At 44.0% G+C, this 69,982-nt stretch overlaps 6 protein-coding genes, 2 non-coding genes and 1 pseudogene across 33 annotated transcripts in view; 4 read left to right on the forward strand and 5 right to left on the reverse strand.

Annotated features, from left to right (window-relative positions):
- Positions 1–9,587: 9,587 nt before the first annotated feature.
- Positions 9,588–9,660, reverse strand: TRNAR-CCU (transfer RNA arginine (anticodon CCU)). The gene has a single exon. It is a non-coding gene; the product is annotated as a tRNA-Arg (tRNA).
- A 2,029-nt stretch (positions 9,661–11,689) lies between these two features.
- TRNAQ-CUG (transfer RNA glutamine (anticodon CUG)) lies at positions 11,690–11,761 on the forward strand. The gene has a single exon. It is a non-coding gene; the product is annotated as a tRNA-Gln (tRNA).
- A 1,141-nt stretch (positions 11,762–12,902) lies between these two features.
- Positions 12,903–27,524, forward strand: LOC117833590 (probable inactive protein kinase At3g63330). Of its 5 annotated transcripts, XM_034713146.2 has the most exons (21): positions 12,903–13,327; positions 13,879–14,128; positions 14,233–14,342; positions 14,429–14,563; positions 15,341–15,572; positions 16,653–17,023; positions 17,472–17,548; positions 17,729–17,882; positions 18,223–18,403; positions 19,151–19,376; positions 21,620–21,707; positions 21,780–22,054; positions 22,283–22,340; positions 22,463–22,550; positions 23,549–23,620; positions 24,143–24,226; positions 24,334–24,477; positions 25,240–25,315; positions 26,703–26,785; positions 26,897–26,951; positions 27,111–27,524. In XM_034713146.2, the coding sequence occupies exons 1-21, from the start codon at positions 12,985–12,987 to the stop codon at positions 27,168–27,170; spliced, it is 3,162 nt and encodes a 1,053-aa protein (XP_034569037.1). In that variant the 5' UTR covers positions 12,903–12,984; the 3' UTR covers positions 27,171–27,524. The 5 variants fall into 5 exon arrangements, 4 of the variants coding, with proteins under 4 accessions (XP_034569037.1, XP_034569035.1, XP_034569036.1 ...); XM_034713144.2 differs by having other exon boundaries at positions 12,905–13,327; positions 21,620–22,054; XM_034713145.2 differs by having other exon boundaries at positions 12,906–13,327; positions 17,475–17,548; positions 21,620–22,054.
- Positions 27,525–28,227: 703 nt separating this feature from the next.
- On the reverse strand, positions 28,228–32,233 carry LOC117833594 (protein LIKE EARLY STARVATION, chloroplastic). The gene is made up of 4 exons (XM_034713147.2): positions 31,615–32,233; positions 29,404–30,053; positions 28,980–29,176; positions 28,228–28,847 (listed from the first exon to the last, which is right to left on the reverse strand). The coding sequence occupies exons 1-4, from the start codon at positions 32,159–32,161 to the stop codon at positions 28,463–28,465; spliced, it is 1,779 nt and encodes a 592-aa protein (XP_034569038.1). The 5' UTR covers positions 32,162–32,233; the 3' UTR covers positions 28,228–28,462.
- Positions 32,234–32,897: 664 nt separating this feature from the next.
- Positions 32,898–37,089, reverse strand: LOC117833592 (uncharacterized; annotated as a pseudogene).
- Positions 37,090–50,790: 13,701 nt separating this feature from the next.
- LOC117833037 (uncharacterized) lies at positions 50,791–57,097 on the reverse strand. 19 transcript variants are annotated; one of them, XM_072295506.1, is made up of 6 exons: positions 54,250–57,097; positions 53,778–53,852; positions 53,556–53,699; positions 52,787–52,876; positions 52,285–52,360; positions 50,791–51,485 (listed from the first exon to the last, which is right to left on the reverse strand). In XM_072295506.1, the coding sequence occupies exon 1, from the start codon at positions 56,848–56,850 to the stop codon at positions 54,415–54,417; it is 2,436 nt and encodes an 811-aa protein (XP_072151607.1). In that variant the 5' UTR covers positions 56,851–57,097; the 3' UTR covers positions 50,791–51,485; positions 52,285–52,360; positions 52,787–52,876; positions 53,556–53,699; positions 53,778–53,852; positions 54,250–54,414. The 19 variants fall into 19 exon arrangements, with proteins under 19 accessions (XP_072151607.1, XP_034568281.1, XP_034568288.1 ...); XM_034712390.2 differs by lacking the exon at positions 52,787–52,876 and having other exon boundaries at positions 52,285–52,345; XM_034712397.2 differs by lacking the exon at positions 52,787–52,876 and having other exon boundaries at positions 52,240–52,345.
- Positions 57,098–59,286: 2,189 nt separating this feature from the next.
- LOC117833805 (uncharacterized) lies at positions 59,287–62,129 on the forward strand. Its single transcript, XM_034713405.2, has 2 exons — positions 59,287–59,784; positions 61,597–62,129. The coding sequence occupies exons 1-2, from the start codon at positions 59,593–59,595 to the stop codon at positions 61,957–61,959; spliced, it is 555 nt and encodes a 184-aa protein (XP_034569296.1). The 5' UTR covers positions 59,287–59,592; the 3' UTR covers positions 61,960–62,129.
- Positions 62,130–66,333: 4,204 nt separating this feature from the next.
- LOC117867125 (beta-carotene isomerase D27, chloroplastic) overlaps positions 66,334–69,982 on the forward strand; it is a 4,346-nt gene continuing 697 nt past the window's right edge. For 2 of the 4 annotated variants that reach the window (XM_072295786.1, XM_034712349.2), the window contains exons 1-5: positions 66,334–66,679; positions 67,827–67,966; positions 68,094–68,186; positions 68,445–68,506; positions 69,102–69,208. In XM_072295786.1, the coding sequence (XP_072151887.1) occupies positions 66,334–66,679; positions 67,827–67,966; positions 68,094–68,186; positions 68,445–68,506; positions 69,102–69,208 (748 nt within the window). Of the gene's footprint in view, positions 66,680–67,826; positions 67,967–68,093; positions 68,187–68,444; positions 68,507–69,101 lie in introns of all 4 variants that reach the window. The other 2 variants (XM_072295787.1, XR_011899083.1) reach the window with 2 other exon arrangements.
- LOC117867124 (pentatricopeptide repeat-containing protein At3g16610) overlaps positions 67,730–69,982 on the reverse strand; it is a 7,947-nt gene continuing 5,694 nt past the window's right edge. The window contains exons 2-4 of the transcript XR_004643141.2: positions 69,074–69,244; positions 68,057–68,272; positions 67,730–67,950 (exon numbers count right to left, since the gene is read on the reverse strand). The gene's annotated coding sequence lies outside the window, so the exon portion shown is untranslated. The remainder of the gene's footprint in view (positions 67,951–68,056; positions 68,273–69,073; positions 69,245–69,982) is intronic.

The raw sequence follows: 69,982 nt of genomic DNA on the forward strand, positions 1-69,982 counted from the left end.
AATGCTTGAAGCAGGTGTTAAGGTGGGCCTTTTCCTTAAAGCTCACAATCTTCTGAAAGTGTGTGTGGTAAATATGGGCATAAACACGGAAAAGGCGCTTGAATATTGTCTTCACAACTTCCTTGAAATTTTGTGGAAAAGGGGTTCCTGCATGAACGGTTGAAGGCAATTGATCCACATAAATGAGGTACTGTAGTTGAATTGCCTTATGGTTTCTTAACCAGATAGTATCAAATTCAAATTTGTTGTTGAAGTACCGATTTTCTGAGGGAAGATGGATTCATCATCAAGCTGGGCCTCTATCCAGTCCATCAAGTACTCCACATATTTGGGCATCGAAACCTCAATAGGTTTCTTGATCTGCACCCCATCAGCCCACCTGTACTCAAACCTGGAAAAAGGATTTATTGTCACCAGTTCAAACTCTTGTAAACCAAATCAGGAGGTTTGTAGTTGAGACCACATTCCTCTCTCAAAGAGGGCAGATATGTTACTTAGGTCCTGCTGACATTGTTGGGCATGTAGCTGGTGTGCAGAACTCTATCAGTGTCGTACAAGATGTTCACTTGGTTGAAGAAATCAACAGCTATGAAGACGCAACAACTATGTGATCAGCACATGGGACGCAGTTGCATGGTACACTTTTTCCTCTTATGGACACAGTTCTCTCATATAATTTTGATTATCTTATAATTGTTGAAGACTCCAATTGTGTAATTCTCTACTTTCATGTGGCACGACACTTATTTTTTTATCTTTCTAGAATGATCAGAGGGAGTTTATGAATTATGATCACAAATAAAAAAAGGTGCCGTACTGAACCACCTAATGAATATTTATCAGAAACATTTTGTCATTGGGATAACATTTTATCTGCGACCTTAGCCGAGCGCATCATCCAACATAGGGCTATAAGTTCACATGGTAGCATGTACGGTAGGCCTGGGCATAATTGACCAAGGACCGAACCGAAAAACCGAAAAGATCGGTATTAGTTCGCTTCCAGATATGCACAAACCAAACTTTTCTCGATTTATTCGATTCTCCCCCTCGGTTAACCGAACTAACTGCTGAGGTCCAATAACTCAGGCCTGTTTGGATGCATGGTGCTAAAGTTTAGCACCTGTCACATCAGATGTTTGGATACTAATTAAAAGTATTAAATATACGCTAATTACAAAACTAATTGCACAGATGGAGTCTAATTCACGAGATAAATCTATTAAGCCTAATTAGTCCATGATTTGACAATGTTGTGCTACAGTAATCATTTGCTAATGATGGATTAATTAGGCTTAATAGATTCATCTCGTGAATTAGACTCCATCTGTGCAATTGGTTTTATAATTAGCTCATATTTAGTCCTTCTAATTAGCATCCGAACATCCGATATGACATTGCTAAAGTTTAGCAGTCCAAATACCCGCCTTAACCCCACGTATATAACATTCCACTCCCCACTCGCTCCTCAGTCCCACTCCCACCCGGCCGCCCCCTCATCCCGTGACCGCCGCAGCCGCAGCCCGCAGGCCACACCACCGCGCCGTAGCCACCCCGTCAATACCATTCCACAGCGGCGGTGGCGTCCGGCGGAGCAGGCTGGGCAGCGCGGGGGCCCGTCTGGCGACGCGGGTGGGGCAGTGCCTCCAGCGCGGGGCCACGGGAACTCGGGGAGCGGGGCGCATTCATTCTCCTGCCCTGGCAGCTTTGTCTTATCTGTTCTCTATCAATTCAACAGTACCAGTAGGTCAACAGGCAGATTCATCTTTTATTTTTACTTCGTTGAATTGATCTGTACAGTCCATGATTTGATGGATTCTTTTTTATGTATTGGGAATCTCTTTGCTTCTGTTACTCGCTGGGACGGCATGCTCTTTTGTGCTTTTTTTAATTCAATTTTGATCCTGATATCTGCGAAAATAAAAGGCGGTGAAACATCTTGGATTTACTCTGCGTTTACTGGAGCTCGGTTAGTTCGGTCGGAACCGAAGACCCAACCGAACTAACCGAGACCGAAGTTGTCGGTTCCGAGAATTTGAATTAACCGATCGGTTCGCATTTTCTGGTAACCGAATTTCGCAAATGACCGAGGAACCGTATCGGTTCGGTACGGGATGGCAACGGGGCAACAATCTGATACAGCATCCTAAGACAATCAAATTTGTTTTGCTTATGGACTAAACCAAATCAGTTATAGTACAGAAGAAAACAAAAGAAAAGGCACAAATTTAATGATCAGTAGGGTTGTATCAATGCTGCATAAAATCTACCCAAAGCAAGTAACAGGATGTGTGCAGAAGTTGCCATAACACGGTGAATTGTTGATTATTAGTCTGATGTATGTCTCATGACACTATCTCTCAGTTTATCTAAGCATTGTTTAGTATTTATAATTCCCATGCAGAGATTACTCAACAATTCCCTCTCAAAACTTACCAGGGCTTTTCATAAAAAACCTAAAATGACAACAGTTCCCAGTAGTCATCACAAAAATCAAGCAGGAAAAGGTCAAACAGTGAGTCACTTCGTCCTCGTAGAGCGCTTGATTTCATCAGGGCAGAAGCAAAGACAGGGGATGGTGCCATGACAGAGGAGAGTCCAACAGTTGCATTCATCCCATGGTATGCTATGACCTCCCGGGCACATTGTAGGCAGAATACGCATTGTGGAATACAGGGTTGCTCATAAGCAGAATAAGAAGAGATTCTGCTCAAGAACAAGGACTGCCCATGGACCTTCTGGACCACATATGTAGAACAAAAGTTCATCCACCATTTTCACAAGTCAGAAGCGATATGTCTGTCGACAGGAGACATATAAAAGAAGACAAAAGGTGAACCATGGAACCTTTATCAAATCTGCTATATGCCTCTAGATAAAGATAGGACATATATTCTTTCATGTGCCAATCAAAATCTAGTATGTGATAGGATCCACAGTACACAAGCATCATCACAACATAAGTAGAAAAGCGGGGCACTGAACAAGTTCCAGAACTAATCTAGGCAGTGACAAGTACATGAACTATCATATAAAAGTATGCAACAAGAAATAATTCTAGGGAGTGTACCTTGAATGAATCAGAAAAGGGATTCCATGCTAGCTGATCAGATAATCATGTTACTTTCTTTTACTCTAATTCAATTGGCCCAATCTGATCAAATATCAATTAATTGAACATTGAGTCAGCTATTATGGATGGCGAGGTGCATTGCTTGGCAACGTCAGGCAGGGACACTGCGCCAGCAGGAGAACAGAGGAACCAGATCAAGGCAGGGGCAGTTGGACACAATACGTTGCTGCCATGAATACAGTCCTAAAGCATGAATATGCGTGAATTTAGATGTCAAATAAAACAATGATACAATAAGAAACACCCTCAGTGCTACCTTCACTCCTTCAGTACACAACACAGGCACCAAGGTTGATCAGTGATCAGTTCCAGTTCAGTCAATCAACCACTAACGATTTGAATTGAAAACCACATTATCCAATTGATCCCAAAGTAAATTGGGTTAGGAAAGTTAACAAGGAACCATAGTCATTAGAATCGGTAGTGATGGTAGTGACATAATAAAATATTTTTGGTATAAAAAATTATAAATTGTCAGGTTCTTATCTAACAAGTTTTATAAATTGTCAGGTTCTTATCTAACAAGTTTTGAGAACTGTGAAAATCCAAATAATTATGACGGTTGTCCTAATGATTAAGGCATCAGTCTTTTACCTGGTGCAATTTTTTTTTTGTTATTGATGTGAAAACAGTGCCAGCACGATTAGAAACTTAGAGATTTTTAAAAATTCCAAGCCACCTTGGGATGTAAGTAACTAAACATTGTAAAGGAAAATGACAGATGAAGACCTGCAGTTGTCCATTCATATCTGAATTCCATATACCTTAGAATATGATACTGAATAATAAACACACTGAATTTGGTTAAAGGGCTATGAAACCAAAAGATTAGACTAACTCTATATAATGGATGCCACAGATTGTAGCTGATAGGATGGAAACATAATCAAACCTGACCATCAAAAGAGAAAATCCGCCTCTCCAACCAAGACTTTATTTTGCGTCAACAGACTTGATGCCAAATTTTAAATGCAATGCCCTTGATGCCAAATTTTAAATGCAATGGCCCTTGGTGTTTTTTCTATAGGTCATTTACCTACCTTGCAGTTTGCCTATCAAGAAAAGTAGTACCTACTCAAACTAAAAGGAGCTTCACAGTATTCACAGTATTTCACTCTGGGATAAAAGGTAACATGAAAAAGACAGCATGTCTTGCAACCTATATTTCACAAAAGTTTGTCTAAGCAATCAGACAATACCTCGAACAAGCCATTTCGAATGCACACCATCTTTACTTCTTCATGGCACGTGCCACAGACACGTGTTTTCATCTGGAGAAAACATTTATGAATACAAGAGCCATTACCGGTAGTAATCATACAAATTCAGTAGAAATAATTAAGCTAGTAGTACCAACAAAGTAAAATAACCAAGTTAGATTTGGGAATCAATCAATCAATACACCTAAAAGGTGATCAGTAGCTCTAGCTACTACAAGGACACAAGCTCAGAATTATTTAGGGAGAACAGGAAATAAAATCTGACAGGCAGCAAAGAGTCAGGTGTCAGTGCAAAATACAAATTCGTACCACTTAGATAATTCGTCATAGTGGTAGCTCCAAAGCTACTTCCCTCAAAATTACTCTCATCACAACACCCAATTCATCAATGATGCCATCATCCTGAAACATTTTATGTGAGCGAGCCAGTGCTAACATCTATAGCTTACGATTAATGCTGAACTATGGTTGCATCATCAGTCATCTTAAGTAGTCGAATGGCAAAGCAATAATACAACTGAGATCTGATAGAACCTAAGAGAAACCCTAAAAGGTGACCCAGTTAACAAATATGTCACGTACCACACTATTCGGGTTGATTTTTGTGCAAAAAACCATCAGGTGCATTTTAAAATTTAACCAAAATTGTTTTCCTTAGATACTTTGTTGCTTAATCTCTCACAAATTATGCAGCACGAATACATCAATATTAAAAGCTTGAAAATAAATGAAAAGAAATAGAGGTGCAAACATTTTTATCCCCAGGAATGTATTGTAAGTGTTTAATAGTACCAATATATATTTTTTTGTTGGAAGTTCTCTTGCATAGAACCAATCTCAATGCCCCCTCTTTAGCAACTACACTAATATAACCACTAATAGCATGTACTGCATTTAAATGGAACTAAGAAGCTATAACAGCAATATATATGTCTCTCACCTAAGAATATATATAGCAGTGCCCAGATCTATGTGTGCCTCCATTGATGCACACTCCTAGTGACCACTGCACCATTAAACATCCACAAATAAGCCATTAATAGAGAGTTATCTTAAAATAACTAAATCAGGAGGCAAAATAGTGGACAGTTCTTATGCAGAGATGCCATTATTCATTGGGCTGTCTGTCAAACATTGACACCATGCTGCGAGTAATTAACTCATGCTAAAACAATGAAACAATGAAAATCTGTCTGAGATTTGAGAAATGCCTATGGCATGACAACCATTAAGAAATACCTATATCTGACAGATTCCCATGAGCATACCTTCTAAACTAAAAACGATTCCTTTAGAGAATTAACCAATTAGAAAAACCTGCAATTTCAATGAAAGAATAAACAATTCAATGCGAAAAGATCTCGCAATCGCAAAGAAATCCATGCACTGAACATGGAGAGCAGACAAGCAAGGAAACAAATTGCCACTCTGTAAAACAAACCTACTAGCTCACCATCCAAGCTCAAATTACCAATGGCCCACTGCACGTCGTCGAGGTTGGTGCCGGCGCCATTGGTGAGGTCTCCTCCTCATCACAAGAGCGCTGCCGCCTATGCAAAAGAAAAGAAAGAATAAATTCAGCTTCTCTTGTCCATCTTGCACTTGTCAGGCGACCAGATTCTGCAGCACGCATAGACTGGTCATCCGACCAAATCACGAGCCATTGACTGCATGCACAGACGTGAAACTACTGAACATTGAGGTTAACTACCGATAAGCAATTTCTATAAGTTGGTTCAAACATTGAACAAAAGTTCAGACATTCAGCAGTTTCACAGTGCATGCCCATGCCCGCATGAGCTTTGCCCACCCAGTGCATCCCTGCAAGAAGAAAACAAAGAAAAAGAGAGCTTGTCACCTCGCTGGCAGCGTACATGATCAAGAACATGCAAAAGAATATTTTATCTCCACCAATGAAACCCAAACAAGCACGGGTAGCTAATTAGACTTTATTTTCGAACCAGACAAAAGCTTTAGGTGATTTTTGACGAACACGTTACCTGCACGCGTACAGTGGCTGCAATAAAAAAAAAACTTGACCTGCGGGGGTATGACGGCCCCCGGGCTTTTGAATTAAGAAGAAAGACCTTCTCACGCAGGCCAAGAAAACCCCCATTTTCGAACCAGACAAAAGCTTTAGGAGATTTTTGACGAACACGTTACCTGCACGCATACAGTGGCTGCAATAAAAAAAAACTTGACCTGCGGGGGGTATGACGGTCCCCGGGCTTTTGAATTAAGAAGAAAGACCTTCTCACGCAGGCCAAGAAAACCCCCGAACCCCTACCCCACCCTTACATGGCGGCACCTGCGCCTGCGTGAGCCTAGGCCGAGCCTTGCAGCATGCTTTGGTGTGGGATAGACGAGGAGGTTTTTTTAACCCCAGCCTGAAATTCGCTCCCATAGGAGTCGAACCTAGGACCTGAGGAGTGCCACTCGATTCCACTAACCAACTCAGCTAGGGAACCTTAGGCTTTAAAAAACTTGACCTGCGGGGGGTATGACGGCCCCCGGGCTTTTGAATTAAGAAGAAAGACCTTCTCACGCAGGCCAAGAAAACCTCCGAACCCCTACCCCACCCTTACATGGCGGCACCTGCGCCTGCGTGAGCCTAGGCCGGGCCTTGCAGCATGCTTTGGTGTGGGATAGACGAGGAGGTTTTTTTAACCCCAGCCTGAAATTCGCTCCCACGGGGAGTCGAACCCAGGACCTGAGGAGTGCCACTCGATTCCACTAACCAACTCAGCTAGGGAACCTTAGGCACAGTGGCTGCAATGAACACATGAACCAATGAAAATTGCTAGCTTCTTCTCCCGACAGTGGAAGGTAGAGTACGCGGCGCAGCTCAAGCTCCCAAAGAGCTCGTCGAGCCAGACCAGCAGCTTTTGGGGCGGCCAAGGACACGGCGGCGGCGAAGCAAGATCAAAAACAGAAAAAGCCGTGTGAGCTCCCCATCACCGTCACCGCGGACGCGAGTCCCAGCTTCCCAGGGAGCAGCAGCCGCTACCCGCCGCCGTGCAGTCGCTACCAAAGCCGTGTAAGGAGCAACCTGCCTTCGCTATCAAAACAATTCTCTCGCTCTTCTCGTGCAGTGCTTCTTCCTTGTATATATAAGTCCCAATTAACAATAGAAAAATCCAACAACTCGGCTTGGCTGATTCTTGGGAGAAATTCAGGCCAGAAAAGGCCAATTTCATCATTTACTTGATCCTACTTCAAAAACATTACCGAGCTTACTTCCGGTATTCCTGCAAGCCTAAGGCTTTGTTTGAGCTTCCTGAAAGCTTCTGAGTGTGAAAAGCTATAAAGCTCAGTTTTATGTGTTTTTCGTAGCTTTTTTAGCTCAGAAAGCTAAACACATCTTCTAAAAGGCTTTTTACAACAAAAAGCCAATAGCAGCTTTTCAAAAGCTCTTATACAATCAAGTCCTAAGCACCTAAGGCTTCTGACAGCTATTCCAAACTACTGATATTGGAAATACCCTACTTCATCATGAAACATAGCCACACAGAAAAAAAAAATTCCAGCTCGGTAGATTCCTAAGGAACTCAATGTCATGCTCCAATAGTCTAGAGCTCCCTAATTTTAACTCCATGAGATGATGGAGCGTCTTACACCATTTTAGGAAATTTCCCAGATTGCCAGGTTTTCTGGAGGTCCATAAACCGGCTTCCATGTTGAATAATGCATCAATGCTTCTGAGATTAGAAATGGCGGCTAAGCAAAACACTGGTCATTCTTTTGTTTGATGCCGGACACTCCTAACATGCACAATCCCATGAGATGTTCTACGCTATTAGAATAATTTTTCCATTCCAATATTCAAAACTCAAAAGTGCAAATCTTTCGTAGTAGGGGGTCATTGCCCCCTCTCTCGCCATGTGCGTATAAAGGTGCCCAATGTTTTTGAGGTATTTGAGTTGCACATATGGTTAGGTTTCACCTCGAATACCTTTTGTTTTTAATGATCTTGTATATGGGTACTTATTAGGTTTCAATTACTACTTATAGCAAGATGGTGAATTTTGCCATGGGTGCTTATTAGGGTGCAGCCTTCCTCTTGTTTAAAAACAATGTTTTACTCCCTTGATTTTGAGATGGCAATTCAGGGATGTGATCAGTCTGATTGATTTTTCTGATATAGACTAATTGCTAAGATGGGTAGAATCATACTCCTGTTTTTAGTTCCATAAGTATTTGTCAACCATTACATAGCCAGGCTTTCCATGCCTTTCGCTTGAGTAACATTACATTGTCCACCGAAAGCCCTCCTTTTAGTCCTGATTGTAATGGCTAGAATTTTCGCACCGACGCCGATCCTTTTTTGTCCCGGTTGGAAGCTCCCGGTTGAAACTTTTGTCCCGGTTGAAGTTTCCAACCGGGACTAAACTACCAACCGGGACATAATCTCCTCACCTATAAAATCGTAAGACAGAGATCTCTTCTTCCTCCTCCAGCTCGAGCTACTCCACTCCACCAGAGACATTCGGCCTCCTCTCCATGTTGTTGAAGCAACCCTAGGGGTGGTGCTGCCCGAATTTTTTTTCTCATTTCTGTGGGGATTTCACTCATACAAAGTGTTGTGAAGGTTATCTACTTCATCCTCCCTTCATTTATTATTATTATTATGCTTTGTTTTATGCTTCAGAGGGGGAGAAAAATGAGTTTTTTTAGAATGAGGAAGAATGGAGAGGATTTTTATTTATATATGTTTTTGAGCTAGAATGTGATGGATAGCTTGCTTGTTATATACGATTCGTATTAGTTAAAAAAACTTATCAATATTAGGTATGAGAAAAAAAATAAAGTAAATATGTTTTTAATATTTATTAAGTGAAGATTGACACTCTGAGACTAACTACTAACTATATGGTATCTAGTGAAGATTGACAAATATAAGAAACAAAATGTGGAACGGCAAGAAACAAAATGTGGGATGGGGGGAAAGCGTCGTAGCTTCTTCTAAAGATATGTAAAGACAAATTTGAAGGGCATTAATTTATCTTTTACGTGGATCTAAAATTGGATCAAGTTTGAACTTGGATTTATAATGGTTATGGACTACTTTTTGCGTCCGTGCAACTGAGGGAGCTGCAGGGCGAGCAGCGAATCAGCGAAATTTGCACAATAACCGGACACGTACCGTGTCGTCCTTGACCTACGGCTTTGAATAGCCAAACAGTTTATTTTTAGGTTTAAATGGATTTAAAAAAAGAAGGGTGCCAAAATAAAAACGCGCCAGGTAGGGGTCGAACCTACGGCCTTCTGCTTAGGAAACAGACGCTCTATCCACTGAGCTACAGGCGCTTTACGATTAACATTCAGTAAATCGATTACATATTTTAAGTATCACGTCCTGTGTTGTCTCCTGCCCGAACCTGAGCCTGACGCAGTGACGCGTCGCCACTCGCCACAATTCCGCACGGGGCAGAAACGACGGCCAGATTCTGCACGTGGCGCGGACCTGCATATATGGGCTGCGTGCGTGCAGGTGCAATGGAGCGAAGGCTGCAGGTGACCGGACCGGCCCTGTGTGGGTGGGTGGGTCTGGCCGTCTGGGTCGCCGCCGGCCGGCCGGAAACTTTGCCTCGTCCTGTGGCGGCGGCGGGCACGGTGCTCCCTCGTCTTCACAAGCACACGCACCCGGGCACACCTCGCCCCGTCTCGATAACGAACAGTTGATGCAAAGCTCCCGCTTGTGCAGTTGTGCCTTTGGGATTGTAACCAGACATGAGATCTCCAATGAAATACTGCGACAATTAATCAGGTAATTAACGAACAATTAACGCATATATACTCGTGCATTTGGAATTGTAAATTTGTCACCAGGCGTCAAACCCCCAATAATAATGGAACACTGTAGATAACAGTAATCTGGAATGAGCGCTGACAGTGGAATGATAAGGACCCGTTATTTTTAGGAGGCGTCTACAGCGAGAGGGCTAACCCGAGAGCCCCCTACACTTTTCTTCACATGCAGCTGTGCGTACCACGCAATACAGAAAGAAAAAAGATACGTGAGAGGAGAAAACGACATAGATGATGATATCAGCACATGCGAATCTATCCAAAGCTAAAAAAAATCCATAGTTTAACAACAGAATATCCAAATCGAAATATGAGTGCATGCACCAATATGTTTGTTTTAAAGAAAACTTCAAACAAGATCTCACTCGGGTATGTTTTGATCAAAGTGGTGTGTGGTTAATTCCCCTATCATATAAATTAGTAAGATGTTACTTTCAGCCATGTGTATTATTTGATAAGTTACTTACTGTGATGAACAGTAAAATTATTTTTTCCCTGTTCATAGGTTACATTTCATGGCCATAAGATTACGTTTTCTAACATTCAAGTACTACAATGTTACTTTTCCTTAATTAACTTCCACGTAGTACAGATTTACTTTTCTTAATATATATGAACACTAATCACAAAGTTACTTTTTGAACACTCACGGACTAAAATATTACCTTTTATTAATTTGCACAGAGTAAAAAGGTACTATTCTTAATACAACCACTGCACGGACCATAAAGTTACTTTTTCTTAACATGGACACAGGCCACAAAGTTACTTGTTCTAACATTCACAAACTAAAATGTTACTTTTATTGACCTTCATGAAGTACAGAGTTACTTTTCAGGAGTGATCTGAGGAGGCCTGATGATTTCATATTCTATGTGCAGTAATCGAGCGGTTAGCCCGTAAGATTATCTCGCAAAGCTGAGCTCACATGGTCCGGCAAAACCAAATGGTGGCTGTAAATCGAGTAGCAACAAGTTTATCCGTACGTGTGCACAAGCTACGTGCTGCACGTACGCCTATACATGGTTTTACTGCAGCTTGGATCTGAACATCGGTAAGCTAGCATCTATAGCATCATCGATCATCACGGCCTAAGTACAGAGCACCTAGTAGTAATCAATACCAAACAGTAATTATTAATGGATAGTAACTTGTTTAAACAAAAAACAACGGACGGGCTTTCGGGGTTTCTAGAACAACAAGTCAATCGGTGTACTCCAGAGGAGGGGAGGTTGCTGGCAGGGCTCATCTACTGCCGGCTGCCGTTGTGTGGTGCACGTCCGAACCAGTTACTTGCTATTTTTGGCAGGCTTAGGGGATAGCGGAACGGTGGACTTCCAAAAAAAAAAAGGAGGGCTCTCCTGTTAAGCTTATTTAGAGAGGCCTCTCCAAATAGTTTTTACGTTATTTTTATCGTCAGATTTTGTGACTATCTTCGTGGAACCAGTTACTCGGAAGGTTTCAGTCCCCGTCCACGTATTCTTGGATAGTTGAATAATTATCTTTGATAACCATGCAGAACATCAACGGTCCCATGGTCTAGCGGTTAGGACATTGGACTCTGAATCCAGTAACCCGAGTTCAAATCTCGGTGGGACCTTATTTTTTGCTCCTATTTTTTTTTCCCTCCCAAACATGCTCACATGTTACTAGGAAATACTTTACCAAGAGCATCCTTTCTCAGTAATTTCTTTGGCTCCACACCTGCACAGTACGATTGCACGAAATAAGAAGAAAACGCGCGCAAAGGGAGCACATGCAAACCAAAGCGCGGGCGGCGGCAGCAGCAGCGACTGACCCTATCGACCAAGCCCTTGCATCATATCCTCTTTGTTTTTGCTGACAGAGAGCTGACGCTGAGAGCATACGCAAAGCGGGTGTGATCCATCCTAATGACTCGTGCATCGAGCTAGGCCGGGTGCCTATCCTGTTCTCGTGCCGAAGTATCAAGGATGACGACGATATCGACGAGAGGATTGAGCTTCCTTGTGAGTGACTGTGAGGTGCACGGGAGGGGAATAAAAAACGCCATGGATTCGCTGAATCACTCGGTATATGGGACGAGCGAAATTTGGATAGGAATTCAGTGCGAAAAAGAATTGGATAAAGAAGTGAATGAGAATGTACAAGAGCTTGAAGAGAGGGATTCAGATGGGGCCAAGCTACGAGAGCAAGAGTTCATAACTCATAATCATCGTCAAATTAAGTGCTTGCTAAAAGAAACTTTCTATGCCATGCCACAACTAAGCTTCCGCCCACGGGATAAAACCTTCCTGATGCGGATATGGAAGATTTTTTTTTCTCTCTCAAAAACTTGTATATGCAAGTGTTTCGTTAAGAATGTGGAAGCGGTTGTTTTTGTGTCCAACGTTTTCGTGGGCACCCATCCGTGAAAAAAAGATTAATACGTTGTCGTGTGCTCATACATCCTTACAAGAAGCGGGAGAAAATCCAAAGGTGTTGAAAGTGTGTAGTTTGCTTCATTAGATTTTGCTTCAAACTCTCGCCAAACCAAAATATAGATACTCGCTTCGTTCCAAATTGTAAGTCATTTCAGCATTTCTAGAAGCATAATTTTTACTATGTATCTAGATATAATCTATATTTATGTGCATAATAATATCTATAAATCTAGAAAAGTTAAAATAATAAATAATTTGGAATGGGGCGAGTAACTTGATGCACTAGAGTGGCGTGTGGGTGATCCGGGGTGTGTACCCGGCACTTGGGCCCACCGAGAAAGAAACAAGCCAAGCGCCATTCCGGCCCAGGCCCACCATTTCTCCGCCTCCTCCAGCCTCCTCCGCCGGCGGCGACTCGCCGATGCCCCTGCCCGTCCCCGGCCACCGCGGCATCCTCCCCCTCCTTCCCTTCCTCCTCCTCCACGCGCTCCTCGCGCCGCCCCCGCCCTGCGCGGCCGAGTCGGCGACGTGCCTGGCCGTGTACCGGGAGGGCGGCGCGCCGGCGGTGTTCCAGTCCGCGCACTGCCCGCGCTGGACGCTGCCCCCGCCCGGCGCCGGCGGCGCCGGTGGCGCCGGCGGCGAGCGGGATGGCGGGGGAAGGGGGAGCTCCCCGATGGGCTGCCACGTGGCGGCCGACCGCGGCCGCCGGCTGTCCCAGGAGGACCGCGCCGTCTGCGCCCTCGGCATCCGCATCCCCTTCCTAGGTACTACTAGCTCCTGCTACTCCGCAGCACGGACTGGCAGGTTCCAGTTTCTAGTGCTCAGATCAGCTGGTGACTCGGATGGGCTCTATAAACCGAACTGGAGATTTCTGGATTGTTGCTGGAACCTAGCATTGCAGCACCACACACCACAGTTATTCGCCATGAGCAGCAAGCTAGAGATAGGGACCGAATTGAATGATCTTCTAGAGTTCTAGTTTACTCTTTAGTTCAGTGTGCTTGTGCTTGTGTGATGTTTCGTGACATCTTGGTGGGAGAGATTGGTAATGGGAAAAGCACTGAGGCACTTATTGGGATGCTGATTGCCAGATAGTAACACGTCAAATGCCTGGAGATCTATGGTACAAATATACACCATAGCTGGGTGTCCAATTGTAGCACTGTGGTGGCTGTTGTGTGCTCAATTAATGTTTTAATTCGATGCTGTTTTTCAAAAGCATTTTTAGGTATTCGGGGTCAATGTTTACTCTTTAACATGCATGCACCCTGTTTGTTTGTAATTTGCCTGTAGCTAACTTTCTGACATGATACAGAGCAGATGAGGATCAAAGAGGTTGATGTGGGAGTGGTTGCCATATTTGATGGTCATAATGGAGCTGAGGCTAGTGAGATGGCTTCTAAGCTTTTCCTGGAGTACTTCTTGCTCCATGTTTATTTTCTTCTCGACGGTATATACTCCATGATGTTCAGAAAATCTACCGGGAAACTGACATATAAGGAAGTTGCTATTCTTAACAACATATTCAATCTGTACAAGGATGACCAATCCAACCACAGAGAGGGGTATGCCTTTCTTTGCAGACGCCATTTTTTGTTCATATATAGCATAAGTTCAAATGATTCAAGCTTCATGGTAACCAAACTTGCTCACTGACGAAAATTTTCAGGTCTTGCTGGATATCGCCAGCTATTTTAGACCGATCATTTCACATGGAAATACTGAAGGAATCATTGACGAGGGCAGTTCATGATATTGATTTAACATTCTCCAAGGAAGGTCTAATGTTTCAGCTACATAATTCAATTTTGTAACACAGCTTCATACATCTGAAAAGGATTCTTCTGTGTGTACGATGCAGGAAGCTTCACAGAAACATTTTGAGTCTGGTTCAACAGCGACTGTGGTCTTGATAGCTGATGGACAAATTATAGCTGCCAATGTAGGAGATTCAAAAGCTTTTCTGTGCTCAGAAGGACATGATCTACACCGTCGAAATAGTTATGTCTGCCATCTCCTGATGTCATATTTATTGAATAATATATATGTTTACAGGGTATAGTTAGCCCTTAGCTGCATTGAAAATATCAACCCATTCTTTCTGTGGTTTGACATCCTTAGATCCATGTTTTGGTGGCCTCAATTTCCGTTATGAATCACATAATATATTATCATCGCGATTGGGTGATCCAGATTTGCCTCTATTTAAGATTTAACATCCTTGTTCACTATTGCACTTTACTCTAGTAGCAACACAGGAAAAAGGTGCGTAGTCAACAGTTGGAAACTATCATAGAAAAATCATATTATTGATAATTTCTTGGGTATTGCTGTGCTATTTTTGGAAAGTGCGATGTTGTCTGCATTCTTTTTTTGGTCCGTGTGACCTTGCTCCTGTGCAAGATTCTCTCCAACACGGCATCATATTCTACTTCTACCATAAGGCCTTAAGGTCACGTTATTTTGTTTTACTTTACCAGCTGGACTTTCACATATTTGTGGTGAAACAGGCCTTGGTGACATTGCTTAGCTGCCCTCTTTTGATACCTAGTTTTGTTCTTGTGGTGGAATAGTTTCTGCTTGGTCTCTGGATAATAATTTCTAGGTCACAGTCACAAATCACACAGAACCAATGCTAGCTATGCATGAATTGTAGGTCCTGAAAAGTAGTATGCTAAAAAAAATAATGCCTTTTGCTTTACATATGTCGTTTTCCTTATCAGCCTTTGTTCTAGCACTTTGGACAAATGCTAATATGAAGGCTTGCATTGTATCAGGGAAACGGAGAAGAAAGAGAAACTCAATTGATCATGAAGAATTTGCTTTGGCAAATTATGATGGACCATTGTATCATGCAAGGGAGCTGACCAAGGACCATCATCCTGATAGAGAAGATGAGAGAAGCCGTGTGGAGGCTGCTGGTGGTTATGTTATTGAGTGGTCTGGTGTATACCGTGTTAATGGTGAGCTAGCGCTCTCAAGAGCTATTGGTGACCTTCCTTTCAAAAGGTTAACATGCAATCTATTGTGCTTCTCTCCATCTCTGCCTCACTTGCCCGTTTCCCCAGTTCTTTTCACATGTTCACATTGTTTTCTAAAAATAAATAATAAATTAGCCATACTTTGTAGCTCGCAGTTCATACAAAACCATCAGGCCTTAGAGGAAAGCAAAGACACAAAGTGTTAAACATCAACAACTATCCCAATTTACAACTCACACCAGGTTTACCATGACTTGTCCCACTAAAAGGAGACCTCTGAACTGACTAGCTGTATACGAGACTTAAACTGTACAAATGACAGATCACACTAAAACCAGTTAATGTGACACAAAAGCCAGCCCATATGCTTCAGTTTCTAATGGTCAGTGGGGCAGAAATTGTGTATCAGTATATGCCAGTTTCCCATAACCCATGCGCATCAGTACAACCTGTAATGGGGATGAACATGGGTGGCATCGTGAGGAGTCATCGTATAGAAGGATGACCCATTGTTCCCTAGTACAGGCAAGTTGTTCAACTCCAATTACCAACAATACAAGGAAAACTATTTAAAAAAACACATAAAAAGCTGACTCGAGGATGCCAATTACTACTGGCCCCTCAGTCAAGAAGATCACTATCTTCTTCCTATCCTGTTCTGCTTTCCCATCTTTATGTTATCTATGCTTGTTTAAGAGGCAACATGGTGTGTATGGTGATCTCATTTTGTTGGGAAGGGGAAAGGAAAGCATCAAGGGACTGCAGCTTGAAATCAAAGGGATCATGCCAAGAGATGTATGGATGACCCAACTGTTAGCTCAGGTTTGATAGGAAGAGGTGGATGGGGGATAGAATGGAGATTGAGCCTCTTTATAAGAGCAGAAGTTTTAAATCCCAATACAGCCAAAAGGGAATATATTTAGTATGGAGCATCTGCAGGTTAACTGTTATATGTTGTAGTATTAATCAAAAAATAGATATAAGTTGCCCGTGAGGCAGAGCCCCCTGCTAAGGTGGAATTTCTTCAAATGATAATATAAGATGCTATTTCTCGATTCAGTAGAGTTTTTTGGACAGGCTAAATTGATCCTTCTAATTGTTCTTGTAGGTATGGGGTAATATCGACACCTGAATTGACAGGGTGGCAGTTTCTGTCAGATAATGACACTTTTCTTATTGCCTCATCTGATGGGATCTTTGAGAAAATGACTATGCAAGATGTTTGTGACCTGATGCTACATGCAAAATTTCACGTTAACCAGGATTTTGGATCATCAGCTATCACACAACATAATTTGGCAGATTATGTAGTTCGTGTTGCTTTGCAGAAAGGCACGACAGACAATGTGGCTGCTGTGGTGGTTCCATTGGGATCACCTAGTAGTGCTGGTACTACGTTAGAAGATTGGTCCCAGTTTGAAGAAAAGCTCAAGACGTCTATTTTACCAGTACAGAATATTCCATACCAACTGAAGCCTGGTAGTCTCACTTATCTTTTACTGCACTGGCTAATTTTATTGTAACCACTCCATTTCTGTATGTAATTGCACTTCTATGTAATTTGGTTTTGACTAGTCCCGAAGGACCCTAGCAATTTTGCTAATATTGTTCATTTTCTGCATATCAAAGTTTACTTAGTAGTCAGTTGGCTCATTTTCCACATTGTTAACAATATAGCCTAAAACCTAAACAGGAATGTCAAATCTTCACAGGGGAGCAATCGTTGACGCCTTTTATTTGAATTCTATGTTGTTATCCTCTTCTGTTGTTGCCCTGCTGCTTTGTTCTTTCCATAAATCTGTTAGTCCTTGCTCCTTGACTTACCCATTCGACTATGCCACTATACATAGTACACCTCAGTTGAGTTCAAGTTTTCCAATGAACTCCTTGTACTTGTTTTTACTTACATGTATTTTCATATGGCTAGCAGATGACATCACTAGTTCAGCTGTTATTGACATGGAGTATTTCAGGCGTTCATCAACAAAGTTCCAGAGGTTCTTGGTAAGTGAGGAATGTAGATACTTTTCTGTATTGGGAGTAAGATTTGCCAATTGAAACAAATCTGTTGTACAATTTTATGCTTTGTGAATCTACCTTATTGGTTATTATCTGTTTCATTTAGCATATAGCTTCTTAGTTTTCGCTTTTTGTGATGAGTTTCATTGCTTCTTCTGAAATTAGGTTGAAGCAAAACTTAAGAGACTTGGTTGTTTCTACTTATCTGAGAGTCTGGATGAAGATATGGACTATATTTTTAGGGTACCGGAAGCATACCAGCGTGAAGAAGTCCATGAATTCAATCACATACCACCTGATGCGGCATTATATTCTGATGGTTAGTTGTCTCTTTTAGATGCTCATGGTAGATCTTTTCAGAAATAAATCCTTAAATTTGTTCCTTTTTCTTGTTGGGGTTAGCTTGTTGGAACGTGAAACCTTCTTGTTTGAATGGCTTATCTTCCAATCTTAAATGTTTGAATAATCATCTTTTAAGACTGAGTGTTTTACCTATATTAGGGTGACATCCAGCACCTATCTGGGCACCTTTTAGAAACAGCTAAATGACTGAATTGGGTGCTTGAGAGGGCTGTGGAGTTCTGATGTGATGCTTGACGTGTTTGATAGTGTCTATCTTGTTCTTGACTTTGGTTGCTCCCTTCTACATTTGTATACAGGTTATCTTGAAAAATACAAGGACAGACAATTTTGCTTATACCTTGGTCATCAAGATGGTGAAATGGGGCGGTGCAATGGTCCTGAAGCTGTTGCAAATTTTTTTGGTTTACTTGACTCCCTCCCTCATAATGGAAGCAAATCAAATGGTTCACACTCCTTTGGCAACAAGATAGATTTCAGGTACCATTCCATTTCTCAAGGAACATTTCGGATACATATTTTGAGGGAAAGGTCCTGGGTAGTTGCAATATTTTGAATGGATAGCTTTTCTTTTCTTCATAATTGATACTATCTGGAATTCTGGATATCGCCTATTGAAGTTATACCTGGATATCACCTATTTGTGTTATTGAAGTTTAGGTTCTTTGTTGTTCATTGGACTTATCACTTAAATTTATGTTCAGTGAGTACCAGACTATTTATATGCTTACCAACTTGAGCCATCTTGACATTTGTGCAGTTGCATGCTAAGTGTAGGAATAATTTCTTGTCAGATGCTATGCAATAGCAAAAGCAAAAGCAAAACATTAGCTGCTTCTCCAAATGAAGCAGCATGTTTGGGGGTAAATTACAAAGCAGAAACAATTTCTGTTATCTCATTGTAACATTTATGAAATGACTATCCTTCAGTGAAGTGTAAAATAAGCACATCCTAAATGGAAGAGCTATTGCAAGGGCTACTTCTTGAAAGTTTTATTGGTCTGATGAGTTGTAAGGATAGGATATAGTAGATATGAGCTGTGGGATACCGATTTGGTCCTCTGCAATCACTTTCCCTGGAATGTGCGTTATGATCTCTGTATGAATTAGTGAGTGGGCATTACATTATTCAACTACATTGCTTGGAATAATTTGCAGTTTCATAGTAATAGTTCAAGTCTTTTATACATAAAAATGAGATTTCCTTTTTTTTTAAACCATATTCAGGTACAAGCTTAAGAGAAGATTCGATCGTGGTTCGTATGGTGAAGTCTGGTTGGCATTTCACTGGAATTGCTCTGAAGATAGAGATGCGCATAAAGAACCTCAACATTTTACAACTATACCTAAATCAGACTCGTATAATTGCACAAATTCAAACACAATGTCATCTGATGAAGATCATGTCTCAGAAACAGTAGATGGTGATTTATTCATACTGAAGCGCATAATGGTAAATTAAATATTTCATGCATCGACAAACTACCTGTCTGTATGTCATGTATTGTTCCCTGCATGTGCCCCACATCTTCATTAGGATTAAACAGTAGGAAACTTGAAAAGTTCCCCCACATCTAGTAGCCCAGAACCTCTGCGTGCACGAGGTCCTCGTGCATGCAGTAGGGGAGGAGCATTTGCTGGCAACATCTAGGGAAAGCTGCCCTTGCTTACTACCTCAGCCCTTGACTGGAAAACTTTAAAATTACTGTCTCCTGCGACCTTACAGATATGCTCGTGATCGTGAAATATAAACTCTATTTTTCACCATTATGTCATGAACAGTGTTCCACAAGGCAGAATTCCACAAGGCTTATGCGCTGGGCGGCAGGGTACCGCGGCGCCTAGGGGGTAGGTGGTTCCCTAGGCGGCCTGTGGTGGCGGCAGAGGCCAGGGACGGGCAGCGACTGAAGCAGGGACAGGCAGTGGCGGTGGAGGAAGCAGGGGCGGCCGCGGGTGCGCGGAGGAGGAGGAGGAGGAGGCAGGGGACGGAGACCCGCGGCGGCGGCGGAGGCCCGGATGGTGGGGGCAGAGGAGGCAGGGGTGATGCAGGGGCGAGTGGTGGGGTCGAACTAAAGATGGCAATGGGGACCCGCGACCCGATACCCGACGGGTATTTACTCCATTAGGGTCTGAATATGGACTAAACACAATACCCACGGGTACGTAAACGGACCAAACCCTTCACCCATCGGGTACGCGGGTATGGGTATGTTCCAGCAGTCCCCATACCCGTTAATCCATGGGTGAAAAATACCCGGCCAAAAAGTAGAGAAGCCCACCAGCCCATAAGGTAACCCTAGGTATATAATCTTATCCCCATTCCCCACCCCTCCCAACCCTATCCCACCCAGCCACCAGCGCACCACTGGTCCCCTGCCGGCCATCGAAAAAAAAGCGCACGGCGCTCGCTTCGCTAGTCGCTACTCCTACTCGCCACGCTGCCGCAAAAAAAAAAAAGCGAACAGCGCCTGGCCGCCTATGCGGCTGCGCCCCCCTCGTGACCTCATTTTGCTTTTGCATCGCTGACTCGTTGTCGCACTCCATCCAAATCCAAGCGCCAGGAAGCCGCCACATCCGACGCCATGCCGCCAACGGAGTAAGGAAGCATCAACGGACGGTGATTCTTGCTTCTCCATTCTCCTTCTCCCCTTCATATGCTTTGCAGGCGCCAGGCGCTCCTTGCCTCCTTCAGTCCTTCTCCCTCGCACTAACCAGCTCGTTCACTCCGACGTCAAGGGACATCATGGAGGTCTTGGAGGACGGTGACTGCCTGAAGCCGCTGGATCCCGAGCTCGTCGACGTCGTGAATAAACTATTGGCGGGTATGGGTGACCCACCGGGTATGATTTACCCGGCCGGGTATGGGTCCCCACCCATAGCGGGTATGGGGATTCTGACGGTCTCAAATTTGTATAGCGGGGATGGGTCTGGGATGGCTATACCTGATGGGGATTTACCCATTGCCATCCTTAGGTCGAACGAGGGGAGGGGAGCTGTCGGGGTCGGACAGATAAGGTGGGAGGTGGGGATAAGTGGGTCGTTGAGATAGTTGGGCTGCTTTTATGGGTCTTTCTTTTCAACTCAAGGCCCACCAGTTTCCTGTTTCTCCTTTTCTTAGAGTATATGGCAAAGTATATGTACTTGTATGGCAACGCCTAGAAAAATGCCTAATCCTGCCTAGGCGCACCTAGGCTCTAGGCGGTGGGTCACCGCCTAGAGAGCGCCTAGCACCTTTTCCAACCTTGGTCATGAACACGGGTTGTGGTGAAGGGGGATTCATTTCTCCACTTGGGAAAGAGTTGTCCCAAGACTAGTAAAGAAAACTGACTGAAAACCACGCAAGAAGGAAAACTACATCTGTTCCATCCCAAAAGGGTACTCAATGGTGTGGTTCAGTCCAGACACTAGAATTTCAGCTTTTTTTGGCTATTTCCAGCTGAAGCTGGCAAAGTGCCCAAGAAATCATAGAGTTGTTGCTGTTCAAACTTAAAGTTTTATGTGGATTCTACCATGTCTAGGATTTATTATAGTCCAGGTTATTTGCTATTCTGCTATGTTTATCTGAAACTCTTATATTTTGAGCAATTCTGCTATTCACAAAGCAAACATGTAAATAAATTTAGATTTCCCTAAAACAAGTATATTGATGCTAGAAGAGTCTTATTGTCCTATCTTAGACTTAATTCAAAACTGCAGGTGGAGAGGGGAAATGCTGCTTACTTGAGTGGATTGCGGGAGAAATACTTTGGGGAATTATTTTCAAATGCTTCCAGAACTCTTGAAGGTATGTCGAGGACAGAGTCATCATCGACTATCTTTTCAATGGACATGCAATCCGATACTGATATCCTACTAGAAAGGAACATGTCTGTTACCGAAGAACCACTCAAGCATGTGGCTAGGTTTATAGAATCTTTCGAATCAGAATCAAGGGAAATATGGCTTGTGTACCATAATGAAGGCCGCTCACTATCAAAATTGATATATACGGCTGAAGAAACAAAGTTAGTCACTGGCAACAATAATGAGAAGGTCAGACTTATTCAAGTTCTACACCCATCGAAGTGGTGGTATTGGTTAAGGACAACAAAAGCTGGGCAAAATCAAATGCAAAACCTCTTATGGCAGCTGGTATGTTTACACTGACTCTGGTTCTCCTGTGAACTAAATGCTATGCATGGGTTTTAGTCACTTCTCACTTGGATTTTGTCTTTTTAGCTCTAGATTTAAGCTATCATCAAAAACATAAAGAGAATAACAATAGTTCTGCAAGTTGCTTACTAATTTTTTTAATTTGATGAAACAGCTTACTTATTGTTGATTTTGCATATTATCTTATGTTCAGTTTTTCTTTTGTAGCTGATGGGACTGAAAGCTTGCCATGATCGCAATATCACTCACAGGGATATCAAACCTGGTACAGATGGCACTGCGCCTATTCTTTCCTTGTTTTCTGTATTTCTTTAATCCTTCTTTCTTCTCTATGACAATTTCTGTTAACTAGTCATGTTAAGATTGCTTCTTTTTGCGCCATGAAAGAGAACATGATCATTTGCTTTGAGGATGTGGAGACCGGAAAGTGTCTAAGAGAGGTTCCATCTGAAGCAAAGAAAAATAAGCTGAACATGTAAGATTCATGATGTTTCTATACTAAAATGTTCTCTTTTTACAACAGGTTGTTAGCTGCTGAAATATTGGTTAGCTGATTTTAGTGGCTGAGGCACTTTTGCAGCTGCGAAGCCAGTTGACCCCACAAAATGTTGTGAAGCACCTATATCAAGTGTCCACGATTAACAGCAAATTGGAAATTCATATAATAACTGACCCCATGCTTATTTCAGTGTAGCTCTGCCTCTTATGGACTCCGAACAGTAGTGAATACTGTAGCAGTAGGATTATAACAGTCTTACCTTCTAAAAATAAGGATATCTATTGCCTGAATAAATTGTTAGTTTCCTACGATATGGCCGGTGAATCAGTGTCTTACCAATTAGTTTAGAAGGTTACTGGTTTGGTTAGAAATTTAGAGATATGATTTGTTAGGAAAGCAGAGATTATATTCTCAAGTGTCAAGTGACTGTTGTTGGTTCTTACTGCAGCACCCATCCACAAGCCGCCCTTATAGAAAGGGACCTATTCTTAAGAAAGCATGAAATAACCAAGCCAGACTTTGACAAAGAACAGCATCACCATTATCCTAGTCCATGGGCTGTACCCCATGAATTCACATCACTGCACTGTTGAGCTATTTTAAATACTACAGTAAAGTATTTGAGAAAATTATAACTTCATGACCTGAATATCTGAAATGTAAGATGAACTGCAATTCAAAAAAAAATTAATTGATTTTTGGCTTCCATTTTTCTTGGATCTCAGTATCTCAATTATTCAATTATGAGTAGTATTTTATTTATCATTTATCTTAATCTTCATAGTAGCAAAATGATTAGACCAAATAGAGATTAGAGCAATTAGATGGCACATATCTTCACACAGTTCCTTTCTTTTGGTGAATTGAGATTCTGACTTGAGATGTTTCCCAAACTTCAATGGTCACCTTTGCCTGTCTTAAAATTGTAAGAAGGATGCTGCATTCTTCTGTTACTAATAACTTTTTGTACACAGGCGTCTGATTGACTTCGGCAGTGCCATTGATGACTACACATTGAAGCATCTTTATGGTTCAGGGCCTACTCGGTGTGTGATCATTTTTCTCTCCTTCCCTTCAGGATTTGATTGTAGCATAAAATTAGGATCTTGATTTGAATTATAGAATTATGTGATTTAGTATCAGGAGTAATTTAGGGCCTCTTTCTGAATTTCTTAATAAGTTCAAGGGTTCATTATTTGGATTTTTCGAAGTCTTTTCATTGCCCTATTCATCTATCGCGCCCTTGCCAGTGGTCCATTGTAAAGTAGGTCCTTCCTTTACCAACTCGATTGGTTTTCTTCCCTGATGGACATGTTTGATCCTGGAACTTAGGATTTTTTTTGTTAATTAGGGTTTATTGCTCTGCATGGCCGAAGACTAAACCAAGGCCAAGTGCGTGTAATAATATTTGCTGTTATTTTATTGTCTAACAACATGCGGTATAGAAGAAACCTTTCCTCACAACATTTCCCATGTGCTTGTTCTTGAAAACGACACTAGACTTGGGTTGCATGGTACTACTTCAACTTGTTTTGATCCATTCTAATCCAATCCTGATTCAACTCCAGATCTGAACAGACTTTTGAGTACACTCCTCCAGAGGCACTGCTTAATTCAAACTGGTTTCAAGGATCAAAAAGTGCAAGACTGAAGTATGTCTCTTTTATCCACTTCCTTTACTTTATGAATGCTGGTATGTGCCAGTGTCTGGCATACAGCTGCGCTGCAATTTACTGAAGTTTTATCTAACTATTTACAGGTATGATATCTGGAGTGTTGGAGTTGTCATGCTAGAATTGATAATGGGTTCTCCCCACATTTTTCAGATAAGCGACCGTACACGTGTTTTAATGGATCAGCGTCTCGAAGGGTGGAGTGAACAAACAAAGGAGCTTGCATACAAGTGAGACAATGTTTTGATCTCTCTGTATGAAATCTGGATTAGCAATGCTATACAGTCTGCAGTTCTGCTTCTCTTGGAAAGCCTAAGGACATCATAGATAATTCAGATTTAATAGGTTAATATGAACTGCATTTTTCCTGCATGGTTCTTGAGTTATCCCAAAAGATTGGTACCGACAAAAGCCATATAAAGGCCACTGCCTTCATTTGTAGAAAAAAAAGAATTGATGGCATGCCATTACCAGAAATGACCCACTTAATGGACTAACTGAAAACCTTTAAATTGTTGTATTCTTGTTATATATAGGCAACCTAGCAATTGATGTTTCACTCTGTTGATATACCACATTGACATAATGTGACATTATCTGGTTTTTAGGCCCTCACTAACCATCAGTGTATGTTGTTACGGTAGTGGGACCGGCCCTAGGCCTGGGCCCACTACTGTAGCGCGTGAACAGTGCCACGGTTTGGATTAGTTTGTTGGTTAGGATAGAGATAAGTTAGATGGGTTTGTTAGGATATTTGCTTAGGGGTCAAGTAATTCCCTCTATAAATAGAGGGGAGATGTATCAATTGAGTTTAAGCAGAAAATAGATCAAGAGTGCATCTCAGAGCCTCCTAGGGAGGGCGAGTAGCCGATCTATCCTGCTATTCTAGTATCAATAATCAGTCCATATCATATGTAGTGGTAGAGACATGTATAATATTCTTCTTGAGTTAAAATAATTGGCATAACATTCCGTTTCTATTCTGATATTAGGTTGAGGTCATACATGGAGTTGTGTATTTTGATCCCAGGGATTTCAACACAACATGGCAGTGGAAGCTCAGAACAGGTCAGTACTGATCTGCTAATCAACTTGCGATTGAACTGATATGATCCTGTGCAACATCTACATTTCTTTATAAAGATGGGAGATAACTGAGCAAATAATTGTTTTGTTTCATGAGAAGTGCTCCGATACTCCTGTTTATAAAGACCGCAAGAATCCTAAGCAAACATAGTTAATTATTAAGTGATTTTGTTAAATATTTTAATTTATAGTACCTGCCTGGGCCTTGCCATTCCAGCCCTAGCTCAGACAAGACCATCTGAACTGAAACTCCTTTCAAGTGCTGAGAGATTCAGGTGACATCGGCCTTTCGACCTGCTCCATGCATCTGCGTGTGACCACAGGCCATGCCCACAAATTTGTACTCATTTTGCCTCATTGGGTCCTGCGGCTGACCTTGCGAAGTCTGCATCTCACCCCAAACTCCATGGTGGCGGCACAACTGCGCAAAGGTGTGGGGGGTGGGCATCACAGGCATGGCAAGCCGCAGCTGCAGGGCATGGTGCACCGCTGCTGCCCTTGTTGCATGGCGAACTCTCATGTGAATTTTCCTTGTGCTGCTGTTTGTCGCAACTGGTGGAAGATGAGGAATCATCTAGTATTTCATAAAGGCAAGCTAAATGGTGTACTGTGCCGATTGCAATCAAACATTAAGCAATACAAGTTTCACACGTCAAATAATATGATCCATATACAGAAATATTCTAGGTAGTAGCACTATGATCTGTAGGTGGTCTGAATATTCCGAACTCAATTTATGAACACACTTTTAGTTAAGCACCTGAAATAAAAAGGATTCTAAACTGATCTTTCACTGCAATTAGCCGTCGACGTGGTAAGGGGAAGCGGTGGGAGGTACGGGCATGGTAGCAACGTGCCACCAACAGGGGTGGCAGTGGTGCAGCCACAAATCACAAGTGATGTGTGGCCCTGTCCATGCAATCATTGCTGTTCCTCTCGAGGGAAGAATCGAACCACCGGCCGAATGCGAAAAAGGGCTATAACATCGATTAGATCCAGGCTCTGGATGGGCTGGACTGGGCACGGCTGGCAGGGCTAGAAAGGTCGGGCCTGTACTGAAGATCAATATCACTAATAGTGTGCCTTAATATTAATGGCGTGTACTTTAGGATTCATGCTAGTGGTTTAAGAAAGGAGTACCAGAGCACTTCTCTAGTACTCTTGTTTCATTTACGCACTGTAGTTCATAGGACAAAAAAGAAAAGGCGTATAAGAAATGTGCAATGCAGCTGATACATCCTTATACTGTATGGTAGCCCATGGAACGTAAATTACTGCATTTTTATTTCTGTTGCTATTAGTTACTATAGCTGAAGCTCCCAGCAGGTTATGCCCTAACTCATGATGGCTTTCTTTTACTCTATTTAAGGGTCAATTTGGGTTAGCTTCATGGAAATGCTCTGAAGAGTCATTTGCACATCAAGTGAAGATCAGAGATCCTCTTAAAATGGGGTGGGGCCTTTTTTTTTTCTCTTGCCCACATTTTTGTTGTCCCCACTTCCCAGAATATTTAGACCATCATTTTCTGATCTAATTACTCCTAATGTTGCTAATGTTTTCCAGCTTTCCTAATTTATGGGCACTGCGACTTGCACGCCAGCTACTGGTGTGGCATCCTGTAAGTTTCTTGAACCCTATTCCATGCAATTGTTTTAAGCAGTCTTGCGATTAGAAAGAGGAGAACGTAGCTACATACGAGGATAGCTCAATCTTATGCTATTATTTAATTTCCTTTTCCTTGATGTGCTCATGTTCCATCAACACTTATATTTTGCAGGAGGACCGTCTAAGCGTCGATGAAGCGCTAAATCATCCTTACTTCCAGGAGACACCATAATGCAGAGGCGATGAAAATATCTAACCTGCCAATGAATCTCTAACACAGGTCTTCCAAGTGTAAGCAGCATCCATTCGGTGCGTCTGATCAGCAAAATATGTGAAATGTCTGTAGATATCAGCCTGATTGCGTCATCTGGCGTTGTACATCGGACATGAAACAACGCATTGGAGTGTATATGAAAATACGTGTGTATAATCAGGAACGTGGATAGATGTAGTCATGTAGAGTTGCAAAGGAAGAGAATCGGTTCTGTGAGTAGCTGGTAGAGTACCAACCCAAAATGCCCTTTGGAAACTGAGGCCAGATGTAAGATTGGTTGAATGTAGTGGTAGTGCAAATATTATGATGCTACTCGATCCCATCTGCAAGACCTTGTGCATTTCTTTTTACATCAAAAGTTCTGCTTTTATGGAAAGCCAAAAAAAAAGACGGTTCTTTCCTGAGACGATCACCAAAAGGCGAAAATGAATGCTTTTTTTCTTTCCAAATCTGACAGACATGCGACTGAAACGATAACGATATCAGAATGCGGCATCATTCCAGCGAATCAGGGTCACTATGGACAGGTCAGACTGAATCAGGACCAGCAGAATCATGCAGAGCTGTTCTGTTCAGCATCCTCATTCAGCCACTCAGCTGCGCCTAGGCTCACGGTGTCACCCAGAATCTGCGTACACAGTATGGATGCTACACGTTTGGAGTTCAGACTAAGAACTTTGTGTCAGTGTGCTTCCTGGAGTCGTTCCAGATCTGGGAGCAGTTAGCAGTAGCCTGGCATCGCAATGCAGACTCTGACGACATATCTTCAGACTGGCCAAACACATTACCAGCAACCACATGCCATCTTCAGAACCGCTGTTGATGCAGAAAACAATCTGTTTGGGATATCACGAGTCGAAGATTTTGGGGACAAACCTTGATGGTGAATGCTTCTTTCTGAACAAGGAAATGACATTATAGATATGGCAAGCAGTACCAGACAATGGTTGCAAAAAATTAACAGTACGATCTCATTAGGCCATTTTTTTAAAAAAAAAAGGCAAATGTTTCGGGATAAGCATAGTAATAAAACTTCTATAAATTTATCTATTCACGTCTATATGAATACTCAATCCAGGCATCAGCATTCTGACGCTCTCTCTGTCACAACAGCACGTGAGCTGAAACCTCTTCAGCACAACCAAAAACTAGAGATGGGCGTGGAGCTAGATGAGTAGCCAGCTACTCAGATTATGCCATCAACTGAAATGTCTCTGAACATCTACTACTATTACTATAGTACTAACCCTTCAGACTTTATTTCTGGGGCGCTGCTGCCTCTTCACGGACCGCAGCTGCACGGAGTTCTCAAAGCAGTGGTAGAACCCGAAGTGCGGGAACCGTTCGTACCATGTCTCCTGGGGGACGTGCGTGTCCCAGTGCTCGCCGCTGCTGCTGCGCCCGTACTTGTGCACCCACCCGGACCCGTTGTGCTGCTCGCCCCAGGTGCGGTTCCACCGGTCCCCATATTTGCCCGCCCACCACGTCTCTCCCTGCTTAATTCCATGGCCGTTCGAGTCAAAGTGCTCGTCCCACTTGTCGCCCCACTTGGACCACCCGTCGCCCTCCGAGCGCTCAGCCCACTTGTCAGTGTACTTTGTGCTGCCACCGCTGCCATCATATGTCTCGCCCCACCTGTAGTGCAAAGGATGGTTGGGTGTATTGTGATTTGATCGTGCAACTCATAGTATGAAGATGATGCATGATATCTGAAATTTGTTGTTCCTGAAAGTGTCAACAATCATGATAAGAGTGGAAGCTCTTTACCTTTCATGCCAAACATGAGCATGACCAACATCCAACGGTGTATTTGGATCTAAGCTGCACCATTTATCAGCCCATTTTTCAGCTTTACCGGTTGAATCATAACGCTCAAACCATTGCTCTTGCCACTGCTCCCCTTTCCCGTTCTGTCCCCACTTATCTGCAGTCTTCTCCATATGCATAACCCCACAGGTGTAATCCTGCAACAAATCAAAATAAAATACTCAATCATGTTCTAGGGACGTGTTTATTTACCACAATTTACTTATAGTTATCCTGGGACAGTTGCAGAGTCACATGTGGATATGAGTCTCAAGCCAGATAATCCGAACAGACATAACTTGACATATTGCAAATAATTTATCAAAAAATTGAAGATTTTGCATATAATGAACAGATAGTTCTACCAAATATGACAGCAATTTACCTGCCACATTGACTCCTTCCAGTACTCCCGCCAAACATTGCCTGAAGCATCACGCCCCGACTTCTCAGAACCTAATTCTTTATGATCAAACCGGTCTGAAGCCTCCCAATACTTGTCTTCCCATTCAACAGCACCATCAGCACTGACTCCTCTAATTACGGTCCACTTGCAAACTACACCGTCAGGCCTTTGTTCTACACCTGTTTCCTTCCACCACAATGAACCATCAGGATGTACTCCATGAGTTGATTTATCATCACTTTCACTAAGAGCTCTAGCTGCCTCAGCTGCATTTTTTGAGAACTGTTCTTCAAATGTCTCCGTTGCATCAGTAGCTAGGTCAGCCTTGGAATCCACATTCTCAGGCTCAGCAAATGATTGGAAGGGAGGAAGAGATCTATCTTCCTTCTTCTCAAAGAAGGTGGCTTCAAAAGGGAGTGATAAATAGTCTGCTGATTGTTCCTTTTCCATCAACAGATCAGGCTGACGGGAAAAAGTATCCACTTTCTTGGATGGTTTCAAACCAGTACTGTTTTCGCTTGGCATACTGCTACCTCGCACTGGTGGTAACCACGACCAGAAATCTGGACCTGGAGTACCAAGCTTGGAACTTTCCTGCTTGTCAGAAGATGAACCCCCAGATTCTGGCACTGAATGAAGAACAGATTGCTGATGTTAGAACAGAATCTTACGTTTCAAGGAGCTGGATGCCATTGCAGCAAATAAAATGTTATGGCTAAACATGGTGCATAAGACTAAAGATATCCTTCATATTCAGCAAAACAGGACAATTTTGATATGACTTGCAACTACAAATGCCTTGAAAGTGCACAACACCTATGATCGGGAACTCCAAAAGGCACTATATCAGTAGTATAGCGTTTTTTTAATCCAAATCATCCTTGAAAAAGTTAGTTAAATTACGGTCAAATTTCCCATACTAGATGTGGAAAGGATAGACTAATTAATTTTCTACGTGTAGAGGACTAACAGGTGCTATATTATAGTTAGAAGTTAGCACTAGTTCTAGCTATATTTACTTGATACAGTAGGACAGAAGTGATTTGAAAAAATCAAGAAAATTCATATCCAATACCAAAATTCTCTAAATGCTCCAAGTTTCTATATATATAGGATACCAAGCTGTTCTGGTTAGTTAGAAGTACTTCTACCTATATTTGCTGACCAGTTGACCACAAATAATTTGAGATAATAAAGAATTTAGCATTGATAGTGACCCAAAAAAATCATATTTGATACAAAATTATGTCTCTGAAAATGAAATAATAAAGAGTATGCCATGTTTCCTAAAACGTTGCTTCACCTAGAGATAGCCGAACAAGCACAGGCACACTACTGAATTAGGCATGTATGGCACAAAACAAAATACAGATCCTTGGAACCTGCATGCTATTGTAACCCTACAAGGCTACAATTACTATGTCCAGAGAGCAAAATGGCAGAAAATTCCAACTATAACTACTCAATCCTGCAAGATATTCCATTCATTTATATGCATAGCGACAATCATCAAGATCCTCCGGTTTCAACTTAAGTCATCTACCCATTCACATACCAACACTCCGCAAGATCATCTGGTTTCACCATTTGTTTCATTCATACTTCTTACTAACAGACAAGCCTTATCCATTTATGCATGCCAACAACCATCAAGATTCTCCAGTTTCAACTATAGTTATATCTACTCACTATTATGCATACCAACAACCATCAAGATTCTCCAGTTTCAACTATAGTTATATCCACTCGTACACATCCCGACACTCAGCAAAATCATTCGATTACAACTTGGACTTCATTCATAACACTTACTACCAGACAATCCTCCAAAGTTCCACTCGGCACTCTAGGGCTTCAACTTCAACCAATGAACGACTGTCCTTTAAGGTCACAATCAACAAAAAAGATCCCTCATTTTGCATATTCCAGTTACCATTTTTTCTTCAAAGGATTTGTCCAATACAATGCACTAATGATTTATTTATCCAATATAATGCACTGATTTATTTATCCAATATAATGCTTAATAGAGCTTCCTTAGCAGCTCATAATTTCTTTGCACGCTACCCCTCTTGAGATTAAGGAAGGTCCTTTAACGTAACAGTTAGGCCTAAACGCTAAAGGGATTTATTATGAATGAAAAGGAGTGATCTTTAAACAATCTCACGTGAATCCAGTGGAAACCAGTACCTTCCAGCGACTGCAGCACCGGCCCCGTCGCCGCCGACCGTGAGCCCCGATCCGATTCCATCGCAGCGCTGCCTCCGCCCGATCCTACCTTGGCCGTCTCGGCCCTCTGCGGCGGCGTCGGGGGCGGGGACGGCTGCGGCGACGGGGCCGGGGCCGGGGCTGGCGGCGGCTCCTTGAGCACGGCGCGCGCGGCGGCGAGCGCGGCCGCGGCGCGGTCGATGACCTGGCGGCGCTGCACGCTGTCGCGCTCCTCCCGCGGCACCCGCAGCAGGTCCTCGAACCGCGCCGTCCGCCTCTCCACGACATCGACCGGCGGGGCCGCGGGCGCCTCCGCCTCGGCGGGGACGGGCGACTGGAGCCTGCGCGCGAGCTCCGCCGACCTCCGCTCCCGCTCCACCGCCTTCCTCCACATGTCCAGGTACGAGCCGCCGCCGCCGGCGGACGAGGCCGCGCGGGCGCGCGCATTGCGGCGGCGACCGAGGAGCAGGGAGAGGCGCGGGGCGGCGACGGCGGCCGGGGACACGGATGCGGCGTTGGATGCCGCCATCGCCTCGAGCTTCCGGCTCCTCCGAGTTCGAGGAGTGTGCTGCGTGCCGTGCCGGGGGTGAGGCGGCCGAGGGAGAGGGGGAGAGTGTGGAGGGGAAGAAAAGGGAGCGGGGCGTGGGCCCGGTCTCTGCTGACGTGGAGCCGAGCAAGTGGAGGAGGCTTGTGGTGCGTGTCGCGGCGTCCCACGTGTCACCACATCCAGGTGAAGGAAGCTCTGGACCACAGGTGGAGTCCTGGATGGGCCGGGCTGGTTCTTGATGGCCTTCACATCCGGTTCTTCTTGTCTTCTACTAATCCGGAGTAGGATTAGTTCTTCCGTTCTCAGTTATTTATCCATAAATCCCCTGTGTGTGTAGAGCAGTCACATGAAAACGAAAACGAAATATAAAAATTCAGATTGAAATGGGACAAAAAAAAAAGCAGAGTGATGGGAGAGTTCAACATCAACACTATACCATCTGCTGAACGAATATGCTATAGAAACATCAAGCACCGCTCCCCCCTAAGCTGATCCACCCGAGATACACATTAAAAAATTTGTCGAAATCCAAAGCAAATTCATAGCTGCATCAAGCAGAAGGACATCTGAAAAAAAGAATACATGCAAATGAAAGCAACCTAACTGTTTCTAATAAGATCATATATGGCCTATTTGTGGCAGGTGGCTGCAACTGCAAGAACAGATTCAAAAAAGTACATTCAGTTTGCCTGATTATGGGAAAGCACAAGTGTATACCTGCCCAATCAGAAGTCCTTTATCTCATTCTCAATAGGATGCAACCAGTATGTTACAGCACCATCAACATGCTACACGAGAAAAACTTCACATCTAATTGATAAACAAGTCAGAGAGTTTTCTGGGGATCCAAAGCTCACATACAACATATCAACTGTAGCCGTCTTCTGCAAGAAAATGGTATTTTTCAGGGAGAAATCTTGTATGTTCCTGGCATGTCCCTCTGCATGACAAGAGATCGATCAACAATGCAGTGGTTGACTCTTCAAGAGAGAAGTTTCTCTCATCAATTTTAGACAGATAAGTTCCAGCCCTGACTATTTCATGTTTCTTTAGTAATGCCCTGGCCACATGATTCAGCAGTCGAGAGTCCGGATCACAACCAGCATGCTCCATGGACGAAAAAATGTTGTCTGCCTGTTCCAGTAACCCTTGTTTAGTAAGATTTGTCATCATTAGAACACAAGTCTCAACAATTTTGTGCCTGTGTGTTCAGAAATCAGAAAACAGTTCTGAGCTACATTTTCCAACATAAAAGGACTGAAATTCAGTAATAACTAAATAGTTCAAGTGGCATAGTTACAACAAGAGGCCTGTCTGCCATTTAAACAAACACCAGGCCATTCGATTTAGAAACTGGTAGCAAAGAACTACCATTGCAGGAGGTCATCTGAGGCAGGCAGCAAGAAGTGCGGGCATGCATGCTTAGTAGCAGCAGAAGAAGATCAGTTCCCAGGGTGATCAACACTGTTGCAACTGAAGATGCTATAATAACATTTTGACCATCAGAGAGATGGCTCATCACTTCAGTTATGGGTGAACTTTCTTGTTATAAGCCACGCTCCTCCGCCACCATCACCACGTGATAGTGCTTCAAGTCTGTCTGCTGCTGCCACTTCGATGGCGCTAAGGAAACCTCAAAAACATCAACAGGAAACATTGAGCAACTTGGCATACATATAAGTACCCTAGCCATCATAAAGGCACTGGTCAGTGGTAATTGATATGATTAGCTAAAATAGCAATTCAAAAGATACAACCACTTTTGAGGTCGTAAAATATCCATTACTTTAGTCTGCTATTTTTCATTCTGCTAAATCAATTCTAGAGCAAAAGTGCTGGTGGATGAAAAATTTGTGATTTCTTACTTTTGCTGGTGGAACAAAGTTAATGACTAGTTGTCATTTCCTCATATGAACAAATCTAAACAAAGTAGCATTTAAACATGCGGCCGAGGGAGCCTGCACGTGAGGGGAGTGTTGGAGTATAAGTGAATTGCCCACCTTTCCCTATCAACTTAAGCTTTTGGGTTGAACTGGTTGGTGCATGCAACTCAATAAGCACAACTGATTGACTGTTTATTTCCTGTCTGACAAACAACAAGAGGATTTTTGGAGCTCACATTTAACAATCAACTAGAACCAGCTCCTGCAAGAAAATGATACTTTTCAGGGAGATATTTTATCTGTTCCTGACATGTCCCTTTGCTTGAGAAGAGATTGATCAGCAATGTTGCGGTTGAAACTTCAAGTACAAAGTTCCTCTCATCAATTTTGGACAGGTAAGTTCCAGCCCTGACTATTTCATGTTTCTCTAGCAACGCCCTGACCACATGATTCAGCAGTCGAGAGTTGGGATCAAAGCCAGCATTCTCCATGGATGAAAAGACATCATCTGCCTCTTCCGGTAACCCTTCTTTAATAAGATTCGTCATCATTAAATCATAAGTCTCAACAGAAGGCACAAGCCCACTTGCAGGGATGGAAGCAAACAGATATTTAGCTCCTTCAGTTCTCCTAGTTTTGAACATTACAGTAATCATAATATTAATAGTCACAATATTAATCTTTACGTTCATCGCTTGTAATTTCTTGAAAAGCGCAATTGCTTCATCAGGGCAATTGTTTTTGCAAAGTCCACTAAGAACGGTGTTGTATGTGTCAGTGCCCACTGAGATCCCGCTCTCGATCATTTCATGGAATCCTTCCTTCGCAGAAACTGTTCTCCCAGCCCGGAATAACCCATCCAGTACAATGTTGTACATAAAAGTTGAGGGCTTGATTCCCTTATGCACCATTTCTCTGAAAACAGTCAACCCATCATCAATCCTTCCAAGTTTACAATAGCCATTAACAAGTTCGCCATACACTACAACATCAGCTTCAATGCCAGCTGACACCATAGCATCAAATACTCTCAATGCTTTCTCCATCTTGCCAACTAGGCAGTATCCATCCACCAGCGAACCATACACAAAAACATCAGGATGCAGACCGATACTTACAAGTAAGTCAAATATATCCTGTGCGTCCACTACCCTTCCCTCTTTGCAAAGGCTGTTTATTATTGAAGTTAAGTGCACAATGTCAGGACGCATGCCTTTACTCATCATTTCAAAAACCAATTCCTTAGCTTTCAGCAAACCACCGTGAGTACAAAAACCCTGAATCAGGCACTGGTAAGTAGCTATACTGGGTGCTACTCCTTGATCAATCATTTCATTAAATATTTCCATAGCCTCGTCCATTTTAGCCATCCTGCAATGTGCAGCTATGACTGTCGAATAGGTTACCACATCAGGTTTTGCTCCTTGCTGCCTCATTTCACTGAAGATAATCATAGCCCGATCCAGCATTCCACATTTAGCATATCCCTTGATCAGTACATTGAAGAGGTCCGTCAGGTGCAACACCGTCTCCTAGCATCAAATTGAAGAGGTCTGTCATATCAACAAAGCAACCTTCAGTAGCGTACCCATCAAGCAGAATTAGGTATGAGACAGTATCAGGCTCCTGGCCCTTCGTTGCGATCGAGTCAAAAACATCTCTAGCTTCCTTAATTTTTCCATGCTTGCAAAGGGAAGCCAATAACGAGTTCCACGTAGCAATATCTGGTAGGAGACCCCACCTAGTCATCTCTTTGAATATCTTGACCGCCTCATTCCACTCACCCCTAGAGGAATATCCATAGATCAAGCAATTATATGTCCTGTTATTTGGTTGAACACCTTTATGAACCATTTGTCGGAGGACCACCTCTGCCTTGTCCATTGCCCTTGCCTTACACAGTGCATCAATACTGGAGTTGTAAGTCACTAGATTAGGTGAAATCCCCTGCTGCATCATTTCATTTATTAGATCACATCCTTTATCAACTTCACCCTCCTTAAAGAAGCCATCGATGACCGTGTTGTATGAGACCACGTCGGGCGAGCAGCCAGATCCCTTCTCAGCCATCCTCTGGAGCAATTCGAGAGCCCTCCGACTCTCTCTGCTGTCGCAGAAGCTCTTCATAAGTATGCTGTAGGAGACAACATCGGGCACACAGCCAAACTCGGGCATCCTGTGGAGCAGCACGTCCAAAGCGTCGTCAGTCCGCTTTGCTAAACAGAGGCTCTTGAGGAGGTTGTTGAAGGTGGTGACACTGACGCCCAACCCTGTCCTGAGGAGCCGGCCGAAGAAGGCCAGCGCTAGACCCGGGTGGCACGCACGGGTGCAGCAGCCCATGAGGATGCTGTAGGTGTGGAACGAGAGCGACAGCACCTTTGGGCCGGCAGCTCGTGACATGGCGTTGAAGAAAGTGACGGCGAGCACAGGCCCGTCCCTGCAGGCGGTGGAGGGCGGCGCGCGCGCGAGCGCGGCGAGGAATCCGTTCAGCGCGCGCTCGGGAACGGGGGTGCCTCGCCGCCGCAATTCGTCGAGCAGGTGGCGTGCGTCCTCTGGGCCGAACGCCCCGGACCGCGCGCGCTCCGTCGTGGCGGCCAGGGCAAGGTGGGGAGCGCGCGGTTTCGGCGCTCTGGAGGATGAGGCGGCGGCGGCGGTGACGACTGTGGAGAGCCGCGCACGGGACGACATGGCCGCGAGCGATTTCGGCCGCCCGGTAACGCCGTCTGTCCTGTCCTTCGGCGAGAGGCCGGCCTCGCTCCTGCGCTGTCTCTAGCGGAGCTCAGCGCGCGCTCGCGCCACCAGGTCGGGTGGAGCAGGCTCGCCGCCTCCGGCGGTTGCCATCACCGCGGCATGCCCCCCACAGGCACAGTGGAGGCCGTGGCGCTGGCGCGTCGGGGACGGCGCAAAATGAGTAGCCGTAGAGCGGCGGGGTCGCGGGTTGGTGAGAAGCGCTGGGCAGTGGGCACAGCGGGATCGGAGCTCCGTGGCGCACCGCCGGTGCTGCACGGCGCGGCGGGGAAACAGAGGAGATGGAACTGCTGGGCCTTTGACTGGGCCGCAACGAGAAGTACTTGCTGTCACCACGGGTAATTTTCCTAATTTGTTTGCCACAGTTAAGTGGTTATTTCATTTCGTTCGCTCCAGAACATTGGTGAGCAAAATCATCCATAGGTGATTTCTTTTTTTTTTGAAAAATAAACTGCAAAATATCAAGCGAAAGTAGCCTATGCTTTCTTGCTTCGTGCAGTGCCTATGAATGATTTTGCTCGCCAATACCCAGTAGAGAACGAAAATAAAATAACCACTTAATGCGGTAAACCAAATTAAGTGATCAAGTTCGATGCACTACAAAATTGCAGTCATGGTCCCTCATGTTCTACGGCTCACTTTTTGACATTGAAAAATATGTTCGAGGAAAAAGACATTGAAAAAAAAATATGGTCGTGCGTTTGTGGCAAGCAATGTCCGAATTACAGAGATCTCCGCTGAACCAAAAAAAACAGGGCCTGCAATCCATTTAGGCAAACAGCACCTTACGTTAATTCTCATGTTCATTGTGCTTCTTGCCTTCCTCGCCAAGTTCGGCTATAAACTAGTATAGTGCTGCGATATTGTAGTGGATCTACATTTCCTTTTTCAAGTCTATGCAAAAAAGAGCATGGGAACTGAAATATTTGCTAGACAATATAATTTCAGAATTCGCAACATAAATTGTTTATCTGCATCCAAGAGCAACCACACGAATATAATGCCCATGTCGTCACTAAATCGAATAACGCATCGGCTGCAAACAAGATTAAAAAAATGAAATTGTATATTTCCCATAAGCTTAACATCTGGAAGTCCGTAAAAGAACATCACGTCTGCTAAAAGAAAGAATCAGCTTGAAAAGGGAACTAAGATCTGAAAATGAGTGGACACATCAATACATAGTATTTTGTCTTCTCTTATACATCTATAATAAAGCTCTTTATTTTTCAGACTTGGTGCAGATCACTTTATCACTTGAGGCACACTGGTAACAAACTGAAATGCCTGTGTGTTCAGAAATCAGAATACAATTCTGAGCTGCTTTTTCCAACGCATACGGACTAAAATTCAGTTATGCACCGTTCACGTGCCCACCGAATTTCAAAAGATTCTATATCTCTGCATAGATAGATTTACCACTACAAATTCTTTAAAAAAAGAAAAGAATTTACCACTACATCAACACCTGTGTCATACATCTGCAACCATTCCTTAGAGAGCAGAGCATAATGGAGTTGGAACCCTGAGAAGACTCCACCATTCAGATGCACCAGACAGTTTTTCTTCCCAGTTGACTCCCCTGTCGACAATAAACTGATGCGAACCATTTACCATGTAGAGTGGGAGTGGCTTCAAAGACATGAAGGACAGGTAGACAATAGTAACTTCAAGCAGACATGGTAAATTGCAGCTGTCAAGGAAGGTTTGGATCTAGCTTTTAATCTTGTGAATTATTGATACAACATGGTGGATCATCACAAAATGAGCATTGTCCAAACTGTAACTATGTTGGTGGGGGATTACAAAAGAAGAACAAGGTGACATAAGTACAACAAGAGGCCTGTCTGCAGTTTAAACAAATACGAGGCCATTCAGCTTCCCATTTAGAAACAGAGATCAAAGAGCTACGATTGCAGGAGCTCATCTAAGGCGGCAAGAAATGTGGACATGCATGCTTAGCAGCAGTAGAACTTCAGTTTCCTAGGGTCATTGACGCTGTTGTCGCTGACAAGCTATAATAACTCTGTGGCCATCAGAAAACTAGCTATTGCATGCACGTAGAGATGGCTCATCGCTTCAGTTATGGACAACTTTCTTGTTATATGCCACACACTCCTCCCCCCACCATCGCTGTGTGATAGTGCCTCAAGTCTTTGTCTGCTCCTGCCACGTCAATGGCGCTAAGGAAACCACAAAAACATTGACAGGAATAATTGAGCAACTTGGAATAACATAAATACCCTATCTATCATAAAGGCACTGATCAAAAGCAATTGGTAGTTTGTTACGATTAGCTAAAATAACATCTCAAAAATATATGCAACCACTTTTGAGGTCATAAAATGCTTGATTATTTTAGTCTGCTATTTTTCATTCTGCTAAATTAATTCTAGAGCGCAAGTGTTGGTGGATGAACAATTTGTGTTTTTTTTGCTGGTGGAACAAAGTTAATGATTTGTTGTCATTTCCGCATATAAATAATATAATCAAGGTAGCTTAAATAATATAATCAAGGTAGCTGTTGTACATACATCTATACGCCTATCACAAGGTTTGGACAGTCCTAAATATGGGCTGGACGCCAAGACACATCTGATATGAAGACCATAGTGCAGGAAGGCATAGTCTACATGGAAAAATAGGAACTAGTCGAGGATCAGGAAAGTACTCATTGTAATGAGTGTAGAACTCCTTTAGTCGTATTCGACTAGTATTCTTGTAACCAATCGACTTGCAACCCTGCCCTCAGAAATATAAGGCGAGGCAGGGACCCCTCCAAAGCAATTCAATCTACCCAACACATAGGACATAGGGTATTACGCAATCTAGCGACCTGAACTTGTCTAAATCGTGTGTCTGCGTTTACCTTCAAGTTTCTGATCTCGATGAGCCCCACTAACTAAAACACTACCTCGGGCACCCCCCTCGGTAGGTTGCCGGGCTTAAACACCGACACCAGGTAGAGGGTCTCGCCGAGAATCCACTGGTGAACTCGATGGCACAAGTCATCATCAAGCCAATCGTCGCGTTTGAAGCAGGCGCGACGTTCGTCTTCGGCTCCTGGGTTTGCATTGCATACGGTGCTGGAAATTTCCGCCGCCACATTGCGTCGACCCCGGAGAAGAAGCAGCAAACCATGAAGCTCCAGCGCCAAGGTCTGGAGGATCTCGTCAAGAATTTCGGTGAATTTTTAATTTCTGACCTAGTCAGAAGCTGGGGGGACGAGTCCAAGTTCAACTCGACTTCTTCCACTAGTAGGATTGGCTTTCATGAGCTGGCACATAAGCCATCGTGCGAGTCAGACTACCACCCGAGTCGATTTCCATTTAGACTCCGCAACGTGACCACTATTTATCAGGCTACCCTGTCCACATCACAATCCGATACGGATACGATTGATGACCTCGACTACTACTCGGATCCGGACGAGGAGACTCCTTTATCAGGTCCACAGCAGGGCCTGGTAATCACATCAACTTCCCAAGGCAGATTCATCTACTGGCCCAACATAAAGCCACCCGCTCTTGCCAAAGACGACGATTCGCGCCTCATCGCCTACCTTGACACTCTCCCGTACCAGGAGGGAGCTCCTCTGTTGCCCATCTAGAGGAAGGTGTCGGTGTTTTAACCCAGCAACCTATCAAGGGAGTACCCGAGATAGTGTTTTGGTTGGTGGGTGTCGTCGAAATCAAGGAGTCGGTAGTGACGCAGGGACACGATTTAGATATGTTCGGGCCGCTAGATCGCGTAATACCCTATGTCCTGTATGTTGTATGCTTGTATTCAATTGAACTTGTTTTGAGGGGATCCCTGCTCGCCCTTATATATCAGGGGAGCAGGGTTACAGGGTAGTCTTCAGTACAAGAGTACTAATCGGACAAGACTACAGAGTCCTACTCTAACTCGGCAGAGTAGTTCCCTTGTATTCCGACTAGTCCTTCAGGAGTTCCATGTAGTCTGTGTTGCCCTATAGCGTAGTCTTCATGTCCTGATACGTCTTGAGTACGTCCCCTTGAGTGGGTCCGTACAGACCTTCTGGTGGGTCAGGGATGTATGGTCGACAAGCCCCTGAGTACTTTGTAGTCAAATGAAAGAGTTTTGAGTACTCAGCAGACGTTGCTCGACTAGTCTTCGGTGCTCGTTGAGTACTTCCGTCGTGGCTAGTCTCCAAGTACTCGAATGCTATCATGCGGCTAGAAGGTACTCCTGCCCCATTTTGACATTGTTTTTGAGTAGTTTGTCTTCAAGTCTTTATATGGACGTGCGATGCAATCGCACTCCATATGGAGTAGCCCCCGAGCCTTAGGTTGAATCGTAGAATTAGGCTGAGGGTCAAACTGAATTTTGCTACATCTTTCCTTAATCTCTGAAGAAAAGAAAATTTTGTCCGATGGGCAAGGTGTCTGCAGCCCACGAGCACTTGATCGACTCTGTCCAGGCGATGAAGGGATCAATCATGATCAACATGACCGTTAGACTTCAATATCGCGATAAATCTTGATAGTATCAGACCGTTGCGAGATTACCAGCTACGTCCCCAAAATCGCGGAGCCGTTTTAGATCTGTTGCGATGTTATAAAAGGTAAGGCCGGTAGCCTTTGTGGTTTATGCTTCCAGCCATTCGCATCTGTCGTTCTCCATCTTGAAAAATCCTAGCACTGCTGCTTGCGCCGTCGCTGCCATCAGCCAAAGTAAGCGACCTCAAGTAGCTTTCTATTCCTCCCCTTACGCTGAAGCGTCCCCACATCAGCGAAGACTAAATGTGATGCAAATATCAGTCCCAGGAGGCGGATAACACATTTATTCAACAGATAGTTCAAATACCGTACAACTCCCGAGGGAGTGGGCGTGAAAGCCACGCCACGATAATAAGCAAATAAATAACAACAGCTAGCCAAGCGACTGCCAAAAGACAGCACTCGAGACTACACGGCAGCAGAAGCATCTTGCGAAGGCTAACACCACAGGCAACGTTGGGTGCAGACTTGACCTCCTACTCAAAATCCTCGGCGATGAAGTCCGGTCTTCCTCTGTAGCAACGAAGCAAGGGTAAGTATAGAAGTACTCAACAAGTCCAATCCCATCCACGGAGGGGGATAAAATTGTTGGGATACGAGGTAGGCTACGCTAGCGCAAATCAAAATTTTTCTACCGCGTAAACCAGGAAAACTGTCATATACGGACCACGGGATTACCACTCGATGCATTGGTGCGGAAGATGTAGAATCGCGTCGGGGCAACGAAGACGATCAGCGTAGTCGAACATAGTCGATCACGTCAACGTTGAGCGGCACCTCAGCAGCTCGTCCACATGCAGCAAGGTCGTCCTTGTGCCGCGGCTCATCATCGGCTCGTCGTGGCTCGTCAACGGCTCGTCGTAGCTCGTCAGCAGCTCGTCCAAGTGCTGCAGGCGCAACACCTCCAAGGTATCCACACGTGCAAGGAGGAAGCGTCGCAAGCCGGACTGCTAGGTCCGCGAGTTGTAACAGGCGAGGGCATGGGAGGCGCGGCAGATTTGTTTCGCCAAAAAGGTGTAAACTCTAGGGTGCCCCCACCCCTCTATTTATAGAGGTTCCTGATGGGTCTCTGGGTCCGAGGCCCATTAGTACTTTTAAACCTGATCCAACTCGGATCATATCCGAATTGGGCTTCCAGCCCCTTAAGTGTGTGACCCTATGGGTTCGGATACGTATAGACATGGCCCGAGTACTCCTACTCGGCCCAATAGTCGGTAGCGGCCTCTAGCAAGACGTGCCAACTCTTATACGCACACGAAGATCATATCAGACGAACCATCACAACGTCACGTACATGCTATTCCCTTTGCCTCACGATATTTGGTCTAGCTCCAAGCCGACCGCTCTTTCTCGATCTTGTGATTCGGAATCCCTTTGTAGGTTAACTCTTAACCGTACGTAGCATGGCCATGCATTTTCGAATCCGATCACTCGAGGGGCCCAGAGATATCACTCTCAATCAGAGAGGGGCAAATCCCATCTTGATTGACCATGCCTCACAGCATGCTTCCTGACAAACCCGAAAGCTACTTTTATAACTACCCTGTTACGGTGTAGCATTTGATAGCCCCTAAGTGAGTCGATTCACATCTTGAATACATGCGACAATCTCAGGTCTAAGGACAAAGCGTACTTGTTGTGTAAAGAGAAAACTACTTCTCGTGTTGGGTCAGTCCTAGCACATGTCTCTACATATGCCTACATCATTAGTTTGACATCTCCATATCCATGACTTGTGAAACATAGTCATCAACTAATACATGTACTAGTCTAATATTCCTGTGTGTCCACACATGAACTCCGACTAGGGACAACTTTTAGAATAACCATACAAGTAAAGAGTTTCACATACAATTCACATAATTGCAAATCAATTCAAGTAGCCTTTAATGGATATTAAGGGAATACAATATACAAATCATGGATACAATCAGATATCATCATCTCTATGATTGCCTCTAGGGCATACCTCCAACAACAATCAAGAATATGCACGGATATTAACAAGGATAAGGCTAAGGTTCATTTGCAATAAAGCTAGATTTTCAACACATGCAAGGGTTCATTTTTCAAAAGAGTTTTCACAAATTTTTCCTTTGGTAACCGAAACATTAAGTGGGGTTGATCCTACACAAAGGATCAAGATTTTATTGCTACCGGGCTCCCCGCTCGCAGTAGCTCACAGTTCAACAGCTGGACACTTCCAAAATCCAACACACGCCATAAAAACCATCCATATCCAAATGCTAGTTATGTGACCAAGCCGTAACTCGTCCAATGCCGTGGACACAACTACCCGAATAGGTTTTAACTCTGCAAAGGTTGTATGCTTTTCCCACAAGTAGGGTACCGCACCTCGATCACCTTAGTGCTGGTGCGGATCCTAACAAAGTCATTACCCACCTTAGCTAAGACTGACTAGTCCACATGGAAGCGACCAAGGGGTTAATGACCTACCAACGATGTCTTAACCGGGACCTAAGTCACAATGATCTTACTCCTTTTCCATGGGCTCCCGTTGCTCACCAGCTCACCCAAAGACTACCAGTTTAGCTAGTGGGATTTATGCTAAGCCGTCACCCATACGACGGTCGAGTGGTTGCACGATGGTTGAATTAGGCAAGATGACACATCAACTCGGTCCTTAACCATGACAAGATGGATATCTCCCAACCTTACTCAACCATAAAGGTACGAGCCCAACTTGTTGGCATTTCACACAAGAAACATCCATCCATCTCATCTAAGCATTACCTTTCTTTATTTCCGAACCCATCTTTCTCATTTGAAAACACTCACACAATTATTCTTTAAATAAACTATTGTAGTCATGATTGAATTCGGGTAACAAGGTCCTAAGCATTCTAGCAGTAACTATCATCCAAACAGAGCGAATCATATTTAGCGATAACTATAGGACAACCAAGAAATAATCATAACAATCAAGGGGTGGCTATCCAACCATGTCTTGCAATAAAACAATATGCACTTTTATAAAATAGGCCAATAGGTTGTGTTTGAAAAACTAGGAATAAATATGCATCAAAGGGTGAGATTGGACTTGCCGTCCTCAAAGCCTTCCAGGAGTTCCCGCTCGCGGTGCTGGTCCTCGGGCTCGGGCTCGCGGTCAAACTCCTCCTCGTGCTCCTCCTCGAGTACTCCGCGATCTACGACACACACAAACGAGCACACAATAAATAAAAAAGAAAATAATATTTTACCCATTGAGCTCCGAACAGAGAATGCGAATGGAAAATAGGTGGGATGAGTATTTTCATGAAATTTGGATATGCCTCGACGGAAGTATACTGGAGGATGACGTGGTCGGATTTGGGATTAATTGGAAGAAGTTTGGCGCATGAAATGACGAGTTAAACATGTATTAAGGGCTTAAAAGGAGGTTTAGGATTGATCTGCGATAAATCAGGGACCTATTTGTAAATATTTTCGGGTGGTGGAGGGGCACCTCTGTGAAACAACCTTTGGAGAGGTGGAAGGGTTATTTCGTGAATAGAGAGAAGTAGGGGGTTAGATCGAAATTGGGGGGTGATTTTCTCCTCTTCTTCCTTGGTTCAGGAATAGAGAAGGAGAGGGAGGAGATGGCCGGTCGGTGGCCGGCTGGCCGAGCCTCACCGGCGGCTAGCCGTGGGGCGGGGGAGGTGGAGGAAGTGGAGGGGGTCCCGTTTTGCCTTTTACCTCGGAGATTCGGGGATGGGACAGGGCGGCCAGTGGTGGCTCTTGGGCGGCGGTGCACGGCGCGGTGGTGGCGGCGGTTGGGCGCAGGGAGGCGAGCAAGAGGGAGGGGCGGTGGCACTGGTGGCTGGGAGATAGGGCGAGGTGGGGCGTCGCCACCTTTCCTTTTATAGGCCGGCGGGGAGCCGAGCCGGCGGGCGGCGCGACAGGTGGCGGCGGGGCTCGGGCAGGCACTGGCGCCGATGGTAGGGGACGCCGGGGGGGGCGGGGCGAGCGGCGGGCGGCGCAAGAGGGGCTGGGGGTAGGGTTGGGCGGGCGAGCCCCGGCCGCGGCGGGCAGCGCCAGCACCGGCGCCGGGTGCGCTGCCGGCGCGCAGGGGGGCCGGGCGCAGGGGGCAGGGGGTCAGGCGCCAGAGGGAGGCCGTGGAGTAATGGCGCTGGGAAGGGGGCCGGCCAAGAGGGGCCAGGCAGGCGGCGCAGGGGGTCAGGCGCCAGGATGTGGCGCTGGGCGCTAGGAAGAAAGGAGGAGGGAGAAAGAGAAGAAGGAAGAAGGAAGAAGAAGGAAGAAGAAGAAGGAAGAAAGGAAGGAAGGAAGGGAGAGAAGAAAAATAGGGGAAAAGAGAAAGGGAGAAAGGGAGAGTCGGTGGCGATTGCGGAATGCGGTCGGAGCACACGCGGCAGTCTGTCGATCGGCACGCGGCGAAAATTACAGGAGAGGATAAAATGATGGCTGTTGGCTTTGGGTGCCGGGATGGAGAAATCGCCGGGAAGATTTTGGATTTTCGAGAGCTCAATGGTAAAAAGGTTTTGGAAACAATTTTTAGCGAATGATTTGAGTTGGTGATTTTTGCGGATGTTACATACACATCCCAAGGTAATACGTGTGAAGAAGATGGGGAAAAAGACTGACAAGTTTAAGGGAAAAGCCGCGGAAGAACCGATGAAGGATTCCAAGAAGGGGAAGGAGGCACAGCTTCCTCTGCCCAAATGTGGGCCTACCAATCAGACCGCTCCCCCAAATCAAGCATCCGCTTGGAAGATGTCCACCATGAAGAAGGAAGCAATCTAAGATTTGTTGGATGCAAAATTGCTGCAAGAGGAGGCCATCATGAATTGGAGGTGCGCCTATGCTAATGCTTGGAACTTTGAGGTCCATCCAAAAGAGACAGTGATTTGGGCTCATTTTGTGGAGAGAGGACTTGTTGTTTACTACGTCAGAGTTCTTCAGAGGTATCATCAACTTTTACGACCTTCAGCTTGTTCATCTGAATCCCAATGGGATATTGCATATTGCAATCTTTGTGCATATATGTGAAGCATATTTAGGGATACAACCCCATTTTTAATTGTTTCGCAAGCTTTTCCGCTGCAAACCCCAGCCTAGTCAAGATAGGATGGCAGTTCTCAGAGGCGCGGGGTTTCAGTTGAGGGACTCCGATGTGTATTTGGAATATGAGACTCCGGCGTCCCATGGTGCCTAGAGGTAAGAGTTCAAATGGCTATAGAGGCCGTTCACAGTCTAGAGGGAAAGACAAAAAGTTCTGCAATTATTGCAAGAAGAACACTCATCATATATCTGAGTGTTATAAATTGAAAAATAAGGAAATACAAAATAGCACATTTAAGCCTAAAGGTAAAACTGAAAATGAAGGTAATGCTTTAGTTGCTGCTGAAAGTGGCAGTGAAGGTGATGTGCTTGTTGCTTTTGCTGGATGTGCAAAGATTGATGATGAATGGATTCTTGATTTTGCCTGCACTTTTCATATATGCATTCATAAAGAATGGTTTAGCACTTATGAGTTAGTGCAAGATGGTGGTCCTGTGTTAATGGGTGATAACACACCATGTAAGATTGTAGGCATTGGATCCATTCAAATCAAGATGTCCGATGGTATTATTAGGATCTTGACTCATGTGAGGCACATTCCAACTATGACGAGAAATCTCATCTCGTTTAGTACTCTAGATTTGAAAGGATATAAATACTCTGCTGGAGGTGGAGTTATGAAGATATCCAATGGTTCTTTTATCGTTATGAAAGGATAATATTAGGATGCAGACCGATACTTACAATTATGTCAAATATATCCTGCGCATCCAGTACCCTTCCCTCTTTGCAACTGAAGAACACAATGTCAGGACGCATGCCTTTACTCATCATTTCAAAAACCAATTCCTTAGCTTTCAGCAAACCACCATGAGTAAAAAAAACCTGAATCAGGCACCGGTAAGGAGCTATACTGGGTGCTACTCGTTGATCAATCATTTCATTAAATATTTCCATAGCATCGTCCATTTTAGCCATCATGCAATGTGCAGCCTTGACTGTCGAATAGGTTACCACATCAGGTTTCACTCCTTGATGCCTCATTTCACTGAAGATAATCATAGCCCGATCCAGCATTCCACATTTAGCATATCCCTTGATTAGTACATGAAAATACGGTCATCAGGTGCAACACCATCTCCTAGCATCAAATTGAAGAGGTCTGTCATATCAACAAAGCATCCTTCAGTAGCGAATTAGGTATGAGACAGTATCAGGCTCCTGGCCCTTCATTGCGATCGAGTCAAAAACATCTCCTTATTTTTTCCATGCTTGCAAAGGGAAGCCATTAATGAGTTCTATGTAATAATATTTGGTAGGAGAACCTGACTAGTCATCTCTTTGAATATCCTGACCGCCTCATTCCACTCACCCCTAGAGGAATATCCATAGATCAAGCAATTATATGTCAGTTGAACACCTTTACGAACCATTTGTCGGAGGACTGCCTCTGCCTTGTCCATTGCTCTTGTCCAAGAAGAGTTGTCACTATACTCCTTATATCTTTGCTATAATCAAGATAGTGACACAATTGAAGAACCTGACGGATAAGGGTCATCCGGTATACAAGCCCAAAAAAAGTCACATTGAGCGACTATGCAAGATTGGTTCTCATGGTATTCATCCTCCACCTCCACAAGAACCTTCTCATGGGGCTTCATCTTCTCAAGGACCCTCTCATGGAGCTTCACCTTCTCATAGACCATCTAACTCTAGAGGTCCTCCACCCTCCCATGCTCCGAAGAAGAAAGGGATCTTGAATTTCTTATTACAGGGTCTATTTGCATGCTTCAATGTGGGCCAGCACAATGCGGAAGAGATGTATGCCCATAAGAAGCATGTGGATGAGCAGCTGTTAAAAATTGAGAAAAGGCAAAAGGAGCTCATGGCCAAGAATGATATACCACATTCTCCCATTCGTGCTCCTATGGATTATCCTCCTCCACCGGTGTTCTACAACCCATGGAAGGAAATTGGACAGCCCTCCATGGTCTTTGGGGCTCTCCAAGAAGAAGATGATGAAGACTTGGGTGGGCGAGAGGAGTCTGAGGAGGAGGAAGAAGATGTCCCCGCTGCTCGTACTCCTACCGATGAGGGTGAAGATAATGAGGAGGAGGATGAGGACGATGATGATGAGTGATGGCTATGGAAGGACCTCCCCTTTTTGGAGCTTGATGCCAAAGGGGGAATGAGCTCACCATGGACCATGTGGTGGCTGCTATATCTATCATTTTTCTGAGCCTTAGTTTGTTGGCTTGTGGACATGTAAGATATTTATGTGTAGTGTGCCACAAGTGAGACTTTTAAATTTGTAAGACTTATTTATGCTTTGCTACGTTAGTGTGGATCTAGAACTTAATGCTTGTGTGATGATCATAGTTTGATGTATTATTTATTTCCACTTTATTGATGTGATATATCTTGTCATATGCATCACAATTCTATTCATGCCACACTTTGCACCCCATGAATGCAAGGATATAGGGGGAGCTCTCTTAAAATGTGCAAATGACATTTGAGGCCATTTTTAACCTTATCTTGAAAAATGCACATATTAAGGGGGAGCTTACCTATATGATTGAATTCAAAATGATTATATACTTCTCTTGTGAGTCTTAATTATGTTGTCATCAATCACCAAAAAAGGGAAGATTGAAAGTGCATTTGGCCCCCTAAGTGGGTTTTGGTGTTGATAACATGCATAATTAAGGAACTAATAAATTTATCGAGAAATTGATAGGTTTAAATCTTAAGAAATAAAAAAAAGTGCAAGAAAGGACCCCAATTTGTTTGAAGGATGGTGTTGAAGCATAAAGGAAGATCTTTTTATACTTCCTATTTTTGAATTTGAGTATAGGAACACCGTACTATAAAGGGGGACGCGGATGGATAGCTTGAAGATGTCAAAATACTTGTTTGAGATGCTAACCACCTATGAGAGACACCACTCACACACTTGCACATTTAGTTTCTCACAGTTTTTGTGAGTGTCGGAAGTCCCAACACCTGCCGGAAGTTTTCAAAAACTTCCGACAGGGGGGTGCTCAGTAGATTTAATTGAATAGTGTCGGAAGTTTCAACCCTGTGTCAAAAGTTCCGATGATAGTTGAAACAATGTCATAAGTTTTGATAATCACTTAACATAATAGCAACGGCTAGTTTTTGGGGCTCGGATATTTATACCCCCTCAGCCCCCCCCCCCCCCCTCATTTGTTGCTAACCTAACCCGAGACAAACACCTCCTAGAGCATTCAATACTCCTCCCCCTCCCTCCTTGAGCTAAATCTTTGAGAGTTTTGAGCTAGGGTTTGGGTGGGAGAAGGATTTGAGGTGTTCGACTCTAGCTTTGAGTGTGAGGTCAACCAAGTTCATCTCAAGAGCACTTGAAGCATCTTCGGTCTTTGATTCGTGTTTGTTACTCTTGAAGCTTGCTTCTAGATGGTTCAGCGTTGCCCATTTGAGCGCCCTCTCGTTGTGGTGCGCCCATGAAGTTTGTATTGCCCATCCTCTTGGAGGATTTGTATTAAATGACTCAATTCTCCTTTGTGGTTGATTGAGAGAGGTAAAGGGTTAGTGAGGACCTGGCTCTTTGTGAGCTCCTCAACGGAGATGTAGCTTCCTTTGTGGAATGGACTTCGGTAAACAAATACTTTATCTTGTGTGCTTATTGTGTTCTTCAAGTTCTTGTTGACCTAGAGCTTGATTTGTGCCGATCTATTTTCTTGTGAAGTTCCTCTTATAAAGATCACATGCAGTAGTCTCTATACTTCATTGCTAAACTTTTGATTCAAATAGTTTCTATACTTCATTGCTGAAGTTTTGATACAAATAGTTTCTGCTGAAACCTGTTTTATTTTGAATTTTGTAGACTGTTTTATTTTGAATTTTGTAGAGTACTTTTAACTCTGTCGGAAGTTCAACCCTTATACCGGAAGTTCCGACATTTTTAACACCACTACGAAGAATTTTCAGATTTTAAAGATCAAACCTATTCACCCTTCTCTAGACATCACATGATCCTTTCAGGTATTATGCAATTTAATGGTGCACTCATGTTCTACGTTTAGAAAATGCAAAAAAAATTGGTCATGAGTAATCTAAGGCGTTAGGGGCCAACTCTGATATTCATTGTGCAAGTTCGGCTCTAAACTATAATGCGATTTTGTAGTGGATCGTACATTTCCTTTTTCAAGTCTGCAAAAAGACCATGGAAAGTGAAATATTTGCAAGATAATATAATTTCAGAATTGCAGCATAAATTGTTTATTTGCATCCAAGAGCAGCCACACGCACGAATGTCCATGTCGTTACTGAATCGAATAATGCATCGGCTGCAAACAAGATAAGAAATGAATTTGTACACATGTTTCCAATAAGCTCAACAACCGTAAAAGAACATCACGCCTGGTAAAAAAAAAAGCATCAGCTTGAAAACGGGAACTGAAACCTTAAAAGGAGAGGGCACATCAATAGATAGTAATTTACATCTATAATAAAGCTCTTTATTTTCAGACTTAGTACAGACCACTTTATCACTTGATCCACACTGCCACACTGGTACCAAACTGAAATGCCACAAGAAAAAGATGTAGTACAACAGACTACTCTCCACCAATGGACTCAAAGTCCCGAATCACCATCATGCCATCCTTGATCCTGGCAACCTAAGACTGGATGGTGCCAATGATCTTGACAAACATCAGACTGGTATTCAAAGATCTGTGTGGTTATCAAAGCAGAGAGCTGCTCTTGCTATAATCTGGACTGCACCTTGTTCTGCACGCCCCCAAAAACAAATTGGACGGAAAGCTATCTGTGAATTACACCAACTGATAACGAAATGAAACATATGCAGTAGTACTCAAATTCTTTTGTGGGTGAATTTATGACATTACTCTGTCACATTTGCAGGAAGGCATGGCCATGCCCAAGATAACAGCAGCCACAAGAAGAACATGCGAATGAAAGGTGAGCCTTAACAGAGAGAAGCAGCAAGAGGCAACTTGTTGCCTGCCGGGAAGGTTGTATTGTTGTGATTACCAATTGCTCTGTACCGATTGCAATAGAGATGAACCATGGAAGAACTTGCTAATAACCTTATGGCACCACGGAGTGACGCAGACATCTTCTAAAAATCTGAAACAATAGAACACAATCACCAAAAGCTGTTATAATATGCAGATTTGAGCAGAGAGCCCATGAAGCAATAAGCATATGGAGATGCTATAGTAAATTAACCTACTAGTTATTGCAACGAATCGCGGTTCAAGTACTACCCTAGTTGGTCGGTTGTAAATAAAACCCTATATGCCTTTGTACCAATTATTCATGCAGGCAGCGTACTTCATGTAACAAACAATCCCCATGCCACATAAAAGAGAAAAAGGACAGAATTTATTTCCTTCCTCTGAGATATTGCTCAAATTGCCTTATAGATAGGAGATGTAAAGTCACAACTAACAACACAAAAAAAGGGTACATATGATCCTCTCAAGACACAACCCTATGACTATTCAACAATTAGGAACTGTGTTTGATGGTGGCTAAACTAAATAGTGTTCAAGGGACAAAAATCCCCGGAACTTCCCAGGGATCTGCACTTCTGCAGGTACCAGTTTATAAATCAAGTGGCACTCCAGAACTATGCTCCTTTCATTGTTGCAGTGATAATATAGGATGTTAAGTTACGCAAAACAATTATAAGCCTGTGTGTTCAAAAATCAGAAAACAGTTATGAGCTACTTTTTCCAACATATAAGGACTGAAATTCAGTTATGCACAGTTCGTTGATCTACAGAACAACTAAATAGTTCAAGTGCCCAACAAATTTCAAAAGATTTACTATTTCTGCATAGATAGATTTACCACTACATCAACACCTGTGCCATACATCTGCGACTATGCCAGAAAGAGCAGAGCAGAATGGAGTCGGAACCTTGAGAAGACTCTTCAGATGCACCAGGCAGTTTTTCTTCCCAGTTGATTCCCCTGTCGACCTGAAAGACAATAAACTGATGCGAACCATTTATCATGTAGAGTGGGAGTGGCATCAGAGACGTGAAGGACAGGTAGAAATAGTAACTTCAAGCAGACATGGTAAATTGCAGCTGCCAAGGAAGGTTTTGCTGTAGCTTTTAATCTTGAGATGAATTACTGATACACAATGGTGGAACATCACAAAGTGAGCATTGTCCAAACTGTACACATGCATTGCTATCCCTATAAGAACATTGCAGGCACCTTTAGAGCCTGTTGGCAGGATTCATTGTTATATACCAAACACATGTCAAAGGTACCTATGACTAAATAATATCAATAAATTAGTTGATATTAGAGTAGTAGTGCAGGCATAAATGGGTTAGTGCAGGCCAATATGAAATACAATGTTGGTGGGGAATACAAAAGAAGAACAAGGTAACATAATTACAACAAGAGACCTGTCTGCGCTTGAAACAAATACCAGGTCATTCAGCTTCCCATTTGGAAAAAGAGAGCAAAGAGCTATGATTGCAGGAGCTCACCTAAGGCTGCAAGAAATGCGGACATGCATGCTTAGCAGCAGTAGAAGTTCAGTTTCCTAGGGTCATTGAAGTGTTAGTGGATGTACAATTTGTGTTTTTTTTTTTTGCTGGTGGAATGAAGTTAATGATTAGTCGCCATTTCCTCGTATAAATAATATAATAAAAGTAGCATTAAAACATTTCTTTAGTGAGAAAAGCATCATCATCAAAACATGCATCAGATGTTGCCTTTTACATATGAGTGTCTCCCCATAAAACAGGACATGTTTGTGATGTCAGTGCTTCAACATCTGAAAGGCAACCTCCAATTCAGTCTTATCTTCACAATTATGGCTTTTGACACTTCAGTATTATCTTCACAATATCATCTGAACATGGTACCATTTTCTAACATGTTCTGTTGGGAAAAAAAAGGGAAACAAGCTAGCTGAGCAATTGAAGCTGCTACAGGCAAATGCTTGTACCTCAGCCAAGCATGAACAACTTGTGAACTTCACGGCACAACTGAAGCTAAGCTAGTTGAAATGTTCCACCTTTTACGTAGAAGATATGACCAAAATCAAGTAAGTTTTCAGCAGTGCTGTGTTCAATGAAATACCAGTTCCTACTTGAGGAGGCAATGTACACTGTCATTGCTGTTGTCACAAAAGAACAGAAGAGACTTACAGAGCGATGGTGTGTGTACCTTGGCAGGCGAGCTCGGAGGAGAAATGGCCAGTGGAGGTGATGAGAAGCGTGCTGAAATTGCCTAGCGCAAGCCCCAAGAACTGACCACAGCCACCTTCCCGGCGGCACCATTGTTAGTTCCTTGTCCCCTCTCTCCCTCTTCCTGTCCTCCAAGAGTGGGCAACAAGTTGGTCACAAGAAAGGACAGTGATGCGACGGATAACTCCAGATCCAGGCTCACCCATGCCAGGTCCGATGAAGGCGGCGCTTGTTGTTGCTCACTAGCGTGCCATAGCATCATTCCACTAGGGCTTGGCTGCAGTAGAGGAGAGAGAGGGAGGCAATGACAGGGAGAGTAGGGTCAGTCACCATCGATGTATGAACCTTAATGTAGAGGGTCCTCATTAACAAAAAGAAAATCACACTGAAAGTATAGCATCGGAGAGTCTAATCAACACTGCCTGATCTGCTGAATGAATATGCTACCAAAAACAACCCTTATATGTGGGGCACCAAAAACATCATCGAAGCAAAAAGTAAGTGGGTAATTGCATATCAAGCAGATCACTGAAATCTACAAAAAAAAATACTTGCAAATGAAGCCAACTAACTGTTTTTTAAAAAAATAACATATATAGCCTATCTGTGGCAAATGCATGCTAGAACAGATTCCAAAAAATATTCATTTACACATATTGTGGGAAAAAACTTACCTCCACATCAGAAGTCCTTATCCATTTTTTTCCTAAGATGCAACCAGCTCGTCACACCTCGATCATGCCAATAGAGAAAATAGCACATGTAATTGACTGTTAGTGTCCAGGTAATTTCCTGTCTTACAAACAAGAGGATTTTCTGGGCATCTAAGCTTGTAACAATCAACTGGAGCCAGCTCCAGCAAGAAAATGATACTTTTCTGGGAGATATTTTATCTGCTCCTGACATGTCCCTCTGCTTGTGAAGAGATCGACCAACAACATTGTTGTTGAATCTTCAAGAGAGAAGTTTCTCTCATCAATTTTAGAAAGATAAGTTCCAGCCCTGACTATTTCATGTTTCTCTAGCAACGCCCTGACCACATGATTCAGCAGTCGAGAGTTGGGATCAAAGCCAGCATTCTCCATGGATGAAAAGACATCATCTGCCTCTTCCGGTAACCCTTCTTTAATAAGATTTGTCATCATTAAATCATAAGTCTCAACAGAAGGCACAAGCCCACTTGCAGGGATGGAAGCAAACAGATATTTAGCTCCTTCAGCACTCCTAGTTTTGAACATTACAGCAATCATAATATTAATAGTTATAATATCAATCTTTACGTTCATCGCTTGTAATTTCTTGAAAAGCCCAATTGCTTCATCAAAGGAATTGTTTTTGCAAAGTCCATGAAGAACGGTGTTGTATGTGTCAGTGCCCACTGAGATCCCGCTCTCGATCATTTCATGGAATCTTTCCTTCGCAGAAACTGTTCTCCCAGCCTGGAATAACCCATCCAGTACAATGTTGTACGCAATAGTTGAGGGCTTAATTCCCTTATGCACCATTTCTCTGAAAACACTCAACCCATCATCAATCCTTCCAATTTTACAATAGCCATTAACAAGTGTGCCATACACTGCAACATCAGGTTCAATGCCAGCTGACACCATAGCATCAAATACTCTCAATGCTTTCTCCATCTTGCCAACTAGGCAGTATCCATCCACCAGCGAACTATACGCAAAAACATCAGGATGCAGACCGATACTTACAAGTAAGTCAAATATATCCTGTGCGTCCACTACCCTTCCCTCTTTGCAAAGGCTGTTTATTATTGAATTTAAGTGCACAATGTCAGGACGCATGCCTTTACTCATCATTTCAAAAACCAATTCCTTAGCTTTCAGCAAACCACCATGAGTACAAAAACCCTGAATCAGGCACTGGTAAGTAGCTATACTGGGTGCTACTCCTTGATCAATCATTTCATTAAATATTTCCATAGCATCGTCCATTTTAGCCATCCTGCAATGTGCAGCTATGACTGTCAAATAGGTTACCACATCAGGTTTTGCTCCTTGATGCCTCATTTCACTGAAGATAATCATAGCCCGATCCAGCATTCCACATTTAGCATATCCCTTGATCAGTACATTGAAAATACGGACGTCAGGTGCAACACCGTCTCCTAGCATCAAATTGAAGAGGTCTGTCATATCAACAAAGCATCCTTCAGTAGCGTACCCATCAAGCAGAATTAGGTATGAGACAGTATCAGGCTCCTGGCCCTTCGTTGCGATCGAGTCAAAAACATCTCTAGCTTCCTTAATTTTTCCATGCTTGCAAAGAGAAGCCATTAACGAGTTCCACGTAGCAATATCTGGTAGGAGACCCCGCCTAGTCATCTCTTTGAATATCCTGACCGCCTCATTCCACTCACCCCTAGCGGAATATGCAAAGATCAAGTTATTATATGACCAGTTATCCGGATGAACACCTTTACGAACCATTTGTCGGAGGACCGCCTCTGCCTTGTCCATTGCTCTTGCCTTGCACAGTGCATCAATACTGGAGTTATAAGTCACTAGATCGGGTGAAATCCCCTGCTGCATCATTTCATTTATTAGATCGCATCCTTTATCAACTTCACCCTCCTTAAAGAAGCCATCAATGACCGTGCTGTATGAGACCACGTTGGGTGAGCAGCCAGATCCCTTCTCAGCCATCCTCCGGAGCAATTCAAGTGCCCTCCGACTGTCTCTGTTGTCGCAGAAGCTCTTCAGAAGTATGCTGTAGGAGACAACATTGGGCACACAGCCCAACTCGGGCATCCTGTGGAGCAGCACGTCCAAAGCGTCGTCAGTCCGCTTTGCTTCACAGAGGCCCTTGAGGAGGTTGCTGAATGTGATGACATCGACGCCCAACCCTGTCCTGAGGAGTTGGCCGAAGAAGGCCGGCGCTAGATCCGGGCGGCGCGCACGGGTGCAGCAGTCCATGAGGATGCCGTAGGTGCAGAACGTGAGAGACAGCACCCTTCGGCCGGCAGCTCCTGACATGGCGTTGAAAAAAGTGACGGCGAGCGCAGGCCCGTCGCGGCAGGCGGTGGAGGGCGGTGCCCGCGCGAGCGCGGCGAGGAATCCGTTCAGCGCGCGCTCGGGAACGGGGGTGCCTCGCCGCCGCAATTCGTCGAGCAGGTGGCGTGCGTCCTCCGGGCCGAACGTCCCGGACCGCACGCGCTCCGTGGCGGCGGCCAGGGCGAGGTGGGGAGCGCGCGGTGGTGACGCTGAGGACGCTGTGGTGCGGAAGATGGAGGAGAGGCGGGCACGGGAGTACATGGCCGCATGAGATTTGGGCGACCCTGCTCCGCCGTCTCTCTCGCCTTCCGGCGAGAGGCCAACCTCGCGCCAGGAGGTCGGCGCTGGCGCCTCGGAGTCGGGGATGACGCGAGACGAGGAAGAGACGGGGGGCCACGATAGGTGGGAGGCGCTGGGCTCGGCGAGAGCTCCGGCGGCGCGGCGCCGGTCTGGAACGGCGAGAGGCCCTGGCTTTTGTTATGCTGTTTTTTTTCCTTTTTGCCTCCGCTCTTCTACAAGCAAGTAGTTAAATAAGTTTATCGGACGCTCCGTTGTTCCAAAATAACGTCTACGACGTTAAAAAAACATGTTCAAAAAAATTTATTAGCCATATGTTGATGATGAGGAAAAAATCCGCCGCACATTTGTTTCATGTTGCATGGAACAATTTAAATCTCTCATTGAAAATCCAACATCCAGATAAAACACTTGCAACATGTGTGTGAAACATATGCAACATCTAGATCTATTTTGCAACATCCACATGAAACACTTACTACATTCTTTTGAAACACTTGAAACATACTTGCAATAAACCCCGGCAGGAGGAGCACTGCACAGCGGGATCCGACGCTAGGAAACAATGGAGGAGGAGGAAGAGGATGGTGGCGGCCGGCGCAGCTCGCCCCTAGCCGCGGGGGAGCGGCGCTCGGCACCCTTCCCCGTGAGGCTCCTCAGTCGGCCAAGTCCATTGCTGGCGGAGCAGCTCCTCCGGCGGCTGACGCCTGTCTGCAGCACACCTCGCAAGTCGTCAGCGACACCGAGGATGGTAGCAAGGCGAGCACACGGTCACCTCCACCCTTCCTTCCTGCTCCACCCCTATTGTAGCTGAGCTTCTCACTGAAGCGCTGCCGTACGCCGTTGCTCACTCGCTCACCGAAGCTTCACCTTATGCCGCTGCTTCGCTTGCCGAAGTAGCCGTCGAAGCACTGCTATCCGCTCGCCGCTTCGCTCACCAGAGCACCCGCCGAAGCGCCATTGCTCACTCAATGGAGAGCCGCCCGGCACAAGCGAGGCCCATTGAAGTACAACTGCCTCATCAAAGGTGAGCAGTGTTAAACGAAAATAAATGGCATGTCGTCCAATTGCCACTAAAGATAAGGATAAAAACATGTGGATAAGAGAGGGTTACGTGGGTTCACACAACGTCCGACACGTCGGACGTACGAGTCCAGCATTACCGTAAAAAAAATACTTAAATGCTAGAACTGTGCATACGAAACAAATTTCATATAAATGATTCCTGTACGGGGAAGTTTATACGATAAAAGTTAAATTTTATCTTAGCACATTTTGAATATTTGCCGAAAGTTCATGTGCCACTCCTGTAGCTGTACACCCAAAACGTTGTGGGTGGAGTAGTTTCTTTCTTTGCCCCTGGCTTTTGTTTTGTTGGGTTTTTTTTTTCCATTTTTACCTCCACTGTCCTACTAGCAAACAAGTACTTTAATTAGTTTTTCAAAAAAGTACTTGCATGCGAAAAGTATGCGTACGAAACAAATTTTATGTACGGCGGAAGTTTATATGATAAATTTTAATTGTAGCACTTTTGAACATTTGGATCAAAGTTCAGTGCCAATAAAAAACATAGCGATACAGTTCCTCCATCCTATGGATCATAGTAACAGTAACATGTGTCAAGATTTACGACTAATTTAATAAAAACATTAACAAACAAAAAAAAGGCAATATCTTTGATAGCAAGCATGTTCTCCATCCTATAGATTCTATACTTCAACAAATGATATAGAAGTGTCACGGATCTCCTTCTAGACTAGTGACAAGCTTCACATTGTGGGCGACATGCAACAAACTTGAGAGCGACATAGTGCTAGCTTAAACGCACATTCTCCTTCGTGATTGTTGGAGATCTCAGCTTTAACTGTGAGGGATGCCCACCCTTCTTCAACCTCTTCATCTTCATTATTATCCACTACCTATTGTTTAAGGCACACAATTACTTATAACCGTCGAAAGGCTAAAAATATATATAATGAAAAGTAACAATATTCAAGTCAGTCATACTCCCATAATACATGTTTGTCAAATAGGTCGTCATCATTTCACTTGGAATCGTACATGTTTGTCAAATAGGTCGTCATCATTTTTAGGTCTATTCAACATTAGGGGTTCGTTTTTACGCTTGTCAAAATGTTAGGGCATAAGAGCTTCTAAACTTGCAAATAGACCTATAGCTAGGCACAAGGAGTTTCCCTGACATACACAAATGATTCATGAAAGGTACCAGTATTTTTCCATGACACCTAGAAGCATATTCGCATTATTACATAATAATGAACATAATGTTATGCTGGTAATCTGAAATGGGAAAAAAGAAAAAGAGAACCAGGTTGTAGGCCCCGGCCCGGCCCGGCCCGGTTCTAGGCTCCTGGCACTCTCTTCCCTCTCCCAACGAGGGAGGCAACGACTGACGAAACTTCTTGGCACACGGACGGAGCACGAATATCCCCCCATCCATCCAACCGCCTCGTCCGGCAGGCGACGACGCGTCAATCGATTCCTTACTCCCCCTCCTCCTCCTCCTTCCCCGGCGACACCGGTCTCCTCCTCCGACTCGATCCGCACCACCGGGAGATCGATCGCCCGATCGATCCGGCCCGCGAGCACCGGATCCCCGATCCACCCACCAGCCGCCGGCGCGCGCAAGATTCAGATTTTGCCCCGGCGCGGAGGGAGGGTACCGGAGGAGGAGGAGGAGCAAGGATGGGCGCGTGGATGTCGCGCGTGTGGTTCCTGATGTTCCCGGCGCGGGAGTACAAGCTCGTCGTGGTGGGGCTCGACAACGCCGGCAAGACCACCACGCTCTACAAGCTCCACCTCGGCGAGGCCGTCACCGCCGCGCCCACCATCGGCAGCAACGTCGAGGAGGTCGTCTTCAAGAACCTGCGCTTCGAGGTCAGCCCCCCCGCCCGGCTCCCTCCTCCTTTCGCTCTCCTTCCTTGTTCCCCCGTCCAGGTCACAAAGCGGCTAGCTTGCTCCGCGGTCGCCGCTGGATCAAGCTTAGCGCCGGAAGGCGCGTTTGTCCGTTAGGCTTAAGATCTATGTTCTAGAGGGGGAGAAGAAAGGTGAAAATTTGCGCTTTTGTTATTAATCGTCACTTCCCTTGATTGATGTACAATTCGTAGGAAGATTGAGATGTCCTGAACTGCAGGGAGACTGTCGCGTGACCGCAAAGCCGACTGTGTTGATCTGGGGAGGGGGGCAGCTTTCGTAGTCATATCTATAAGGCTGTGTTCATAGCCATTGTGGGTATTTGAGGTTGTGTAAGAGGGAGCACATTGGGGATTCCATCGATTAGGATGAATAATGTGGTGCCTGAGATCTGGTTAGCTTGCATGTCGGTATGATACCGCCAGTCCGCCATACTGGTGGTGAATACTGCATGAATCCATCAACACTTAGTATCGAGTGGTTATGAGTATATGATCTGTCCTCTGGGAACTTCTTAGCTCAACCTTTTAAGTTGGATGCGATGGCCAGGTGGTATACACAAGGAACAACAATGGAGCATCTCTCTGTTTCATTGTGGGGAGAACTTGGTTTCTAGTTTCTGTCCTAACTCAAGCAGACAGCTCTTTCTTGTTTCACTGACACATAACTCAATATGGTACCCACAGAAATAAATCTCGTCATGGAATGTTTGGTTGGGTATAACACTAGTGAGTTCAACCTCAACTTCTTAACTAGTGGATTTAATCTTTGTTGTTGTGGTGTACTCCTTAGCCTTCATCTTTGATGTTTATAGGCTTTGAATGGTTTTGCTGGTTTCAGGGTAGTGGATGCAGCTTTGAGTAAAAAGATAGTGTCTTATAGTAATCAATTGTAATTTTCAAAAAAAATATAGTAATCAATTGAACATTTGAACTGAATCAAAGACAGAGGTAAGGGGCAAAAATAGAATTTTTACCATGTGCTTGCTTTAAAAGATTTGAGTCATCAGGTTACTCTCCAGACATTTTAGTTTCCGTTGACTAAAATGCATAAAATATCTTTGGTAGCCTGTGCAAAAACTGCTAAGAAAATTATGATGCCTGCAATCATACTTTTGATTGGAGAATATATTCTTTTGACTGCTTCAGTGCAAAAATAAATTAAAAGAATTGAGTCATGACAACTTGTACTGTCAAAGTACCACTTTATGAGGTAGTATTTGCAATTTATAATGCAACAGTCCTTTACTTCATGCTTTTTTTAAGGAAACAAAAGCATCTGTTTTAGGGAGTTGCTAATAAAATACGCCAAAGAGACCTGAAACTTGAATATGCTTGAGACTTAAGTTATGTATTGTCACATATGCTTGTCTCCTGAAAATATATGTTTTGCTGCAAGTTGCATGAACTATGGATGATGTTTATCATGTTACTTCTTTACTATGAAAGTCTTTGGTTCTTCCATGTTGCAGGATTTATCATATCTTTTATGTTTCGTTGTTTATCAACATCAGTGTTTTGCTTTTACTAGCATCATGGGACAAGGTCAGCTAGCGGCCTATACATGTTTCACTTGGAAACAAGCTCTTTTTCCCTTCTTTTAAGCCCAATATAAGTTGTTTTCCGGTGCCAAGTATAATAATAAGAGTTGTACTGCCATATTCAGATGGTGTCCAAATGATTGCATCTTTAGCCGAAAACTGACGCAATTCTTTGCTGTTATTTGGCAAATACCAATGCACTGTTTGTTCTAACATCATATGCTTGAATACATCAGGTGTGGGATCTGGGTGGACAAGAGAGCCTACGAACTTCATGGGCAACATACTACCGAGGAACTCACGCTGTCATCGTAGTAATCGACAGCACCGACCGCGCTCGGATCAACATCATCAAGGATGAGCTCTTCCGGTTGCTCCAACACGCGGACCTGGAGGGTGCAGTGGTTCTCGTGTTTGCGAACAAGCAGGACCTCAAGGACGCCATGTCCCCCGCTGAGATCACTGACGCCCTCTCCCTCCACAGCATAAAGAACCACGACTGGCACATCCAGGCCTCGTGCGCCATCACCGGCGAGGGCCTCTATGATGGCCTGGGTTGGATCGCCCAGAAAGTTGCCGGCAAGGCGACTGCAAGCTGACGCTGGTTGACTGTGTTTTCCATGGATTTGTTGAAGGTGGCAGGATGGGTTTGTTCTTGCTGCCACCACCCTTAGTGTTTATTTATGTTGCAAAACTGCCTGAAACTGTGCCTGTATTCCAACCAATCTGAATATAAAAATTGAAAGGAGCAAATTTGCACGGCGTCGAATATGATATTTTATCTGATTGTTGTTGTGCAAACACTTTCAGTCAAGAGTTAAATCATGAGTTGAGTCAGGTTTACAGTGATGATATTAACGAAAAGAGATAAAAACCTTCCAAGGTGAGTTGCAGCTGACTTAAACAATATGTATTGTGTACTGCTACGTTCATACGTTGTACACTCAACTAGCACCTGGAAGGCTGGAGGCAGGTTGTCAAATGTCAACTCTGCCCCTCGTCGGTTTCATTTGGTGCGGCACGAGGTCACTTCAAGTGGCCATCCTTGGTGGCCAGAAATGTCCGTCAGCAAGCACAACAGAAGCAGGGATCCCCGAATGATTGGCCTGGTTGCTGTGACCGTACACTACACTGACGTCACTGGATATGTGAGTGGTAAGGAGTCTGATGTTTGCGTTTGAAGCAACTGCAGGAAGAATGAAGGTTGTTGCATCATTGTACGAGTAAGGGGCAAAAAGGATCTTACAATTATGATGCGCCAGTATTATATCCTGATAGGATGTCACCATTTGTTGTTTTGTTTTCTTTGGTTGAGGAAAAAGTTTGCCGAACACTATGGGGGTCCTTGGAATGCATTCATATATGCATCAGAAGGCATTGAGCTTCGTTCATCGTCAAGTTCACCCAAAGGCTAAGCTGTCGAGAGACATTTGTGGTCCGCATCATTCACCAACCTTATATTTTGGAAAGAGCGAGCTTAAGTTTGAAATTATATCGGACACAAGAACTTTTGCGACGCCTAAGATCCCAGTGTTTATTTACGCTGCAAAACTGCCCGAAAACCGTGCTTGTGTTCCAAACAATCTGAGCATAAAAAAAAAATTGAAAAAAGGGGGGGCAAATTTGCACGCGGTCAAAATGTGATCTTATCAGACTCTTGTTGTGCAAATGCAAACACTACTGCAGACAGCTTGACGCGTCGAGTCAAATTAGTTTACAGTGGTAGATCATGGCTACAGATGGCTCGACCTAAGTCAATGGTGACATGTGTATTAGCGAAAAGAGAGCTCCAAAGGTGAATCGCAACTCGCAAATTACGTACTGTACCTGAGATGTGCGTGTGCTGGAGAGTGGAGACTGCTTGTCAAATTACAGCTCTGCCCCTGGTTGGCCTCGCCTAGTGCGGGCAAACACGTCGTGGGCAGAAACGTCCATCAGCTTGTCAAATTACTGCATGCTTTGCGTCTGAAGCAACTGCAGGATGACGCTTGCTGCACCAGCAGCGTACGATCGAATTAGGGATTAGGGACAAATAGTACGCGTATGATGCGACTATTGTAATCACCAGCAGCTTGTCCTGATGATAGGATGCCACTATTCTTTGCGACAAGGCCTCTTTTCCGCCTTTCTATTGTTTCAAGTCGAAAGGATTTATCGAACATTATAAATAATAGGACTCAAGTCAATAATGACAAATATTAGCCAGCATGCATGTCGCTACCAAGTGTTGCCGCAGGGGCAGAAATCGAAGTCCGGGGCACGTTGTAAACGCCGGCGGAGCAAGCGATCGAGAAGACGACGGATGATTCGCCCATCTGGCCGGGGACGGTACAATGCGGCCGGCGAAAATGGACAAGGCCGCGTCAGTGTGCGGATGAGCTACCCTACAAACAGTAGGCATATGATGCACATGCATCACCAACGATTGATGGTTTTTCTGACGAGATATGCCACCATTTTCCGACAAAGGTCCCTTTCTGTTTTATCCCATTTGAGATGTAATTCCTTCTTTCGGGCAAGAAATTACAAAGATCTGCTCAAGCTATATGCTTTGGGATTCGTATATGTTAATAAGAAGATACGTGCAACGTCTAGCTCAGTTGGTCAGGTCTTTTGTGGCGAAAGTTATCCACCTACGTGCGTTCGAGGTGTTTTGACTCATAATAAGAGTACTTACATTTATAGCTAATTATTTTCTCAGTGGTAGCTGGTGTGCACCGAAAAAAAAAAGGGTACACTTGACGCTTTGACTAAAATTTGGTGAGCTTCGAAAAAATTCAGCTGCCAATAGCTTTGAAAATACTTGTACGGAAAAAAGCACTTTTGCAATGTCATACACTACACTTTTGCATATCACTGCAATGTCACCTTGTTTTCTAGGAGCCAATTAACAGTGTCCTCCTAGTTGGGCTATAGCAACCGGTAGTTTCCAAATTCCAAAAACAGTTGGCGTTATCCAAAATCAATATATGGCTGCCCTGAAATATTCCCCGAGCAAACGATGGCATTCCTGAAATGTCTGAAATATTCCCCGAGCAAACGATGGCATTCCTGAAATGGAAAACGAGACATTATTGGTTTGGTTGCTGAGCAAAAACCCAAAGTGAATAGAGACATGTCTCTTGTCCATTCTCGCCGTGTCTCTTGTGAGAAACGCATGGCCCAGTAGCCTACAGTCAGTGTTCGCCTACACGACCATTTAACTTGCTTATATGCTACACAGTACCTAGTCAGTGTCCGTTTAATGGATGTTTAACCCATTTAATTAGCTGTTTAGTCTGAATAAAGAGTTAAACGGTAGGTGACCGACCATTTAGCATTTAAGGTAACATTGCCCCCAGAGCTAGGCTATAGCCACCATTCGAGAACCACCATTTAGTTTGGTGATGAGATGATGAAGCCGTGGAGGCAGGGGTTAGAATCTTGATGCCGTTCTTATCTGCACCATAGGTAAACCAATGGATCATTAGAGCATTAGGGAAGACTAGACGGTATGGTAACTCATGCATCATTGCCATGGCAACTCATTCTTTTCTCACATCATACTTGCATCATGAAGATCACGAAATTCAAAGCCTCAAATATTTTTCTGGTATTACATTGATTTCGGAAGTTAAACTACTTGCTTCTCTTCAGGAAAAAGAAAGTCTTTTCAGCTGGGTATATGTACAGCTTGAGTTTCATATATACATGGTCCAAAAGTCTAAGCTGTTTTTTCTCAAAAAGAAAAAAGTCTGTAAATCCATGTGTGCATGCAAGCTCGCTGTCAGATTACTGCATTATCCGCTTGTTTAGTAAGAACCAAGCATGCCCTACTAGTTGGATTATACTAAATGCATGGCAGCTCCCAAATTAGTTAGTGAATAATAGTGACAGTATTATCCCAAATCTGTGGCACGGAGGTGTCCCGAAATATTCCCTGAGAAAAGAGTTATATTCCTGCTGGTGGAGTGCCCGAACCTGCTTTCTGCCTGAGGTCCAATTAACTATAGAATGAAACACGTTGGTTGGTGAGTGGAGTACAAATAAAAACCAAAGGCATGAGAGGCAAGGTTCTTGTGATCTTGTCCACTCTCGCCGTGTCCCTCGTGAGAAACGTATGACCCAGTACTTAGGCTACATACATGATCGACTCGGGAACTGCCACTTGATGTGGTGATGAAGCCGAGGTAAGTGTTCAAGTAAATCTTTAACCCCGACCCTATCCACATCTTAGCACAATTTGTTGAAAGAGATGTCCACGAATTGTTGAAAATAAATAAAAAAAACCTTTTTTTTCGTGTGTCTTTGTATCTGCTGGCTGGTTGACACTTATAAGCAACTCTATAAGCATAGAGTGTTTGGGTTATAAGCAACTTATTTGCTTATTTTTAAGTTGCTTATGGATAAGCAAAGGAAACCAAACAGGCTCTTAACATCGTGAAAAGTGGCTAGTGCACAAGTGATATCTGTGTACAAATCGAGGTATGTTAGGGGTTAACAAGGTAAATTAATGGCATTAGATGATTAGTAGCGCATTAACGAGACCTAAACGTCGTGGTAACTAATTCTTTCCTCCACCTCAAATGACAACATCATGAATCATGCCAATAATGGTAGGCCAAGCAAAACAGGCATCTATCCCACACGAGCCTACTAGCAGAGGGTGTCGAGCAAGCATATGCTCGATATTTTCAGACATGGGTGTACGGTGTACTACCTCTTGTTGCAGCCTCGTCACCGGGAAAATTTAAAAAGAAAAGACCAATACCAGTACTGTGCATGCATGATTGATTCCGAGCCCACCACTGCAAGAGATGCTGCCTCCCTGCCATTTTGGCACTTCCTCTCGCCGTCACAATTTTGCAAATTGCACCTCGCTCTCAGTTTATATAGGTCAACCACAACGCCTTATATTACAACCCCCTGCATACTAAGCATCCTCTCTCTCTCTCTCTCTCTCTCTCTCTCTGAACACGCGAAGAGCGAGAGCCATGGAGGTCGCGGCCACTTCTTCCTTGCTTCTTGGAGCTCATCACGCTCATGGCGTCCTACTCCTACCGGCGTCGCCGGCGGAGACGATGAAACGAAGCTACTACACGAGGAGGAAGCCTAGCCGCCTTCCCACCGTGAGGGCGTTCATGGCGAGGCCGCATCATCAGAACGTGGCGGCGCCGCCACCGGCCAGTAGCAAGATGGTGACGGCGGTGCCGCCACCGCCACCGGTGAGGGAGACCACGGCCGTGACGCCGACACTGCCGGCAACGACGGTGTACCGCGACAACTGGTTCGACAATCTGGCCATCGGCTACCTGTCCCGGAGCCTTCAAGAAGCTTCTGGTACTTCCTGCGCCTTCACATTCTCGCCACCTTTGGAATGGTCGTCGAAAGCTTTTGCATATGGCCAGCCATGGCGTTTCCATGACTGCGAATCTGCGATTGGATTTGCATGAGCCAAGCTGACAAGGTTTCGGCGAACAATCCCATGCTTTTTTTTAGAAGCATTCGTACGTATTTTCCCTGAGAATACCGACATGTTTTTCTTGTTAAGAAGTCGTGTTCTTTTTCGGTCTTGGATTCATGCGTCTCTTTTGATGTGCTCCTCCTATGCCGCTGTATGTATTTTAGCAGGGATCGATGTTGATAATCATGCAAGCGACTGCATGATGTGACGCTAAGTTTTTGTCCCGAGCATAGATGCCCTCCTCGGCTTCTAGGGACTAGAGCTGATGGCTACTTGAACCTCTTCTTATAAATTTTAATCTTTGTTGAATTTTTAGGTGTTTTTGAAAAAACGATTTTTAAAAAGACGAATTGGCAAGTGTTTTGTTAAGCCAAAAGATATGAAAAAGCTTCTTAATTCATCCAATACGAGGGGGTAAATATATATACATATATAAAAACAAATTGTAGAAAATGAAACGGAAGTGCATCAGCATATGGACAACTAAGAGAGGTCGAAACCTGCGATTCGCACAGGTGTGAGGTGCGCATTCTAGGAATCTAGTAGTGGCTGAATCTATCCTTAATTTTGGGTTTTCTCCTCCAGCCCTTTCTTCTCTTTGCGATAAGATACCCAAGAGAATGCAATGGTGGTCAACCTTCAAAAAAGACATCACGCACGCGGATTTTTTTCCCCCCCTGTAGTGGAACGTTGTGCCTCCATGCCTTATCCTCAGCCGTCAGATCTGAACCGGACAGCCTAGATCAACTGTAATGGGACCGGACACCGCGGTCGTGAAACGGTGTCCGGTCAGCACAGTGACCGCCACGGTGTCCTCCACTGTTCTCCACAGTGCCCTCTGCCCCTACCAGACCAAACCCCATGCTGGCCCTCTCAATTTTCTCATCCAATCCCCAGAAAACGTGCGCTGACAGCGGAAAAAGGCATGAAAAAGCATGGGAAAGCTTGTTTAACTAATTTCCCTACAGTCTTGTGATTGGTACTCATACCAGCATGGATTCATTCAATGGATTGTATATGAAGGGATGAAGAACGGAAAGGACGGCTACGAAGGCCTGATAGAGGCAGCCCTCGCCATCTCCGGGCTGTTCAGGGTTGAACAGCAGTGGCAGACTGTGGCCACCGCTCTCGAACGCGCGTTCCCCAGCTACATCCTCACAATGGCAAGTAGTTTTACGCTCCAGAAAGCTAATGTCTATTGTTGAAAACTAGATAAATTTCTTTGAACAGAAGGTAAATTTATTTTATTTTACCTCAGCTTGGATTGACATCGTTCGTTCTGTTGGGCAGATCAAGGTGATGATGCCACCTTCCAGATTTTCCCGGGAGTACTTCGCGGCCTTCACCACCATATTCTTCCCTTGGCTCGTCGGACCATGTGAGGTATAATAATTTTCTTTTTCTTTTTTTTTGTATACACTCTTTCTCCTCCATGAAATAATTTATTTCAGGAATGACAAAGGAATAGCCTGAAACAGAGAATTGTCAAGAGTTCGTGCATGTTGAGCATATAGTAGTGGAAAATGCAGTCATGGATGGAACATTCTCCAATATGTTTTTTTTTCATTCTTACATATACGCATCCCCAGCAGTATTCATAAAGTTGCATGAGTAATCATTGTGTCACTGAACAAATGCAAGGTCAGGGAATCAGAAGTTGATGGAAGGAAAGAGAAGAATGTGGTCTACGTCCCCAAATGCAGGTAGTCCGTTCATCATCCAGAAATTCTTTGCTTGCATAAATAAGCTAAATGCAGATTGAATTCATTGCATAAGTTTAATAGGTATGAATAACTGAACAGAAAAAAGTTCTCTTGTCGGATGTGCATATATTGTTCAAATGATTTCTGAGTCTCAGCACTTCATAGCTAGTATAAATTCTTAAGGTCTATCTGAACATGATTAGCTGTTGTGGGATTGACATGTTATGAATCTGCACCATAAATTACCTCCACACAAACCTTTTGCAATATGTCAATCTTTACTCAAGTATAAAACCACTTGGAAAAGGAATGGAGGAACTGAGGCTGAAATGCAACATGTACTGCCCATGTCGTAATTGTGGCGAACTGGCAATCCAACTCATACTCCACAAACTCGCTATATAAATAGGGATACATTTGAAAAAAGAACAAAAAGTACAGGGCTAGTGCAATATACAATTCTACCCATGCAGTGCAACTACCCTAAAAAATCAAGGGAAAAAATTGTAAGGTACAGGCATATCAAAAAATGGTGAAGAGCAGGATAGTGGTACTGGTATTCCTGACCTTTTCTTCCTTATCTTTACTCTGGCAGATTTCTGGAAAGCACCAACTGTGTTGGGATGTGCACGAATCTTTGCAAGATACCATGCGAGAAGTTCATCCAAGATTCACTTGGCACGGCTGTCTACATGTCTCCCAGTAAGTTCCATTTGTTCTTATCCATGAGATGATAGCCTGAGAAACCAAACATATCAAAGAGTAAAACAGCATAAACACTTAGATTTTTAAACTCCAAGAGAAATAATCAACTCTAGCCACTGAATAAAGTTGGGAAGAAATTAGTGGATTGACAGTCAAGAAACCTCATCTCAAAGTCAGAAAATGTGGCAAAACCTTAACTGTAAGTTCCTTGGTCACTAGCCTAATTGTTCTATAGCTCAACATTACACTGACTGCTGCCAAACCTAAGTGAACTCAGAATATGACTTTTCCACTTTAAGTAGTGCTGGTGAAATCTTTGTATATGGACATCTCATGTAACATGTCCATAGCCACACAACTCTTCATACTAGCTCTGAAATGGAATCTTAATGCTGAAAGCAACTCATCAAGATTCCCACATGAAAAATACAGAAGTTAGCTTAACGTGTTAAATCTCATGATCCTGTCACGTACACCTTCTGAATTGAGGCACTATGCCTTTTTTGGGCATGGGAATCACAGGCTGCCATCTGGGGGACAGAAAAGATTGAAGTGGGACCAACATGTTTGCAGGTTGTAGAGCAATTGCACTCAAGTTGTACAGAGAAAATGGAGTACCTCCTACTTGTAATTCTTAGTGGGAAACTGCAAATAACAGAAACAAGTTGTGAGATAGTAGATTCCAACCATTCCACAATTCAGTGGTTTGTTGTTACCAAGTACAGTACAAGCACCTTGCCTTAACATTATAGAGCCAGCATGTTTCAACGA

Source organism: Setaria viridis, chromosome 8 (assembly GCF_005286985.2).
Source record: "Setaria viridis chromosome 8, Setaria_viridis_v4.0, whole genome shotgun sequence".
Lineage (NCBI taxonomy): Eukaryota > Viridiplantae > Streptophyta > Magnoliopsida > Poales > Poaceae > Setaria > Setaria viridis.

Coding starts and splice junctions, on each gene's coding strand:
- LOC117833590 (XM_034713144.2), top strand. CDS start 12,985: ATGCCCCTGCCCGTCCCCGGCCACCGCGGCATCCTCCCCCTCCTTCCC. Junction 19,377..21,619: donor TCATACTGAAGCGCATAATG/GTAAATTAAATA, acceptor TCAAAACTGCAG/GTGGAGAGGGGAAATGCTGC. Junction 22,055..22,282: donor AAAACCTCTTATGGCAGCTG/GTATGTTTACAC, acceptor TTTCTTTTGTAG/CTGATGGGACTGAAAGCTTG.
- LOC117833594 (XM_034713147.2), bottom strand. CDS start 32,161: ATGGCGGCATCCAACGCCGCATCCGTGTCCCCGGCCGCCGTCGCCGCC. Junction 30,054..31,614: donor GGTGCTGCAGTCGCTGGAAG/GTACTGGTTTCC, acceptor TTCTTCATTCAG/TGCCAGAATCTGGGGGTTCA. Junction 28,848..28,979: donor GCTCATGTTTGGCATGAAAG/GTAAAGAGCTTC, acceptor TTTGCACTACAG/GTGGGGCGAGACATATGATG.
- LOC117833037 (XM_034712390.2), bottom strand. CDS start 56,850: ATGTACTCCCGTGCCCGCCTCTCCTCCATCTTCCGCACCACAGCGTCC.
- LOC117833805 (XM_034713405.2), top strand. CDS start 59,593: ATGGGCGCGTGGATGTCGCGCGTGTGGTTCCTGATGTTCCCGGCGCGG. Junction 59,785..61,596: donor TCAAGAACCTGCGCTTCGAG/GTCAGCCCCCCC, acceptor TGAATACATCAG/GTGTGGGATCTGGGTGGACA.